The sequence below is a fragment of the Periophthalmus magnuspinnatus genome, chromosome 12, assembly GCF_009829125.3.
Source record: "Periophthalmus magnuspinnatus isolate fPerMag1 chromosome 12, fPerMag1.2.pri, whole genome shotgun sequence".
Classification (NCBI taxonomy): Eukaryota; Metazoa; Chordata; class Actinopteri; order Gobiiformes; family Gobiidae; genus Periophthalmus; species Periophthalmus magnuspinnatus.
Window position 1 is genome coordinate 3,802,080 of NC_047137.1, and position 72,089 is coordinate 3,874,168.

The 72,089-nt window shown below is 39.5% G+C and overlaps 3 protein-coding genes across 4 annotated transcripts in view; all 3 read left to right on the forward strand.

The window, feature by feature from the left end:
- rc3h2 (ring finger and CCCH-type domains 2) overlaps positions 1–13,915 on the forward strand; it is a 20,366-nt gene extending 6,451 nt beyond the window's left edge. Inside the window, exons 5-20 of the mRNA XM_033976111.2 lie at positions 491–666; positions 1,492–1,692; positions 1,773–1,905; positions 2,036–2,154; positions 2,344–2,456; positions 2,663–2,965; positions 3,884–4,086; positions 4,211–4,524; positions 6,512–6,655; positions 7,735–7,875; positions 8,507–8,671; positions 8,759–8,999; positions 9,099–9,183; positions 10,197–10,395; positions 11,111–11,277; positions 11,368–13,915. Coding sequence (XP_033832002.1) covers positions 491–666; positions 1,492–1,692; positions 1,773–1,905; positions 2,036–2,154; positions 2,344–2,456; positions 2,663–2,965; positions 3,884–4,086; positions 4,211–4,524; positions 6,512–6,655; positions 7,735–7,875; positions 8,507–8,671; positions 8,759–8,999; positions 9,099–9,183; positions 10,197–10,395; positions 11,111–11,277; positions 11,368–11,518 — 2,855 coding nt within the window. The 3' untranslated portion in view covers positions 11,519–13,915. The remainder of the gene's footprint in view (positions 1–490; positions 667–1,491; positions 1,693–1,772; positions 1,906–2,035; positions 2,155–2,343; positions 2,457–2,662; positions 2,966–3,883; positions 4,087–4,210; positions 4,525–6,511; positions 6,656–7,734; positions 7,876–8,506; positions 8,672–8,758; positions 9,000–9,098; positions 9,184–10,196; positions 10,396–11,110; positions 11,278–11,367) is intronic.
- A 532-nt stretch (positions 13,916–14,447) lies between these two features.
- LOC117379406 (rab GTPase-activating protein 1) lies at positions 14,448–59,760 on the forward strand. 2 transcript variants are annotated; one of them, XM_033976114.2, is made up of 27 exons: positions 14,448–14,564; positions 26,390–26,607; positions 27,509–27,538; positions 28,241–28,475; positions 28,726–28,939; positions 29,014–29,188; positions 29,393–29,550; positions 29,775–29,885; positions 30,041–30,107; positions 30,232–30,334; positions 30,438–30,607; positions 30,676–30,844; positions 31,024–31,117; positions 31,570–31,720; positions 42,013–42,126; positions 42,615–42,689; positions 46,491–46,616; positions 46,765–46,908; positions 47,557–47,598; positions 47,680–47,808; positions 49,673–49,765; positions 50,158–50,268; positions 50,436–50,540; positions 51,154–51,237; positions 57,109–57,180; positions 57,409–57,609; positions 57,684–59,760. In XM_033976114.2, the coding sequence occupies exons 2-27, from the start codon at positions 26,467–26,469 to the stop codon at positions 57,804–57,806; spliced, it is 3,237 nt and encodes a 1,078-aa protein (XP_033832005.1). In that variant the 5' UTR covers positions 14,448–14,564; positions 26,390–26,466; the 3' UTR covers positions 57,807–59,760. The 2 variants fall into 2 exon arrangements, with proteins under 2 accessions (XP_033832005.1, XP_033832006.1); XM_033976115.2 differs by lacking the exon at positions 27,509–27,538.
- LOC117379435 (probable G-protein coupled receptor 21) lies at positions 35,816–37,172 on the forward strand. Its single transcript, XM_033976154.2, has one exon. The coding sequence runs from the start codon at positions 35,973–35,975 to the stop codon at positions 37,170–37,172; it is 1,200 nt and encodes a 399-aa protein (XP_033832045.1). The 5' UTR covers positions 35,816–35,972.
- Positions 59,761–72,089: the final 12,329 nt, after the last annotated feature.

A 72,089-nucleotide genomic window follows, 5' to 3' on the forward strand; every position in this document is an offset into this window, starting at 1 on the left:
CAATCAATTGCCTTCTTGGTTTATTAACTAGCCTATTTTTTTTTACAGATATCCTGTCTGACACTGTCTATTCTGTTTATCTTATCCTGGTTCTCCTTGAAATCATAGTCCTTAGTTTGTATAGATATGTTTCTTGTTTTGAGTCAAATTGAACCTCTGTGGTGGTCTGTGGTTACTAAATCATGACATTACCAATAGTATCTCATTATTCTAATTCCTACCTCAAAAACAAAACTACATTCTTTTGATAGTAGTGTCGATGACAGTTTGGTAGTTTCCAGTGTTCATTCTGATGGCTCGTGCTGCAGCTGATGTCCTGTGATGATTACTCATAGGGCAGATTCTGACTGAGAAAACATTTCTCACCATGATAAAACTATGAGTTCATTTCAAGTCTGAGGACACCTGCTTTCACCACTACATTTGTTTTCTTTAAATTAGAGGAAGTAAAGTAAGTAAACTGTTTTCTTTCACTGACGATTTCTGGCAGCTATGCAGGAAGATGCGCTGAAGCTGGTTCTGTTGGCCCTAGAGGATGGCTCGGCTCTCTCCAGGAAGGTTTTGGTTTTGTTTGTGGTGCAGAAGCTGGAGGCCCGCTTCCCACAGGCCTCTAAAACCAGCATTGGCCATGTGGTTCAGCTGCTCTACAGAGCTTCATGTTTCAAGGTAAAACATGAGACTGAAATATGGACTTTATTGTATCAATTTACTCACTGACAAAAAAAAAAAAAAGAAACAAGCGATTGGCAATTTAGTTACAATAGTACTATAAGTACTGTAAGTATATTAGTTTCTCCTGAGAGTTGTTGTGTGTATGCGTGTGTATGTGTGTGTACGTGTGCGTGTGTGAGCATGCACGTGTGTGTATTTCTGGAACAAGTTAACTGATAGTAGTATATGGTTGGTAGGGTAAGAAATGCCAGGTATCCATCAATGATGTAACAGTAAGGCTAAATTTGATCTGGTCATTTCAGACAGATGGACAGTGAGTGCTGCTGTTAAAGACAGGTTCACTTAACCGTTACTGAAGTATTTGTCTGCTCAGTTGAATGTGAAGTTGTCAGATTTTTTATAAGGCTTTCCCTTTTTTTCAAATTTGGACAGTACAAATTTATTTGAATGGAATGCCATTGGTACATGCCATTTCAAAAAAAAGGTTGTAAGCATCATGTAGTACATTTTCACACTGTCATTTAGTAGGTCAATGCAGGGAAGGATGGCGCTTGAGACTGGCATTTAGATTGGTGTATTGTCTACAGCGATAATTGTAACTGGAAATATATTTTATATTTGTATTTATTCATAGAAGTTGAATTCTAATCTTTTACTTGAGTTTAAACAAGATGGAAATCATTTTATGCAATAACAAAGTGCATAACAATTACCAATGCTGCTCAAGCAAGATAATTAAAGGGGCATTCTGCTATATATAACCAGAGCGTACACTACCACCTAAACATGATCTTAAAGTCTCTATCCCTCAACTTTTAGGTGACTAAGCGTGATGAAGACTCATCCCTAATGCAGCTGAAGGAAGAGTTCCGAACTTACGAGGCGCTCAGGAGAGAACATGATGCGCAAATAGTACATATCGCCATGGAAGCAGGCCTACGCATTTCACCTGAGCAATGGTCTTCGCTGTTGTATGGAGATCTGGTTCACAAATCTCACATGCAGTCCATTATTGATAAGGTGTAGGATTTTATATTAAAGACTACTATAAGATATGTTTTAACTGAAAACTAAATTCCCTCTTATTTGTGTTTTATTAGTTACAGTCTCCAGAGTCATTTGCCAAAAGTGTGCAGGAGTTGACTATAGTTTTGCAAAGAACTGGAGATCCAGCTAACTTAACCAGTCTGAGACCAAATCTGGAGCTGCTTGCTAACATAGACCACAACCCAGGTTTGTCTCCAGCATTTTATGCAAATGCTTTATTCCTACCAAATGCAAACTATATGCATATTGCTATATCTAACCTTATTTTACATGAATCTTGTACCACAGCCTAAATTACTCATTGGTCTCTGTGCAGATGCACCACCACCTTCATGGGAGGAGCTGGAAAGTGTGATGTTAGCTGTAAAACAAGTGGTTCATGGACTTGTTGAATTCATACAGAATTTTAGTAAGAAGAGTCATGATGCTCCACAGGTATGCAATTTTGATAATCCAGAAACCAAAATGTAAAATCTGTCAAAGTCCAATTGACAGATTTTACATTTTGCTTTTACTATGGATCATACCTGGACGACTGAGGGATTACACAGACAATAACCCAAAAATAAATTGTACTTGGTTAACGATTAAATACAATTATTTCAAAAGTTGTTTTCTTTTTAGCCTCAGGCTAACAGCAAGTACAAGACCAGTATGTGCAGAGATCTGCGGCAACAGGGAGGCTGCCCCCGAGGAACCAACTGTACATTTGCACACACTCAGGATGAACTGGAGAAGTATGCACACTCTGGCACTGAACAATAGATAAAAAATATAATACTAACAATTACATCATACTAGATTAATTGCAGTTCAACACATATTTTTAATCATCTTGACATAATCTTTTGTAATTATTTGGGTTTTGGTCTGGCAATGAGCAAAACGTTCTGAAAATCAAAACTTCCTTTAACGATTGTAATTATTTGTTTTTTGTTTGCAGGTTTCGTCTAAGGAACAAGAAAAGTGGCAGCCTAAATCGTTCTCTCCAGTTGTTGCAGGGGGTCATGGGTAAGACTTTCACCGTTGAGGGCTCAGAGGCATCCACTGTGGCTGGTCAGGGCTCCAAGGGCTTAGGAGACACTGCAGTACTAGAGAGGGTGCCAAACCTCACCCACTCTCAGCTCATCTGCAGAGGGGCAGACATGTTGGAGGATGTCAAGAGAGCAGTGCCAAATGAATCCACTGTGGCTAATGGATCCAATGAGCTGTGTGCCACCAGGGTGTCTTCTGGGACAACAGAACAGTAAGAATTTGTTGTTAAAAATGTTTTGATCAAATGCATGTTTATAATTCATTTTAGTTGATAGCGGTTCAGCTGAGACAATAGTCTTAGAGGTTAATTCTCCACTACCTGGATTACAGCACTTTAGCCAATTGTTATCATTCTAAAAAAATATTCTTCACTTAATTGTATTAGTTTAGCATAGGGCCTTACAAATAAAGATATACAGATAATATACAGATAATATTTATGATTACCTTAACCCCAGAACAGAGGGACACATCATCAAATCATAGCATAACTGGCATTTTTTGGTAATTTTTTGGCCACATTGCGTTTGCTGTCTGATCTTACTCTCCAGACCTTGCTGCACCTGTAGTTGTCAATTGCTCTGCCTCAGCTAATCATAAAGATTTCTACAGCCAAAAACATAAACTGCACCAGTCATCTTATTGACATAAGCCCTTTATTATTCTTTTTTCCAAAAAAAACTTTATTTATTAAAAAATTATTTATGCCAATTATTCTCTGAGGGTAATGAAATGTGTCCAAACCTCCTTCACTAAGCCTACTCTCATCAGATCTCAGAAACTAAGCAAGGCTGGGCCTGGTTAGTACTCGGATAAGAGACTACTGGGAATATCAGGTGCCACAGTGGGGCGCCAGTGGCAAAAACTGTTGTTGTGTTCTTGGGTAAGACACTTCACCCACATTACCTAATATGAATGTGATGTGTTGGTGGTGGCTGGAGAGGCTTATGGCGCAGATTGGTAGCCTCACTTCCAGCATTCTACCTCAGGGGAGCTGTAGCTACTACTTATCACCACTGAGTATGAGGTGAATAAATAATACACAAGATTGTAAAGCGAATTCTGGAAAAGTGCAATGTAAGAGCAAAAGAAAAATAAAAGGTTGACACAATTTTTTCTTGTTGTTTAGAAAATCCATGTCCCCTCCAAGAACTCCTCTAAACCATCCCTTGGTGTCTTCTCCCTCGACAACTACTGGATGTGCTGATGGTAGTTCCCAAGTGGCCAAGCACAGTCCTTTTTTAACACGTGCACCACACCCTTCTCAAACCTCTGAGCTGTATTACCAGGATGCCCACTCACCCTACGACTCTCCCCAGTTTCAACAAACATGTGAGTAGTTCTGTTCATAAAGAAAAAAACAGATCTAACACATGCCCTTATTTAATTGCATACAATATAAGATTTCAGATTTCTAACAATAATGTTAATAATAATGTTTTCCTGTGTTCTCCAGCAGGCTCCTTCTACCCCTCCACTCTTCACGCCCCACACAAAACTTGCATGGCTCGATTCCTTCGCTCCTCAAATGTCCCAGAATCCTCTCTGCCTCCTTCAATGGGCCCTCCACCATCTTCCTTCTCCAGTGACCTTCAGCCCTCACACCCACCCTCCTCTTCATCCTCTGGGTATGCGCCTCACCCACTTAGAGAGCGAATAAGTCACCCTACTTTCCATGGCCATCCGAGTCAACCTCCATACGGCCCCCTTGCTCCTGCCCATGGTGTTTACGCCCCTCTCTACGACAGCAGGAGGGTATGGAGGCCACAGGTGAGCACTGTCATTCTCTAACACTTCTCACAATACATTTTATTCTAGGCTGTCTGTCTGTATTCTAGCTGTCTAAGCAGAGACTCTCCTGTTTCCCCTGTTTCTGAACACATATTAAGGTCTTACCCCAAGCGAGGCCACTTTATTATATCTATCTGAAAGGAGGGGCAAACTACCTTGAAACTGTAAACAGCTATTGTCTCCAGTTTCAGATAAAAATACCCTGTTCAGCCTTTAACGACCCTGCTATTGTTCTCTTTGTTTGTTTTGGGTCTGAGGATGGGGTTATAGATGGGGGAGAGATGGGGGCCCCCATTCCTGTTTAAGGAAAGATTGTCTTTCCTAACAAAAATAGCTTCTTTAACTCCCCTCTCAAACCATTTCTTTTCTCTGGCTAAGATCTGAACCTCACTATCTTCAAAGGAGTGGTTAGTGGCTTCAAGGTGGAGATTTATGGCGGACTGGGGTCTAGGGGAGCTCTCGCGCCGATGTTGGTACATTCTCTTATGGAGTGGCTGCTTAGTTTCTCCAGTGTAACCCGAAAAGTAAGACGAGGAAGTCTGATGAAGCGTATTTAGCACTTGGCTTCACCGTGACCCCGGTGGGACACGAGGACAGACCGGTGTCTGCTGTGGCAGCGGACAATATGAAGCCAAATAAGTTAAGGCGCCACCTTATTACACCTCAGTCACGCTGATAAGACGCTGGAGTTTTTTCAGTGTAAACGTGCCAAATATTGCCAACAATCATCCCACTTTGTGACACTTGTCACTTAAATCAGCGAGCACTGTTAACATATAAGGTGGCATACCAAATTGCTAAATTTCTTGTTTTAATTTGATATTTTTTAATGTATTAATGTATTCATGTTTTAATGTATTTTAATGTGTTATTTTGATATTTATTACATTTTAATTTATTAATTTGATGTTTATTTAATTATATTTTTTATTTGATATTTAATTCAATTTCATTATATTTTATTTTTTTCAGTATCAAATGGTTGAATCAGTTGTTCCAACAATATATATATATATATTGTTCAAATAAGGATAAAATAAATAAATAAATAAAATAATTGAGAAGCACTGCCTTAAAGTGTTTGTAGGACTGAAGTTTTTCAGGCACACCAGCTGTGTAAGGAATAGTTATGACTATCCCTCTAGGTTCAGATTCCCTGTTGTCCTGTTTTTTGGCTCTCTTAGATCTATTGAAGGCTCATTTTGGATATCCACAAGCCGAAAGGGCTTTCTCCTCATGTTGTTCCTCCTTCACTTTTCCCTCTGTGTTTGTGGGAACCACTTGAGGAATAGGGGCCTGAGACATAATCTCTCTCCCATCTATAATCCCATTCTCAGGCCGAAAAGAAACAAAGAGAACAATAGCAGGGTCATTAAAGGTTGAATAGGGTAGTTTCATCTGAAACTGGAGACAATAGTTGATTACAGTTTCAGTGTAGTTAGCCCCTCTACATATAAGGTACGATGGATATAAGGCAGTGTCAACCAGCAATCTGACCAGAACTGAAGAAGCGGCGTGGATAAGCAGCGAAACATCTTCACTCCTACAATCATTTTTCATTTTTTTATTTCAGTGTGTTTATGTTGCACTTTTTCACCGAAGCAAGTTCCTAGTTTGTGAACTGTGTTCACAGACTATGGCAATAAAAGTCTTCTGATTCTGATTCTGATTTGTCCAGTTGACAGATTTAAACTTTCGTCTTTTGCTATGGATCAGACCTGGATGACTGAGGGATTACACAGACATCTTAATGTTTGCTTGTATCTGTGGTATGATCATGACTCAGAGCTCATGACTATAGGTGAGAGTGGAAATGCAGACATTCTGATAAATGGCCTATAGCTTCAACTACATGAAAAACATGACAGTGTGTGTGATGTAGAAGATATTTAAGTATTCATCTGAGCTCAGTGTTGTTGTTTGTACACAACTGTACCACAATTTGTACCATTTTACCTTATCACAGTTGTACCACAGAGAAGATGCGAGGAGCAACTCTCTACCCCCAGAGGTGCTGCATTCAACAGTCTATCAAGCTCCACTAAGAGAGAGATTTAACTCTTTAGACAGCAACTACTGCTCAGGAACAGAACACAGAGGACTGCACAGGGTAAGTGAATTAACAATACTGGGTTTTTGTCACATTATTTGGTAAATGGATTGTGTTTCAGCCACAAATTTAAGAGATTACTTTAAAGAGAGTTATTCTGAAATTAATTTACTAGTAACTAAATACATGTGCCAAAAATACGTATTTAGAATATGTATATTTTATGTTTTAATCATTTGTCACATTTTTTACACAGCGTGAACATATTTTAAATATATTTTCCAAGTAGTATTCACAGCACTCTAAACTGTGCATGTAAAGCCTTACTTCTTAATATGCATAGAGGCTACATAACTTGCTGAAAACTAACTAATCCCAGCATGCATTCAGTTATGTTTCTCTGTTCCCTCCCACACGTTCTCACCTCTACCTTTGCAGCATCTACAGTGTGCCTTGCAGTGTGCAGTACTGCTGTAACCTCCTCCGCCGTCCTCCCACTCCTCACCCAAATATGTCTCTGCTTCCCTTACTCTTCGTATTTGGCTTACATTATAAAAGCACTCTTACTCTTTCAGATGGTACAACCGTGAATTTGGCAAAGCAAAAGAATGATTGCCTGCTAATTACATTTAGGTACCTATATATAGTTACCTATTTAGGTAACTATATTCTTCATGAAAATCCTTTGTTTACACTGCAGAAATTTAAGTGTGAGTACTTAGCCTTGATTAAAATAATTTGAATTAAGATTATTCATCTGGATTTTATTTTATTTTATTTCTTATAACATATGATTATATAACTTGTTTCATAACATTTGACTAATTCTGTTTGCTTACAATTAGAATATACATTTGAATATAAATGCAATATTTTTAAAGTAAATGCAGTTGTCTTATCCCAATGGTAAGCAATTAAGCCTGAAGTTGGCCAAATGTATTGAAACAAATAAAATAAAATCCTCAAGCAATTTAAATATTCTAGGTACATCAAGTAGATAACCCTTTAACAGTCAAAATTACATTTAGACTGATAATCTGAATTCATGTCATTGTTATTCTTCTTGTTATTTTGCAGCTGTCTTCACTCATAAAATTTGTTCAAGAGCTGAAATTCAATATGTTTGTGCCCTCTATCAGGACTATGGCCGTGTTCCTCTGGGCTATGAGGATCTGTTCAGAAGGAAGCAGGAGCAGTGGATTCACCATCACCACCACCATCATAGCAGTAATCGACCAGCTCAGTCCTCGCCCATCTTCACCATTGATTTTGGAACAGAGGTAAATGCCAACAATCTATTGTACACCAACACTCACCTCAACACTCTGACCAGGTCCCTTACCACACATACATACCTGATATACCATGTAGCAATTGTTTATGACATTTACATACTAATTTAAAATAGTTTAAATGCAATATCTAGTCTCTGTGTGTAATAGCAGCATCAAGCACTATTTAAGTCTGGAGATAGTTGCTTAGCAACTGAGAGGGAAGATTATATAGCAATTGTAGATGTGGTAACGTGCGTGAGAGAAAGTGAGCACAAGACATTAACAAGTGGTGACTCAGACTTTCAGACAACTAAGCCTTTGTTTCACTGAATATCATCAATATGACTTGTTTTGTGTAATTTATATGGGTGATCTGAGTTGCTAAGCATTTTCTTGCATTGTAGTCACTATGGGATGTTCATATATTCTTGAACTCTGTTAGATAGATTGTTTTACTATTTTCCACTTCATTTCATAAAAGGACTTCAAAGACTACAAAGAAGATGTAAATGTAATATGTAGGAACATTATGTGCATTAGAGATGTTGCCAGAATGAACAACAATATCAGTCTCAGACAACAAGAGGAAAACCTTTTCAAGTAACACGTTTCTTGCAATTGTCATATGTGTTTTCAGCATATGGAGAGCAATGGAAGTCCATGTATGGGCTGTCACTTCCGAGGGGAGGAGAGTTTAGCGCACTACTCTCCTTGGTCTTGTGGTTCCCTCGGCCCATGCATTAGTTCTTTTGAGCCTGACTCTCTCACACATACATCAGCCCACTCCTGCTCCGAGCATGTGGTGAGGAACTAATATACTTTATGCTCCCTATGATAATCATTGATTTGTACTGTTCTATTTGCATATGCTACGTTCTTTTTCCTGTAGGAGTTGAAAAATAATGAGAGTGGATGCAGTGGTGATGGTGTAACAAAACCATGGCTGCATTCATTAGATCACTACCGTCGACTCAAAGATGAAGATCCAATCATTCCTTTCAGTGAGGGGCCTATTATCTCCAAGTGGGGAGCCATATCTCGAGCCTCTCGTACTGGCTATCACACCACCGAGCCAGTCCAAGCCACAGCCTGCCAGGCCAGTGCCAGCACCACTGCCATCAACTTCAGAGGCAAGATGGCGTTTACACTGAATAAGCACTGTTTTTAAAAATTCATATTAAGATGTTTATGCTCCTTTTCACCTAATCTGCTAATGTTTACCACATTAGACTACAATGCCCACTTGGACCATAGTGACTACAGATGGAACTCGAGAGGATCAAACACTTCTGGCCATTCCCACTATCTGGACAGGTACATTTATTGTTCTGTTGGGCATTGGTGCACATGCTGAAAGCTCGGAAAGGTCAGCAGAAGTGTGTTGGGTCTATAGAAGAATAGAGTATTGGATGTTATCTGCTACAGATTTGGATTTTTTTTGCCCATAAATACTTAATATTTGAGGTTTTAAAAATGCCAAATGTCTTGTGGCTACTGTCTTATTCAGAGCTGTGATGTTCACTTCATACAAAGACATCATACACATACACTCATGCACACATTCTAAATCCAATTATACTAGATGGAGGCAATTTCACAAGCAAAATGTGTGATGTAATCCCTTTGGGCACAACACGGAAGTTGTGGTTATTATATTTGCTCTCTCACAGTACTCCTGCCATCTCCATTTTCTGATGTACAGTGGTCCCTCGCTATATTGCGGCCTCACTGCTTCGCAAATTTTTTTAGTGCTATTTTTGAACGCTTTTTTATAGAGTATGAACGTGCATCATGTTCTGTGTCCTGATTGGCTAAGGAACTGTAGACCATTGTCAATCAATCTCCTCCGTGCCGTGTCTCCTGAACAGTACAGAATTCATCTTGCCAAATTTACATAAATCTTCAATCGACACTACAGCGGAGAGGTAAGGGCGAAGAGGCATGGTCAGAGGAACTGTGAAATACACGTGAGTCACTATTAATAAATTAAACAAGAGAGAAATGGTGGGAAAATGTTAACGCCTGTCTGAGAAAAATGTATAAGTGTGTGTGTAAGTGTGTGGTGAGGAGTTTTACAGCCTTCAAACATATATAATAATTGTAAAAAATAAAGCTGACTACTTAGCAGATTTCACCTATTGTGGGTTATTTTTAGAATGTAACCCCCGCAATAAACGAGGGACCACTGTACTAAAAAATAAAGTCACTTGTTGAGCTCACATGCTCACTGGGAAAGCCCACTTCTCTGGATGACATGGTCACACTTTTCTTCTGTGACCTTTACAGTTTTGATAAATATCCGTTTGTTTTTATGTTGTTTTTTTTAGTGAGCAACTTTGTTCATCTGATCTAAGAGGGAGGCGAACTTCTGTCGGGACTGGGGAGAAGCCCTATCAGACAGTGTATGGCTTGGATGAGGAGAGACTCTGTGAGAGTGAACCAGAGCCTGACCGGGACATTGAGCTGGAACTATGTGCTCTTGACATGGATGACATAGACCAGCAGGATGTCAAGTCACAGGACAGTGTAAGAGCACTACAGTGGTTGGGAAGCAAAACCAGGTTATGGCTTCAGACCTTTTTTTTTTTTTCAAAGGGCTAAAGGGGTGAATGAAAAAGGGGTTAAATGAAATAGGAAAAAACAACAACTAGATTTTCTTGAAAAAAACAAAACAAAAACGGATATTTCTTGCTCTTTGTAAGTTATTCATTCTGTTTTTCATTCATTTCTTTTAACTGCGTTTCATGACTTAACATAGATCAGACATAAGGACAAGTTAATGGAAATGCAAAACTTTCTCAGCTTGTGTACAAGTCTCTATGACCTCGGATTGAAGTACATCTCCGACATGTTAGTGCCATATGAACTATCTCACACTCTGAGGACTTCAGGGACCAGCCTCCTGCTAGTGGAGACAGGACTAAACATGGGGAATGAGCGTTTCAGTTTTATGCAGCTAAAACCTGGAACAGTCTTCCTGGAGATGTGAGACAGGCCTCTACTTTGACCATGTTTAAATACAGGCTCAAAACGGTTCTGTTTAGCTGTGCATATGACTGAAAGGTTTTCTGCAGTCTACTCCTTTAATGTAAATTTTATGATGATTATGTATGATTATTTATGTTTTGATTTGTTGTATTGTGATTTTAATGTCTTACTTATTCTGTAAAGCACTTTGAATTACTTCGTGAATGAATTGTGCTTTACAAATAAACTTGCCTTGCCTTGCTTTGCCTTTCAGGAGTCAATAGACCTCGCCTCTCCCCAGTCTGACGAGACTTCCCAGCACCTTCTGTCTCCTTCCTGTCCCTCACCACAGCTCACATCGTCAATAGAAGAACGCCCAAAAACTGACATATCTTTACCTGACAAGATGGACATTCATTTGCTGAAAAAGATGGCCTTTAGGTATCGGCTTTTAGAATAATATTAATTATGCATTCAAACTCTTTTGCATTTTGATTATTGTCTGGCTTAATACTCCACTTTGCTTTACAGGAAGTCAGTTTCTCCTGGTGGAATAGTGTCAGGAGGTTTGTCTGTGGGAAAATTAGTACTCCGAACAGGACCTCCCCATTTGGGTGACAGTTCTTCCTGTGCTTGTTCTGAAATTCCAGTGACTACTGCAGTGCTGCTCAATGGAAGCTAAAACTTTGAAAATTCAAACACTGCACAGGATCCAAATATGTAGCCTAGCTAGCAAACCCCAATCTCCAAGTACTCATAAGATTTTGAACATCCAAATAGGTACAGATATCTATAGTTAGCATATTTACATTACAATAGTACCTTGCCTATTAACACTCGATGAAAGCTAGCTTCCCTCTCTTCCTTCCCACTTTGCACTAGTTATATAAATCAAACATGTCAAACTACACTAGTAGTATTGCTGCTCTCTGCTCTTCATATACTATATACACAGGTATAATATTTTTTATAGCTATTCAAATTAATATTTACATAATGGTGATGTCAAGGAAATAACAGTTTCTTTGATGCTCTGTTAAAATATTAAGACTGACCCCTTCAATTGAGGACTTTTATTTTCATAGTGAAGCGCTTCTGTCTTTGGTAGTCATATGATGCTCTGACTCCCACTGCAGTCATGGGACCATGCCCTTGGGACTATTTTGGCATTATTTAAGAATTAAGTAAAGTGTTAACTGGAGCTGTAAAATATGATCAAACTAGTAAAATGTGCTTTTTGAAAATTATTATTTGATGGTCATAGTTAAGTGCCATTGCTTTTCTTTTAAAAGTAACTGAATCGAGCTAAAATGTTCCAGCTCCACAATTACTTTACAGACAATTTATAACAAAATGTAAAGTGAATTGTTTTTTGGTTTTGTTTTGTAAGCATTTTCATCCACAAAATATTTTTGCTTGTGCTTTGCTAACTTCTGTGAAGTTGTTTGTAACTATTTTTGTATCAGGATATTATTGTGTCTTGAAGATTTAAATCGCTTAAGTGAACCCGTTTTTATCATATAATTATGCATGTTTGCTTCTACTTACAAGGGATCTGTAAGCCCTATTGTTCCTGACAGAGCTCACTTTGTATTGTACAATCAATTTTCAAGCTGCCCAACCTGATTCTTTTCATTGAAAATACACTACTTAGTCATAATGACTTAAATTAATATTTCCGAAGATTTAAGGAAATGTATTTATAATAAAGAAGTCTTCTTTTTGTTTTGAAAGGAATTTCCATGCATTTTACAGTTGACCATAAATACCATATAGTTCCATTTCCATTTGGAGATAACTACATTTTGCATCTGTTTACAACTAACATTAAGTGCCATAAGATGTACAGTTTGACTGTATGGTTTCTGCCTTGCACTGCCCCTTGCTTTGACAGACTCACCTGGAAAAATGCAAAGAATGAGACTGAGTTGAACTTAGCAGTTCAGTGCAATTGCGCTTTTCTCCAGTAGAGGCTGCTAGATCCATGTGTGCACAAGTTGCTCAGGGAAGGTCGGGGAGATGTTATTACAACAATTTTTTACCAATTGGGGATTTAATTCACTGTAATTTTATTGGTTGAGTAATTATTCTCAGTGTTTTGATTCTCTTAATGTTTATTATAAACCCGTAATGTTTATTATAAACCCAACTATTTTGTAGAACCAGTTGTGAAGTAACTGCACTGCTGCCTGCTCTGGTAACCGCACCCCATTCTTTGCCACTACATTACTGGTAGTGTGTGCAAGCCCACCTTGTCCCAGCACCTTCCCATAATTGCTCTATTGTCATGCATGCCATAGGCCCTCTTGTGATGGTGGAGGAGTATTGATGAATTGTAGTTGTGATACAACACACCCAGCGCTGTAAGAGTTCTGCACATGCCCACTGTGTGGCCACGTCAATGCTCAAGTTTGCTTGCAGTATTATTATTGTTTGCTGAAATATATTAATTATATACTAGTATTGTTATTACCACATTTTATTGCTGTTGTGGTACAGTAATTTTGTTGATTGTGAAAAGAGACTGAACTAATGTTTTATGACTTCATGTCTGTATTAGACATTTATTTTGTAAATCTATTGCTCAGTGGATATGTAGGCAAAGTGAATTAAGAGATGGTACACAACCGTCATTGTAAAGAGTCTGGCACCATCATTAGATGGACTTATAGTATAGATGCATTTATAAAACGTGTGAGAATAAGATGCTAGCCTATATTTAAATGTGTTCAATTAATTGGGCAGCTGTATAGTATTTTTACTATGGGAAGGAGCAAGCTCCAGTAATGAATAATACTGTTATGTATTCAATTTATTTCCTTGGAAATACAACATGTGAAAGGTTTGCCTTTTACTTATATTATAATACCAAAATTTAGCAAGATGTTTGTGCTTTTAATAATTGATGAATTGTACAATATTTGAATGATTTCTTTATTCTGTGTTTATAATGGGTTACTTGTGTTACACTGTTTACCAACAGTATGCCCATGTGGCATCTTGTTATTGTGTTGCACTTCAAACAGTAAACATGAGAGTAAGGAATTAAGCATACAAAACTGCATGCTACAATAAACCAATACAAATGTCATTGTCAACTTTGTATTCATTTATTAATAGGCCTACAAAACTCTTTCATTTTAGTTTCATACATAAAACAAAGTTTGTACGCATTTAATTTATCACTGATAATTAAAGTTTTTTTAAGCTCAATATGTTTTGATTTCTATCCAAAAACAAATGATAAACAATCAAATGACAGTTGTTTGAGAAAATGAAAAATACTTTTTGGTTTCTTTCACCACTATTAGAATAGATCTTTTAACAGTGTGGCTTAATGTATTATAGCAAAACAGCTGTGAATGTCAAGTAGAAGTTTAGATAAATTCTTAACTGCCATTTTTAATATTTGCCTAATTGACTATAGAATTAATGCTGCCTACACGTGCCATGAAGAAGATGATCCTTTCCACTTGTGAAGTGGTAATTACGAGTGCGTGTAAAAAAAAACAAAAAAAAAAAAAAGCAGAAATTACCTTTCAGAGGCGCACATTTGATTCTCCTGTAGGCCAACGCCTTTCTTTCTCCCAGCTGACACGCGCATGCGCAGTGTGTTGTCAGCGGGTTGTGTTTACAGCTCGGCTGGGATGCCGTTCGCTGCTGATGATACGGGAAAAGTGCAATGTTGTGCCAACCTCGGTGGGAATAAGCACACTTGTGGGGAAAAGGTAAGTTGTATGTTACAATACTTACACCTGCTTTCAACGTGTAATGTGTATACGCTGTGAGAAATTAAAATACTTGTTATAATTTCTAACTATTAAGGTAGCATGGCTAGCAGTCGCTAGCAAGCAGCCACAGTATGCATTAGTAGCTTTTATCGCTGCTTTTTGCAAAGACAGTTGCATTATGGATTAATTTAATTGTTATCTTCAAGCTATTTATTACTATAGTTGTGTGGCGTATTTATAACACATTAGCCTAATGTCTATTTTGAGTGGACTGTCGTACTTTGATCGGTGATGGCTACGGTGTTAGCATCAAAGCTAACGCTGTACCCTTAAGGTTACTAGTTGAAGTTGACACTAAAGCATGGACACTGGTGGATGGTAATTAAAAGTGCCAACCTACAACGCTTTCTGCCATATTGTCAAAAGCGTATTTCATATCCCGCCTTAGCTCGACCTAACTGTATGTGTCTCATGTCTGATGTTGACATGTCTGGTAAAGTCCATCCTAACAGGTGTGCTGCTCAAGCCATGATTAGGTGGCGCAGGTGAGGGCGAAGCCAATTATCATTGTTACTGTATATACAGTAGTGCACCGAATATAAATCCTCTGTTACTCTCAAGAGATCCACCCTTCCCTGTTAATGTGACAACAGCAGTAGCGTGACAGCTGTGAGTGGACAGAGCTATCACAGAGTCAAAACAAACTAACATGAAAGTATTGTACTGAATGAACTGCGTAGATTTTCCCTGAAGACTCCACATTTTAAAAGACAAGTGCGATTGACCAGAAAACTAAAATCGCAAATATACAGGTACAAACATGTTTTGTTTCTTCTGTCTAGAAAAAAATACCACACTAGGCAAGTGTTAGTAGTTAAATTTTTAAAGAGTGCTGTATAAAAAGGAAGTGTTAAGTTATATAGTCCCGATGTGATTTGTAGTCTTAATCAGAGCTAATTCTTTTATGTAAAGGTGAGTACCAGTGTGATTGGTAGAGTGGTCTTCACCCAGACCTCCTGTGTCTCACACAGAGCAATAAGATAGATTTATGCTTTGTCCCTTGAGGCCTCTGTGTTTTCCTCTGTGTCATAAGACAGGCTGTCAGTTAAACATGATGACCCTTTACAACTAATGTGGTCTGTGTACACATTGCCAAAAACTCATAGTGCAAATTAAATGAATCAAATCTTAAAACAATAAATCACATTCTAATATGGTTAATGTCTCTGTGTAATCCCTCAGTCATCCAGGTTGCTGTGAACAGTTAGCTCCTTATTACTTTGTTACTTGTAGCTTTTTGTTCCATATTTGTTGTGTCTGAAATACACAGTGTCCCACAGCACAGGCCGGAATGCTTCATGGTTCTGTGTGGCTCTGTGAGGAGCGCATACAGGGCTCAGCTGGCAGCCCAGAACAGACCGTTCAGCTGAGAGAAAAGAGAGAGGGGTGAGAGAGTGTTTTGGTTTACACGTGACACTGGCTTTTTATCTGCACATTCACAGTCTACATAGTTAAGATGATTTCATGAGGTGATTATTTGAATAATTGAAAAGTTTGATTACTGTGGTCACAGTATAATTTGACAATCGTAGAATACAAAAAATAAGTCATTTCAATTCTGTACTCAAAAACTAAATCAAAATATGAAGTCTCTTTTTATGTGGCTGTTTATGCTAAGTAACAGGCAGTTTCATTTAATTTAATTTCTTCTCACAGTGATTTTAACACTAAAATGTCTTGGATCAAATAATAGTGCATTGGTGTAATGGCATGCCTTGAATTGGATACATTGGTGTAATGGCTGTAGCAAGCCAGCCGTCTGGCTCTGTCATAGCAATGACACTTGTTAGCTTCTGTGCCTATTGGGCGGCACAGTTATCGCATCTGCCAGATATCAACAATAAACAAAGTCTGATTCGTAACTCTCCACAGGAACGTGCCTGAGCACGCCTCACTCATGCGCACAGATGAAATGATAATGTGTGCAGATCTTATATTTTTACCTACAATAATGCAAACTGCAGAATAAAACAAAACCTTTCAAACGATAGACAAATGAAATCTAATTCATACAGCTAAACAGAAATGTGCCAGAGTGCATGGTTCGAATGAGCAATGAGCATTATGTGCACAGAAGCAATACTAGCGATTACACATGATATTGATTACACATGATATATTTTACTTACAATTATGTCAGTAGCAGAATAAACCACCTCTACTCTTGAGCCCACTGTGGAATCTTCACTCTTTGCCATGGACTGCTCTGGGTCCGAGTTGCCTCTAGTATAACTTGTACAAACAGCCACAGTGTCCTTGATCATGTACTTCCTTTGTTTTGTCCGTTTTGTCATGTTTAAAACGCAAAACAACAGTGCGTAGAATGTGCATGCATTATGCATCCACTTGTCCCAATTCACCAAAGTGCCCTTGAATGCACCGTTCGAAGTGTTCGTTGAAGTTCACTGGCGTCACTTCTGGTGCGACAAGTGCTGTCCCATTTCGGCAAGATGGAGGCTATACTGAGGAGTACACATTTTCAGCCTTTGGTACTTTGAACGGTACTTCAAACGGTGCGTTTGACCAATTGAGACATGGCCTTCGTTTACACACTTGTCAAATTCCGTCTGTTTACGGAAAACCATGGCATGCCATACATCATTGTATTCCGCTGCTCATTGGCTGTAAGGGGAAAACATCAGTAAACATGTGTAATGTAATTGGTTGATTCTACAAGGGGGAGAGTGGAGCATAAATTTTCAGTCACCTGTAACACTGATTCGCTGTCTGGGGCTCCAATAACCCACCTTATTGGCCAACATTGGTGTCATTCAGAAGCTAACACGTGTGTTTAGCACTGAGGAAGAAAGTTGGTGCTGTCAGAAGTTTATTATGCTTGAAATCGACAAAAGAAATGCAAAAAAGTGACAGAAGATTTCATGTTTGGAATACTTTCCTGCAGCAGATTGGACATGAAGGATCTAATTTATTTTGCGGACATAATTTCTTGACTGGATTATATTCTCTGGACCTGTATGGAATGAATGAGGCCAACTTTCTGTTAATATGCTTATGTTTGTCAGAACCAGAGCCCTCAAAGGTAAGTGAAGTCCAAATCCAAATTTTTGGCTTTTCTGTAAATATGTCTTTCCTGTCAGCACTGTGATGATTGCAGGTGAAAATGGTTTGCATGTTCAGAAAGACGAGCGTCATAGCTTTAATTTAGTGTGTAGATTGTTTGTGTGGGTGATGCAGAAGTATATGTACCTTGCTGTAGAGCTGTAAAGTAGGGGCATGTTAACAAGTTCATGATTATCGCGATAATATCGTTAATCGCTTTTATTTTGGTCACAATAATTGTGAGTCTAAATTGTAATATCGTCCAATCCCTAAACTAGACTAGCATAGCCACTCATCTCTGACTTTTTTTGCTTAACCAAATATTTATGGCTTGTTCCTCAATAGTTTCCTCTTGAATATTCCTGTATCTTTCAGAACAAAATGTATAAAACCTCAGTTTAACAGAACTTAATATTTTTCACAATGATTCTGCAGATATTGACACTGTTCCTCAGTTCCTCTGTACATTTTTTCCCTCTAATGTTTATTTATAAGCTGCCATGCGTTTTTCTGATTGGTTAAACTGTCTGCCAGACAAAGCTCCAGGAGAGGAGACTTAGAAAATGAAAACACTAAAACACAGAATAGCACTGTTACATGGCCAGCTAAGATTACACCCTGTTGTTTATGGAAAGTGAGCGCAAACAGTTTTACTTTTTAATTTGTGGTTGGTCAGAATTAATTTACTCATTTGCTGTGGTGCAGTCACTTAGATATAGTCTAATATATAGTCCATTAGTATGGTTCAGGTGGCAACTTTTCAAATTGAAATCTTTGTGCTTTTTGGTGTATTTCTTTCTGGTACGTGTCAACTACTACATTCAGAATAACACACTTGAATAGTTTTGACTAGCAAAACGATATTAGAGAATATTGACGTGAGAAAGTTGTTACAAAACAAACCTCTGATAAAAGGTTGATAAGGACTTGTTGGCAGCGGCAGTAACAGCTTTTGTTAGAATAGAGGTGACAAGGTCACAATTTTAAGTCTCTCTAGAGCTGCCAACGTCTGTGTTGGGGCTGTAGTCGTTCAGCAGATTAATCAGTCGATGGAGTCTTTGTCCATCCAACATTGTAATAATAATGCATTGAATTTGTATAGTGCCTTTCAATACACCCAAAGGGCTTTACATTTATTTATTTATCTTTATTTTTACAGGGGGACACAATCAGAGGACTTGGGCTCTCTTTCATTAATTAAACAATTTTCATAGTTTAAAATACAATACAAGCAAACAAACCAAACAATTATAGAAGTTCATCCATCCATCCATCCATCCATTTTCTTCCGCTTATCCGGGGCCGGGTCGCGGGGGCAGCAGTCTAAGCAGGGACTCCCAGACTTCCCTCACCCCGGACATGTCCTCCAGCTCCTCCGGTGGGACCCCAAGGCGTTCCCAGGCCAGCCGAGAGACATAGTCCCTCCAGCGTGTCCTGGGTCTTCCCCGGGGCCTCCTCCCGGTGGGACATGCCCAGAACACCTCCCTAGGGAGGCGTCCAGGAGGCATCCTGAGCAGATGCCCGAGCCACCTCAACTGGTTCCTCTCAACGTGTAGGAGCAGCGGCTCTACTCCGAGCTCCTCCCGTGTGACCGAGCTCCTCACCCTATCCCTAAGGGTGCGCCCAGCCACTCTGCGGAGGAAGCCCATTTCAGCCGCTTGTATCCGCGATCTTGTCCTTTCGGTCATTACCCAAAGCTCATGACCATAGGTGAGGGTAGGAACGTAGATTGACCGGTAAATCGAGAGCTTCGCCTTCCGGCTCAGCTCCTTCTTTACCACAACGGACCGATACAGCGACCGCATCACTGCAGACGCTGCACCGATCCGCCTGTCAATCTCACGCTCCATCCTTCCCTCACTCGTGAACAAGACCCCGAGATACTTGAACTCCTCCACTTGGGGCAGAGACTCACCACCCACCCGGAGAGAGCAAACCACCTTTTTCCGGTCGAGAACCATGGCCTCGGATTTGGAGGAGCTGATTCTCATCCCAGCCGCTTCACACTCGGCTGCAAACCGCCCCAGTGCCTGCTGCAGGTCCTGGCTCGAAGAAGCCATCAGGACAACATCATCTGCAAACAGCAGAGATGAAATCCTGTGGTTCCCAAGCCAGGCCCCCTCCGGCCCCTGACTGCGCCTAGAAATTCTGTCCATAAATATAATGAACAGAACCGGTGACAAAGGGCAGCCCTGGCGGAGTCCAACATGCACTGGGAACAGGTCTGACTTACTGCCGGCAATGCGAACACAGCTCCTGCTCCGGTCATACAGGGACCGGACAGCCCTTAGCAAAGAGCCCCGGACCCCATACTCCCAGAGCACCCCCCAAAGGACACCACGAGGGACACGGTCGAATGCCTTCTCCAGATCCACAAAACACATGTGGACTGGTTGGGCATACTCCCATGAGCCCTCGAGGACCCGATGGAGAGTATAGAGCTGGTCCAGTGTTCCACGACCAGGACGAAAACCACACTGCTCCTCCTGAATCCGAGGTTCGACTATCGGTCGGATTCTCCTCTCCAGCACCCTGGAATAGACCTTACCGGGAAGGCTGAGGAGTGTGATTCCCCTGTAATTGGAACACACCCTCCGGTCCCCCTTTTTATACAGAGGGACCACCACCCCGGTCTGCCATTCCACAGGTACTGTCCCCGACCGCCACGCGATGTTGCAGAGACGTGTCAGCCAAGACAGTCCCACAACATCCAGAGACTTGAGGTACTCAGGACGGATCTCATCCACCCCCGGAGCCTTGCCACCGAGGAGCTTGCCAACCACCTCAGTGACTTCAGCCAGGGTGATGGACGAGTCCGCCTCTGGGTCCCCAGTTTCTGCTTCCTCCTCGGAAGACGTGACAGTGGGATTGAGGAGATCCTCAAAGTATTCCTTCCACCGCCCGACAACATCCCCAGTCGAGGTCAGCAGCTCTCCACCCGCACTGTAAACAGTGTTGGTGAAGCACTGCTTTCCCCTCCTGAGGCGTCGGACGGTTTGCCAGAATCTCTTTGAGGCCGTCCGATAGTCCTCCTCCATGGCCTCCCCGAACTCCTCCCAACCCCGAGTTTTTGCCTCTGCGACTGCCCGAGCCGCGGCACGCTTGGCCTGCCGGTACTCATCAGCTGCCTCAGGAGTCCCACGAGCCAACAAGGCTCGATAGGACTCCTTCTTCAGCTTGACGGCATCCCTTACTTCCGGTGTCCACCACCGGGTTCGGGGATTGCCGCCGCGACAAGCACCACAGACCTTACGACCACAGCTACGAGCAGCCGCATCAACAATAGAGGTGGAGAACATGGCCCACTCGGAGTCCATGTCTCCAACCTCCCCCGGGATCAGGGAGAAGCTCTCCCGGAGGTGGGAGTTGAAGACCCCCCTGACAGAGGGCTCCGCCAGACGTTCCCAGCAGACCCTCACAATACGCTTGGGCCTGCCAGGTCTGTCCGGCTTCCTCCTCCGCCAGCGGATCCAACTCACCACCAGGTGGTGATCAGTTGACAGCTCAGCCCCTCTCTTCACCCGAGTGTCCAAGACACGCGGTCGGAGGTCAGATGACACGACAACAAAGTCGATCATCGACCTCCGACCTAGAGTGTCCTGGTGCCATGTGCACCAATGGACACCCTTGTGCTCGAACATGGTGTTTGTTATGGACAAGCTGTGACTAGCACAGAAGTCCAATAACAAAACACCGCTCGGGTTCAGATCGGGGAGGCCGTTCCTCCCAATCACGCCCCTCCAAGTGTCACTGTCGTTACCCACATGGGCGTTGAAGTCCCCCAGGAGAACAACGGAGTCCCCGGTTGGTGCACTGTCTAGTACCCCTCCCAGGGACTCCAAGAAGGCCGGGTACTCTGCACTGCTGTTTGGCCCGTAGGCCGACACAACAGTGAGAGACCTGTCCCCGACCCGAAGGCGCAGGGACGCGACCCTCTCGTTCACCGGAGTGAACCCCAACACGCAGCGGCTGAGCTGTGGGGCAATGAGCAAGCCCACACCAGCTCGCCGCCGCTCCCCGCTGGCAACGCCAGAGAAATGGAGAGTCCAACCCCTCTCAAGAAGATGGGTTCCAGAGCCCAAGCTGTGCGTGGAGGTGAGGCCGACTATATCTAGCCGGTAACGCTCAACCTCCCGCACAAGCTCAGGCTCCTTCCCCCCCAGCGAGGTGACATTCCATGTCCCCAGAGCTAGTCTCCATGTCCGGAGATCCGGTCGTCGAGGTCCCCGCCTTCGACTGCTACCCGGATCTCTCCGCACCAGCCCCTCATGGCTCCTCCCGCAGGTGGTGGGTCCACGGGAGGACGGCCCCACGTCGTTTCTTCGGGCTGGGCCCGACCGGGCCCCGTGGGGAAAGGCCCGGCCACCAGGCGCTCGCTGCCGAGCACCCACCCCAGGCCTGGCTCCAGGGTGGGGCCCCGGTAACGCCAGTCCGGGCGACGTAACTGGCCTTGATCTTTTACTTTCCATGTTGGGCTTCTGAACCGCTCTTAGTCAGACCCGTCTCCCAGGACCTGTTTGCCATGGGTGACCCTACCAGGGGCATGAAGCCCCCGACAACATAGCTCCCAGGATCATTCGGGTGCTCAAACCCCTCCACCACGTTAAGGTGGCGGTTCGGGGAGGAGTATAGAAGTTCATATAAAACATTAAAAAAACAGATTATTAAATTGCGATTGTGTCACCAAGTTTAGCTTTTCCTTGGAGTGTATTCCATTTTATGAAGTAGTTCCTTTTAGATACATTTCATAGAGTGCTGTTCTCTTCTAACACACAGCAATGGCCAATCCACTTTTTCGTAGAGAATACAGTGATTAGTTTCCAATCCATCACTTGTAATTAAATTGTACAAATCCCACTACAATTGTAATTGTAGTGGGATTTGTTTCTGTAATAAAATGATAATTTTAATTTAAACTTACATAATTCCAAGTTTTTATCAAGCCCAAAATCCAAGATATTTATAACTGTAGACGCTTTCAATCGGTGTACAATTTAGCGTCTAAAGATTTGTAGCTTTCATTACTTACAGTTTTGTTTGTTTTTTTACAAAAAAAATCATATACAGTTGTCCTTCGTTTATCGCGGTGGTTACGTTCTAAAAATAGCCCACAATAGGCAAAATCCGCAAAGTAGTCGTTTTTTTTTGTTTTTTTTTTACAATTATATATGTTGTAAGGCTGTAAAACACCTCACCAAACACTTTAAACGAGAGAAATGTGAGAATGTTAATGTCTAAAATTTTATCATCATGTATCACTTTTTATAGATTGATTTAATGATTAGATACTGTGGGCAGCTAGTATCTGAATTCATTTAGCATGACAGGCAAAATAATACATAAAATGAAGACAGTAACTTCAATAATGTTTTGTACATAGGCTGATCAAACATAACACGGGATAACCAAACTAATTTCAATTCACTAATATTTTTGTTGCTACTATAATATTCCCATTGCAATATTACATTAAGCCATTTTTAGCTTGTTTTTCACCTAGCAGTGAAGAACTGTAGACAGTGACCAAATCATTGCGGCCATTCCCACTCATCCCTTTACAAATGTAATGCAAGATGGCACATGTGATTTGTTTATGGACGTTTTCTCATATGGCGTGCCTTGTGTGAACGACTGCTTTATCCAGTTGGCTATAGTTTTTCTTTTCGCAACTTGCCCCCGCAGTTCCACAACTTTTTCTTATGTATTCTTTTTTGTGGACCTTTTTTAGGTGATAGAAGAGGTTTGTTGTGTTGGCATCGGGCCCGGGAATAGTCTAGTAGTCGGGAGTAGCGTAGTTTGCCTATGTCTGTCTTCTGTTCCATTTTGAACCCAAAATGTAACCAAATCACAGACGTACCTGCTCTTTTCGGTAAAAGTGCTTCTTCTTGGGTTGCCTGCATAGCTGTCTCTGTCTGTTGCGACTCCTGGCATGAAACGTCAACCTGTTCCGTCCATCGTTCAGCGCTCATGAGTAAAGTAACGTAAAGCATGTCGCAAACCCGCATGAGAATCAAAGAATGTAAAAAACCACAAGACTGAGTTTCTTTGCGAAAAATCTCATATTATTATTTTTATTTTCACAGTATGCATAGTGACAAGACAACACTAATACAATCGTCGCAGGCTATTTAATGATATATTTGGTGTAATAATTGATAAAATTAGATTAAAAACGATAGAAACGATAGAAGAGAAATGGCATGTTACGTGCCACTTTGTCCAGGGGTGGTGGCACGCAACGAAATGATGTTAAAACCAGGTGTAGAACAAAACGGAAGCAGGAAGATGTAGTCAAAAAAATGATTAGTAGATTTATTCTGACAAAATAATGTTCAAAAGTGGATACAAATTAAACAACTAGATAATACAAAAATAAACTAAATAACCAAACAAATTGCTGCAGTGGAGGACCGCACTGGCCGCCGATGTGGTGCGCGCTCCGGGATATTATTCCCCGGGTGACTGCTGGCCGCTCCAGGTGCAGCTCAACCGGTAGGTGGATCTGGGTGGGTGGATCTGGATAAGCGGAGGCAAGGCCAAACAAACAGGACTGATCCGTAACATGGCATGATAGACACTTTTCTATCGTCCACATGATAAGTATCGTCATATTGCCCAGCACTACGTCACTTGCAGAGATAAAGTGCCTATTAACAGCATTACATACTTCCTCTTTAGAATTTACAATAGCTGAATCTAATACAATATTGGTTAGTACCGGTAATGTATGAATGCTAGGTTCTGTCCTCCAGAGTTTTGCCAGATTTCCCTGACTCTCTATCAGCACAGACATGAAGATGTTTTATTTATTTATTTTTTGTTCTTTTATGTGTCTTTTTGCAGAAAAAAAAAAAAAAAAATCCCAATCTAAATCTGATCTACTTGTGTGTGCTGTTTTCCATGCAGCATTTCTTTCTCTAATTAAGCTTGCAATTTCTGAGTTGAACCAAGGATTGTTACAGTTGTTCATTCTATTTTTTATTTTTTCATTGCATTATTCATTCATTCCACACTCAATCGTGGTAAGCTACTTTTGTGGCGATAGCTGCCAACCACCAACACTCATGCATTTACTTTTCATTTAGTCATTAGTCAACCAATTTATTTTATTTTAATTATGAAGATTATTATATGGATCACACCAAAGGAGAAGGCATTGAATGAGCTATCTGGTCAGTTGGGAGAGAATGATGTGTCAAATGTGCCTTTTACAGGACCAGTACCTCACAGTATTGAGTGCAGCTGTCAGATGAAAGAGATTCTAAATAGTTTTGAGAGCTTGCCACATGCCCACTTTACACTATGAACCAACGTAGTCAGCAACAGTTAGTAAATAGTCACTTTAGAACCAACCATATCGATATCCTGAAATCACAATCCAATCCGACTGGGCTGAATGTTGCTCAAGGTGACAGATAATATATGACTTCACAAAGGGTATCTGTGTAGTGTGAAACCACACAGCCTGAAAATATGTAAACAAATATTAAAGAGGGTGTGGTTTACTTCTATGAAGTATTAACTGCGAACAAGTAAAATATTTAGATCACCATGCTACCTTTTATTATTTTGAAAATGCTATATTTGCCCAAAACAACGCATTAACATGTTTAATAATTTTCACTTTCATTTTTGCCCCTGTGAGGCTCCCCTCCCTTTGCTCATATAGTTAAGTCATTCTCCCTTCAGAGCGCTATCGCAACACACTCATCATGTATCCTACTAATGAAACTACTGCACAAAAATCATAGCATAGCATATGCATTATATTTGGAACACGGTTGCTTAATTGTTTGAGGGTCTAACTCTGTAGTATGTCATCTGCACAGTTAATTGAAATGGACTAAAAATTACCATTTAAATTGTTTCAATGAATAAATAATTGCAAATGTTGCACTTCCTTGATAGATAAGCAGACAGTATTCCAGTATTCAGTCATAAATCTAATAAATCTCAGTACAGTTGTCCCTTACTATAACGCGGTTCACCTTTCACAAATTTTTTTAGTGCAATTTTGCATGCTTTTTTACAGCGTATGAACGTGCATTGTTTTCTGTGTTCTGCATCCTGATTGGCTAAGGGACTGTAGACCATTGTCAATCAATCTCCTTCATGCCGTGTATCCTGTACAGTACAGAATGTGTTCAGCATGCCAAATTTACATAAATGTCCAAATGTAGCAGTGTGACTCTGAAGTGCTGTATGTTTGCAAGTTTTCTCCCCGACAAAACCCACAATGTCGATGAAACGTTCTGTACCGACAAAACAGGAGAGAAATGTGAGAAAATGTTAATGCCTGTCTGAGAAAAGTGTATAAAGTCTGTGGTGAGGGTTTTTATTTTTTGCAAAAAATAAAGCTGACTACTTCGTGGATTTTGCCTATTGCGGGTTATTTATAGAACGTAACCCCTGCAATAAATGAGGGACCACTGTATATCAGAAGAAAATGCTGTTTTCAAGAATCCTTTCCCAGAAGGACAGATGTCCAGTAGCTGGCATGACTGCATTCGAGTTTTTTATACAGTTGGTCTTTCTTAATATTGGGCATGCACTAACTCATTCATGGTCAATAACTTAACTGTTGTAAGAATTTCGAAGCTACAGAGTTGTTCACAAAATATGATGAATGAATTCAGCAAAAGTTAACTATGTGGCTGTGCTCTTCATCTCTGCTTCTTTTTGTTGATTTGTTCTTTTTTCAGGTGATTTTGCCCATCATCTCCCACCTCCTCCTGTCTTCCATTCATGAGCTGCATTCCTGGTTTTAAGTGAAGCCATCATGGAGGACAAGAAGATCAGTGTGTCTTCAGATTCTGTGTCCACACTCAACAGTGAGGACTTTGTGCTTGTGTCCCGGCTTGGGGACGACACACCCTCGTCCACTAATAATGGTAGTGACGATGAAAAGACAGGACTGAAGGTAAGGCTGGTTAGGCAAGTGTACAAGCAGATGTGGACATGCATAGATTCATGATCATCTTAATATAAACAATGTATTAAACTGTAATAACTCTATTATTGGACTGTACTAATATTTGGATTAATATAACTGTATTGTTGGACTCACTGGTTGCATTTTTAGGGCTATAATCCACTACCATGATACTAAAAGAGAATAACTTCATTGTAGTGTCATTCACAATTCTTTGTAAAATGAATAATCACTGAAAGTAATTTGAAGCCAAGGTCATCATTGTTTTTATCATACAGTGTTTGCTTTGTTCACATATACATTAGTGTAACTTCTTCAATCATCTTTTCCTTTCACTTGTGTTTATTGTGTTTCACGTTAACCGTAAAAACTAATCTCTTTTTCCTTTTTTGTGTCCTGATTATATAGCTCTTTTAAGGGCCAGGATGTTTTGACTTTGCTAGAATGTGTATTGTATACAGTTTTATGATAGGTGATCCCTATGATTTAGACCATGTATGTATTAGGTGTTGAGTGAGGTAACAGTGTTTGAAAAATAATTTCACTGCTATTTTGTTTTCTTGTATCATGCATGCCTGCTTTATGATTGACTGTGTTCTATTATGAATTAAAAGTCTGTCCACAAGAGGGTGCTATAAACATGTAAATTCCCAACAGTGCAGTGTAGTTATAAGTGTGGTGTTCTCTGTGTTAAGGATCTTGTGCTGTACTGGTAGTGGTTGTTTGTTGATATATAGATGGTTAAAGGAAAATCCCACCCATTCCCTTTCTCACTCAGTCATTTCAGACATCACATTTTGGTTTTGACCCACACATCCTGCACACTTTTGAGTCAGGCCACTCTGAGAGAGAGAAGCCAGTGTGTCTAAACTTATTATTTGTTATGCAGGTGATTTCTGAGGAAGGGGTCAGCTTTAAGGTCAGTCTCTTTGCTCCCAGTCCTCTTTCCTCTCGCTCTCTCTCTAGTCTATACATGTTCTTTCTGTGATGTCACACTGTGCTGGTGAATCTTTGTGACTGGTGCTTCTTGTGTATTTGCTGGCTGTTGACTGATGCCGGTGGTAGCTTGCACACACTTTGATCCTAGTTGAGTCAAATGTAGATCTAACCTGCTGAAGCCTTGGCTTTAAGCAAATAGAATTTCAGGCTAGACAACTGACACCCTCTATAGATGTGCAAGTTTTTTGTGAAACTGATTTTGTGTGTCTATTTGATAACAATCTCATGTATACATAAAATATATATTAATTGGGAAAAATGTGCTGCCCTGTCCTCTTGCTGCTGCCATGCATCGTGATTCCTGATACTTTATTTTATTTAACCTTTACCCAGGTAAGTTATTAAGACCATGTTCTTATTTATGTTGACACCCCGATCTTATATGCTCTAGACATGGATGAAGAATATTATTTTCAATACACTATTACACCAGTCCTAATTCATTGGCAGCTCACTAGAATCACTTGGTGGATGTTTTTTTTTTGTTTGTTGTTTTTTTTTTTAATCTTAAATCTCAAAATCAATTCCTTTTTGACAGTTTGGGCTATTTTAAAATGATCTAAAGTTTTTTTCTTTCTGTGTTTTGGATGTGTCTTTGTCGGCGTTTCCCACTTGTGTCCAGATCGTTGGGAATGGTAGTGAGCAGCAGCTGCAGAGGGAGTTGGAGGATGTCCTGATGGAGCCCTCAGGGTCTGACCCTGGACCAGACTCAGGGATGGAAGGCCTCAGTGGACACCTGACTGTGTCAACGGTCCCACTAGGCTGTGACCCCCTCAGCACCAGCCTACCATCTGTGGAAATGGCTCTACCAGTGCAGACTGCTCAGGAGAGTGAGCTCAATGAAAGGTCATATCGAGGTCAGCAGTCTAATTTAGCCTTTCATTATTGGACTTCTTTGATAGTGTCCTGTCAATAAGCAATGGCACCAGATTATGGACCTCTATTCTTCTTTTGTAATGGTTGAGTCGCTATATATACACTGTGTTCCAAATGATTGGAAAAATCAGAGAAAAATATAATTTGCATAAATTGTTAATAAAAATGACAGTCATCATAATTTTCAAGTCATCAACCTTTATATATATATATATGTATATATATATATAGGTGATGAGTCATCCTCAGAAGGCAGTCCCATCAGCCCTATCCCAGATGAGGACAGTATTGTGTTTAGCCAGCTGACATATCTGGGGTGCGCTTCAGTCAATGCCCCTCGCAGTGAGGTCGAGGCTCTCCGCATGATGAGTATCCTCCGAGGGCAATGCCAACTTCCCCTGGATGTCACACTGTCTGTGCCAGGAGTCTCTGAAGGCACTGTCAGGTAAGGAACTGGATCAGATTATTTATATGCTTTATTTACTAAAAAAAAAAAATCTAATTTGTTATAACTTTCAGGTTAATAGACCCACACAGCAGCACTGAAATTGCCAACTACCCTATCTACAAGATTCTGTTTTGTGTGCGAGGCCACGATGGTACACCAGAGAGTGACTGTTTTGCTTTTACTGAGAGCCATTATAACGCTGAAATCTTCAGAATTCATGTATTCCGTTGCCAAATCCAGGAGGCGGTAAGAGAGGATTTTGTAATTCAAATTATGTTCATGAAATGTACTGCATCTACAAATCAGTAAACACACAAAACACACACAGTGTTGATTTTTTTAATATTACACTCCTGCCTAATTTTGCCATAGTCATATCCAAAGCAATGCAGAAAATCAATATTATAATGTAAATCGTAGGGTATATAGAACACTTGTTTTATTTTTCAGGTGAGTCGGATACTGTATAGTTTTGCCACAGCTTTTCGGCGGTCAGCAAAAAAGGCCCTGCTGGCTCAACAGGTTCCTCCTCTAACCCCTGACAGTGACCTCTTCACTTTCACTGTCAGCCTCGAGATTAAAGAGGATGATGGGAAAGGCACCTTTAGGTAAGGTTAGGGTTATAAACATCTGCTTTCATTAAAGTTAGACCACTATTAGGGCAAACCTCACAGTAAAAAATGACATTATTCACCTGATGTTATGTATTGTGGTGGTGAAGGTATTGTTGAAATACTAGTTTCCATTACTATTTCTATTAAAAATATGTGTTTTTGTACTCCAAAATGTCACCTAGATGGTGTAATAATTAGGTTTGTCAATGCTTTTTCAGTGCAGTAGCAAAGGACAAAGACAAGCAAAGTTTCAAACTCCGAGCCGGAATGGACAAGAAAATTGTTATTTATATCCAACAGACGTCCAATAAGGAATTAGCCATTGAAAGGTATGTTTTTTGTGACCATGATCAAGTATTATGAGTATTTTTTTGCTCTGGTATCTATATTTTTATTTACAAAAAAAATCTGTACTTCGTCCACCACTGCTTTTAATATATATGTAATGATTTCAATTTTCACATTGTATTCCCATATTTTTCAGGTGTTTTGGTCTCCTGTTGAGCCCAGGAAAAAATGTGAAGAATAGCGATATGCACCTTCTTGACCTGGTTGGTGTCCCGGTGTTTTTTTTTTTGTGTGTGTTTTTTTTTTTTTTTTTTTGGGGGGGGGGGGGGGGGGGGGTGTTTGGGGAGCCTTCCATTTATTATTTCAGTTTTAACTTTTGTTCTTTAGGAATCAATGGGTAAAAGCTCGGATGGGAAATCTTACATCATCACAGGAAGTTGGAACCCTAACACACCACAGTTTCAACCTGTGAATGAGGAAACTCCCAAAGGTGACAGCTACATATATGATTTGTTCTAGCTTTGGTGCATATCAGTTGAAATGTGGACTTTATTAAAAGACAACTAATAAAATCATTATTTTTTCCTTCACAGATAAATTCATGTATATGACCACCGCTGTGGACCTGGTGATAACTGAGGTAGAAGAACCAGTTCGATTTTTGCTGGAGACACGTGTCAGAGTATGCGCTCCAAATGACAGGCTCTTCTGGCCATTTAGCAAGCGTAGCTACACTGAAACATTCTATCTTAAACTTCGACAGGTATGGGAAGCCGGGTATGTGAAGCCCTTTGTTCTGTGCTTTGAATTTAACACTTCTACACCATTTAGATGGAGCGAAAAGAGCGTAAGAGTCCCTCATCAGACACATTATATGAGGTTGTCAGTTTGGAAAGTGAAACTGAGAGAGAGAGGAGGAAGACCACAGCAAGTCCTGGCATCCAGCTTACTGGACCAGGAAACATGGTACCCTCACCTCCTGAAGATGATGAGGAGGAAGGTAATGTTTTCATTGGCTTAGATAGACTATATAATTCGTCCAAAACCACTAACCACAATATAAATAACAATTCTGCTATTTGTCTTAATAAATATTTTGATATTAATGGAACAGAAAACATGTTAAAGATTGGAATGCATTTTTTTCATCTTTTAGCTCATGTGGTCTTTTTTTGTCAGATAATGATGAACCATTACTTAGTGGCTCTGGAGATGTTTCAAAGGAGTGTGCAGAGAAGATCCTGGAAACTTGGGGGGACTTGCTATCTAAGTGGTATGATTGCTATAAAAGTCTGTCCTTTTATCCCCTGTGCATGTTTGACAGAACACAGAGCTTTTGTTTTTACTTTAACAACTTATGCTACTTCTTTTTAAGGGGCGGACTCTTGTAAATATGACCAAAACTTATTTTTATCACATGCTGTCTCATAACTATACTCTGTCCTTTTTTACCTTAATAGATTGTGTAGAAAATCCTGTACAGTATATTGCATAACTTACCACATGGCGCAATTAATTTGCACAATGCTAGTTTCAAGTTATCAGTAACTGTTTGAGTCATGGAGCTGTAGGTGGCATGTTTTCCTCTGATATAACATGATTGTCATCTCTTGGCATATAATGATAGACTCTACTTTTTAAAACTATATATCGCTGTATTTTGTTATAAAGCCTTAAATGAATTACAGTTACTTTGTTTAATGTTCCCTTTCTGCTTTATTTAAGGCACCTGAATTTGTCAGTGCGTCCCAGACAGCTGCCTGCCTTGGTGCGTAATGGCATCCCTGAAGCTCTTCGAGGGGAAGTTTGGCAGCTCCTAGCAGGTTGCCATAACAACGATCACTTAGTTGAAGAATATCGCACTCTAATAACAAAGGTACGACATATTTTACTTTTTCTTTCTTTATTTTCTTCGGGCACAGTACAGCTCTTGTTTGCAATTTCAGCAACGGCTGTTCTGTATTTTTAAAATAAGGCCTTTGTTTCTCTCATGTGCTTCATCCTTGTGATAGGGCACTTCCAGTGAACTGACTATGATTATACAAGAGTGTTACAACACTGTGTTTCTATAATTGATATGAGATAATTTAGATAGATTTAGATTTCTCTGTTTAAGAAAGGTTTTCTCAGTCCTTGATATAGATATAAAAATCTCCTCTTCACCCTCCGCGGGTGGTCTCATCCCCTCTTTTTTCACACTCGGGACCTGGGAGCTTGGGGGTTCTGCGCAGTATCTTTGCTGTTCCTAGTACTGCACTTTTCTGAACTGAGATCTCTGATGTTTTTCCTGGGATTTGCTGCAGCCACTCCGCCAGTTTGGGGGTCACTGTCCCGAGTGCTCCGATGACCACGGGCACAACAGATGCCTTCGCCTTCCAGGCCTTTCAGCCTCTGGTATTTCTCTTGTGTGGTAAATCTGGGGCTCTATCGCTCTAGTGTTCAAGGCCTCCTGTGCAGGGGCTTGTCTGAGACATCTGCTGAGCACGCCATCTTTTGGGGCCTTGTCCTTGATGTACTCATGGATCTTGGATGTTTCATCCTGCACTGTGACACTCACTTTCACTAACCCTCGGCCTCCTTCCTTACAGTCTCAGAGTGCTGGATTTGGGATGGAACCCCCCATGCATGGTCAGGAGCTTTCGGGTCTTAGCATCTGCAGTCTATCTCCTTTGGCCAGCTTATGATTCCTGCTGAGTATCTGATTACTGGCAGAGCGTAGCTGTGTATTGCCTGGGTCTTGTTCTTACCATTGAGCCAATTCCTTAGGACCTTTTTTACTCATCTGAGGTGTTTGTACTTGTTTCCTCCTCAAGGTTGCCATTTGCTCGTGGGATACCAAGGTACTTGTAACTATCCTCAGTGTCTGCTTTTATTCCTTCTGGGAGTGAGACCTCTTCCCTCTCGTTGTCACCATCCGGCTGCACTTCTCAAGCCCGAATGACCTTCCAATGTCTGTGCTGTGTAGATCCTGGTGGTGTGGATCAGTGAGTCGATGTCTCGCTCATTTTTTGCTTACAGCTTGATATCATCCATGTAGAGGAGGTGACTGATGGTGGCCCAATTATGGAATCGGTATTCATAGCCAGTGTTGTTGATGATTTGGCTGAGGGAGTCCAGACCTATGCACAAGAGACAGTGTGTGTCCTTGGTGTATGCCACATTTGATGGTCACTTGTGTGCATTTGCGAACTGTAATCTGGCTTTTTTATGTTTCTTTTGGAGTAATGGCATAGTGGCTTTTCAGTACTCGTTTCACTGTGGATAAGAACACGTTATCTTGTTATCAGCTTCAGCCAGCATCTTCAAGGTCTTTTGTTTTTATTTATTTATTTTTATGTATTTATTTTTTTAATTAAAACTACTCGACCCTGCTACTCAGAGACAGTGATGGATACATACACACATACAGAACCATAGGAGCTTAGGACCTAAACAGTTGAGTGGTTACAGGTTTTGCTTTTTTATTTCAGTGTTAGGGCTTTATATGTGGACATGCCATTCCCAGGCCCCAGTTTTTTTGCGTTGTGTGCTTTGTGGCCACCCTTTGTGGAGAAATGTGCTGTATGCATAGTGCACACTATGTCCCAGTGAGGACACTCTTTTATGCCCATCCAGTTTTGACTGAAAGCCTTTGACAGAAGCAGAACTATAGCTCTAGTGCATGTGTATTCCTTACACATAATGCCTTTTATGGAGTACCATCGCATCTGCTGCCAAGTACTACAAGTACTGATAAGAGCTCAGTAACATGACTAATTAACAGCCAGCCAGTCACAAAATAAACTCATTATGCAGATGAACTTCTAACCCACACCTGAACACATGAGTTCTATGGCTATTTAATTATGCTGTTGGTGGGAGAAGAACACAGAGGGGACATGTAGCCTGTCTTATAACTATGCTATGTTACACACACTGGAGTGCTTGTTTTTTAATTCTTGTAGCAAACTGATCTAACTTCACTTAAACATGTATCCTATATTAGAGTGAAAATGTGCACCTATAATAGCATTTACCAAAATTATAAAAAAAAGTTATGCATTACTAATTTAGTGTAGTAGGTTGTGTTATTTTAGTGTTACATTTCTTGGATGCGTTTATATGTAAAACTTAAATCACTTGATTTTCCTGTGTGGCCTCTTCACTCACCAGCCTTTTCTTTTTTATCTTCTCTATATTCTTGTTGACTTTGGAAAGTGGATTCATTTTACAAATATTGTTTGACTTCAGATAAATAGAATTCCTTTAACTTGCTCCATAGTAGAAGAAAGGCTGATATATTGGTTCACCAAATCAGATGATGTATCATTTGGCATCAGCTGATGTATCATGTGGTATTGAAGCGTTTTAGAACACGTAAGTCCAAAGAGGGTACTGCAAAAATGTGACTACACTGCTTTCTTACCCATTTTGTCATAAAACAAGGTCATGTTTGAGTTTTATTCAATTCAAATAAGGTAATTTGGGAAAAATTAACAAAAATTTCCTCTACATTTTATTTCTCTGGATTCTTAACAATCCGTGTCAAGTGGCATTGACGATGGAACAAAAAACACATTTTGGTCAGTCTCTACTCTATTTTCCCCTGCTCGTTTGATTTTATTTTTCATACTGGAATCTGTTTTTTAGCTTTTTGTGTGATGGGCTGAGAATGTGCGTGAAAAGCCATTGAGTGTTTGGATCATGAGATGTATAACAACAGTGATTAGCACAATGCTTGAGGGAGGAACATATTTTCTTCTAATTTGAATTCTGTTAAAGGAGACCTATTGTGCTTGTTTGTGCTCTATAACTATAATCTATTTCACCTGTGGGTCATTGTTATAATTTGCACATTTTAAATTGCAATATTCATCTAAAACAACTTCATAAAAGAAAACTCAACTGACTTTCACTTTAGAGAACTGCAGTGCCCAGTGTCATCATAACAAAGAATCGGCTGAATAGCTGCAAACCATGCCAACGAGCAGTGGATTTTTATTTTCATTTGTATCATTGTGAAAACGGGACAATATGGCATCTTGAAAATGAGTGATTAAAGATTGCTCATGGATGCACAAATCACTCTACAAACTTTGGGTGGGTAAATAGTGAGGGAAAACAGTGAGCACTGCTCACAACTGGGGGCTGAAAAACCCATGTTTATGTCAGTTGGAATCAATAAGTTCAAAATCGAATTCATATCTTTTGACGAGTGACCTTTTAGTTATTTACCTATTACACATTACTTGACACATTATTGAAATCGGCATGCTACTTAAACACAAGCTCTTCAGCACAGATTTAATTATTCACGTGTTTCTATGAATGTACTGATTCACATCATCTCATGCCTACAGTGGCATTTTAACTTTTATTTAATTAATATTTACGGGTAAATATAAAAAAAATAAATAACTATATATATATATATATATATATATATATATATATATATATATATATATATATATTCATTCAATTGACATAAAAACAAAACCCTTTTGTCAGTTCTGAATCGGGCAGTTTGTATCTGGTGTCCCGATAAAAAAAAAAAATTGACGAGAAGGTGTGTCTCTGTTCCCAATGATTGGTCAAAGACCAAGAAAGAGGCAGGGCTAGCTTCCACTGTTTCATTTGGCAGGGAGACGGAGAGAGAGAGGCAGTACCACCTACACAAGATAAGTGCTCCCAGCACGGGCATTCCTGTTTTTCTCATTTACTTTAGACATTCCTTCAGCTGCTCTCCTAAACAGACAGCATCTGAACTGAGACTGCATTTGGGTTTCCGCATGCTTTGAAATATCAGTCTTGGTGTACATGGGCCTCATCCTCTTCATGCCAATATGCCTTTATCTACTTGGGAAGGACCAGCCTAAAACTGGCTGAAGCAACTGCTAGAGAAAACTGAAAAGACGCTACGCTTAACCAAAACTGAAGGACAAAATCATGGACCTTTTTTCACTTAAATAAGATCAGATAAACTTTGCATTTGAAATCAGTGCTTGTTCTGGATGTGACATATGGGGACATTTTTAACACAGACCAGCAGGATGGAGGATGTTGGCTCAAATGAAAACTCACCAGAAACTTTTTTCAGAAATGTATATGGCTGATTGATAATTTAAGGATTTCTTCTGCCCAAGAAGATGAATTCCTCTCTTCACCCTCTAAATCAGAGCTCTGTGGACGTGTCAAACCTCTCTGCCCCCTTTTGTCTGCTGGAGACTAGGTATTCTTACATCTTTAACACCTGCCTCCTGGAAGTGTTCATTATACTTCTTCTCACTGTGCTGATCATCTGTGGAAATCTGGTGGTGATTTTTGTGTTTCACTGTGCACCCTTATTAAGCCACCACACGACCAGTGCTTTCATCCAGACTATGGCCTATGCTGATCTGCTGGTGGGGGTTAGCTGCCTCTTTCCCTCCATGTCCTTACTGCATCATCTCCAAGGCCTTGACCCCAAACTCACCTGTCAAGTGTTTGGGTACTTGGTGTCAGTTCTGAAGTCTGTTTCCATGGCTTCATTAGCATGTGTTAGTGTTGATCGCTATATTGCTATCACACAGCCTTTGACTTATTCATCCCTAGTGTCACCGTTTCGCATGCGCTGCTGCATTGTATTAATATGGCTCTACTCTGCTCTAATCTTTTTACCATCCTTCCTGGGATGGGGTAAACCAGGCTATCACGGTGATGTTGTAGAATGGTGTGCAGTCAAATGGAAAACTAGTCCAGCTTTTACTTCTTTTATTGTAGCTCTGCTTTACGCTCCTGCAACACTTACAGTCTGTTTTACCTATGCCAACATCTTCAAAATCTGCCAGCAGCATACGCGAGAGATCAGTGAGCGCCATGCTCGATACCGAGGACTCACTGATGGCTCTGGGGGCAAAGGCAGCTCCACAAAGCACTCTGCTCATTTGTCCCACACCCTCATCCCTTATCAGCCACAGTATCAACAGCCGGCAAACTACCCTGACAAACGCTATGCTAGGGTGCTGTTTCGCATTACCAGTGTGTTCTATATCCTATGGCTCCCATATATCCTCTACTTCCTGTTAGAAAGTGCAGGTATCTACCACCATCCAGCGGCATCATTTCTCACCACATGGCTTGCCATTAGCAACAGTTTCTGTAACTGTCTCATCTACAGTTTGTCAAATTCAGCTTTCAGGAAGGGCCTCAAGCGCCTCGGTTCCTTATTTTTACAGCATAGCATCAGTGGTTTTGGAGTCAGACACACCAAAAAGACTTTTGTGGGCTCCGTTGAAAAGGGATATGCTGGCCCTGGATATGGATATGACCATGTGGAAACGGAGATAGGTACAACATGTCATGTGTAGTTCTCATCTTATAAGATAACACTGGTACTCAGTCAACTCACAAGACTTGGGAGCACTGCGAAAGGAAAGGACCAGCTTAAATACTCAGGTCAGGTTGGGATAAGTGGTCAACAAAACCCATTATCTATGGTGGTGGCTAGAATGATCCCTGAAGATATTATATCTTTTCAATAAACATGATTAGTTATCTTCCAGACCTACCTACCAGACTTGTGCTACCAACAGTGTAATTGTGCCAAGTTCGATTTGTTATTTAAAGCATTTTGAAAGAACCCAAACACTGCTAAGCTTGTGTAGGTGGCATTTGAACCGTGTACATGTGCACACAAACACTGCCCACAGCCGCTAAACAGACAACATTCTCCATTTAGACAAACACACTTGAACACACAAAGCACATGTGCACAAAGCCGACAAGACGATCTAACCCCCTGTGTGGACCAGGAGCTTGACCTCTGTTTCCTGAGCAGTGCACTCATCTTGACTGCATATGTGGCGATTTTCCCACCATCCCTAAGACAAGTAGGATCTACTCAAATGTTACAGAATGTCTTTGATATTGGCAGTTATTTGAATACTGTAATAGTCGGGTTAACCCAAACTGTTTTTAATGACCGAATTCTTAGAAACACATGGCATTCAATGCAGTTTTATTGAATAGTATGTGGAACAATTACAAATATGGCACAAAGTAATTTATGTTTGTTTTTTGTTTTAGGTTTTTTTTTTTTTTTTTTTAAATGTGAGGTTAAAATATTCTCATAACAATACAGGTGTTCTTGCTGAACTCTATATGCACACAGTATAAGATTTACATTTGAAGCGGCATGATATGTGTTCTGCCTACTGTAAACAAGATATTGCTTAAAGTTGAATGTGGTTGATTAACTAGTTCTTTGTGTCATTTTTTTAATGAACTGGATGGTTTACAGCAACAATGTAATCTGCAGCCTGGCTTTACAAAAACCTTGTACAGATAAGCTTTAAAATAAATAAATAATAAAATAAACATCCTGTACTGTATGCAATGTTAAACATAATTTAACTCTCAAAAAATATTTGTATTTTTATTTTTACACATGAGAAAGCATAAAAAACCCATAAACATTTAAAAATAAATTATATAATTTAAAGCAACTGTAATTACCCTGAGCTCTTACTGGATTTTGTTTGTTTGTTTTTTAGGAACTTGCATATATAAGTTTTTCTCATTCTCAGTATATGTACAGGCCATGCCTCATGTGAAAGAACCTCCAGAATTTACTCACTGAGCTGCAGAGACTGCATTATCATGGTTTAATGGTTGATGGAAGGTGCTTAGGGTTAGGTAGAGACTATTCAGACTCATGTGAGACTCATTTTGTTTCTGATTGGATAATCATCTTGAGAACCAAAAACTTAGTTACAAAACATTGGACATGATGTACTAGTTGTAATAAGAGTAAATAAACATTACAATTGTTAAACCTGTATTTGATTGCAACATGTCTACCTCATATCTAAGGTCACAGTTGGGACATATTTATGGAATATAAAATGAAAATCTTACATATAGTTCCTTTTTAAGTATTCAGTCTGCCTTTTGAAACTGTCCAATAATACAAATTACAGTTTTATGAATAATAATATTTCAAGTAAAATAAGCATTTAATTTTTTATTTATTTTCTTGGTGGACCTAACCAAACTAACTGAAATTAATGACCTCTTAATGTGGTGAAGTCTGGATCTGAGCCTGAAAAGCTCCTCTGTGTGCACTGTACTGTGCTTTATTTCTCTTATCTGTTTGGTGTTTTTTTTTTTTTTTTTTCATGGGATTTTTAGGAGACATAAATAAGACACTGCAGACCTAGTCTAGGCAACTCATGACCTGAGATTTTATCAAATTAAGATAAGACTGGCTACTGTTACAAAACATGGCTCTGAATTTCTGTGACCTTTGCTGTGTTTGTTTTTGTCATAGGCACAATTATTCCTGGTTTTGAATACTTTTTATGGGTAAATCATGTAAATTATAGAAAAATGTACCATGATTCTCTGTGACGAATTAGACATTTTATCTTGTCATGCCATGATAAGTGGTGTACGTCTTTTGTATGTTTTCTGAGAAAATAAATGTTATCTAAATATATTGGAAAAATCCTGACGCCTTTCCATGCTTTGCAAGAACCATGTTTGCATTTATTCTCTTCATCCCTGCAATGGAAGGACTGAGAGTTTTACACTATTTGTGTCCACTCAAGTCTGCACACAAGTTCAGTATAAATATTTCAACAAACATACAACACAACAAATTAAAGACATCATGAAAATGATGTAATAATGTTTACTAAAAGAACATTTTCAGTACCATAGAACAAACAATATGGGAGGAAACTATACTACTATGCAGATTTGTTTCCTTGATTAAAATCTTGGAAACATGTGCTATGGCTGAATTAGCCGAACAAATTTCCAAAAAGCAGATCCAATTTACCTCTTGACGGTATATTAAAATTGCAAGCCTTTTGAATAACTGGCTATTTCTATATCACAAGGGTGTTTGAATAGAGGTTTGATAGAAATGGCCCTGTGTTATTTTGGCATCTCAACAGGATACAGATCGACATGTTAGCTATTATGCCCAGGATCATAAACAATGGGACCTGGTTACTTAGCCCTCCCACGGAAGCCCTGTATTCTTATCCATACACAGAGCCTTGCTTATTGCCTATAAGGGCAAGGGTTCAGTCACATTCCAATCACAGATGCTTGTATTATTTGTAGGGCACATCACTCAATTGTGGAAGACTTCTCCTCTAGAACATCACCATAATAGTGAGCATTCAATAAAAGTCTAAAAGAAGTACAAGTAGCCCAGATCGATTTTCAAGATAGACTGATTATTTAATACCAAGCAGGGTTGTAAGAAGTTGCACGTGTGCAGTCCTTTGTAAAGGTTTTCATCTAGTTTTCTGTCCATTACACTACCAGGATAAGCTGAATGTTCTTTTCTAGTCCTCTCACACTACACTTATTCTATGACTTCTTTAACAAATAACAACATACAGAAAAAGTTAGCTAATTGACCATTGGAAGGTCTTTGTACTTCTCATAGCACTTCAGATAAGTATGACTAAGTAGTGTCATACTTCATATGTGGCAGCTACACACAGTGGTACTTAAACCTCTTTTCAGCTGAGGCACTTTATGCTGATTTGTCAGAGGAAGGCTCTAGTCAAAAATTCTGCATTGTTGCATTGCTGTTTTGCTTTCTGCTGTTACGGTTAAAGATTTTTTTAACAGGCATTAATAATTTGAACTACCTACCCTCTTTTTTGTGGGTGTATACTATCAGTATTTCAGGGATATCAGTCTGGTCATCACTCTCTCTGTCGTGCCTTGACTCAGATTTAGGCAGCGGTGCAGTCAGATTTGTTTTGAGAGAGACAGACCAATTAGCTAATCACCGGCAACGGTGAACAGACTCACATCTTTGTAAAGTATTGGAGAACACTTTTTAGTCTTGTTGTCTATTGCACATTCTTGTATATCCTTTTAAAAACGTCATATAGAATCCATGTTGTTTTTGTTGAAGTAAAACCTTTGTTTGCAGTAATAGGCAAGGCAAGGCAAATTTATTTGTATAGCACAATTCGTACACAAAGTAATTCAAAGTGCTTTACAGAATAAGAAAGACATTAAAATCACACAAATCAAAACAGGAATAATCACAAATAATCATCATGAAATTAACATTAAAACAGAAGAGGTCAGAATAAAAATATTTCAGTCATGTGCACAGCTAAACAGAACTGTTTTGAGCCTGGATTTAAACATTGTCAAAGTAGTTGTCAATAAAAAAAAATCTTTTAAAATGCTCTCCCATTGCAAACTGCCTGTAACTGCGGACTCCAGGGTGTGGTGAGAGAATTTCAATAGAAAGGATTTAAAAATAAGCTTGCTGCCACTGGTGACTGAGTGCTATTAGCTCACTTTGTTTCAAAACTCCTTTCTTCCTGCATCTCTTCTTATACTCATTATGTTTTGTTTTACTCACTTCCTCTGTGGAAGTCTAGCTTGACTGCAAGCATTGGGAAAAGTAGGAAAGGGGACCTCATACACAGCTGGTATTCATAGCTCCATATAAAATTTTTAAAATAGATTCATTAAAACTTGACATGGCAAAAGACATTGCAATCATCAAATGGACTAAGTTCAGCTTATCATTTTACCTAGAGGTCTTAACCGACTCAAAAAGCCTCTTAAAATGCTACACTAAACTGATAATTCATTCACACCATACTGTGTGGTGATAAGGTATTTCTGTAGCTACAGCTGCTGGGGGCAGACTAATCGAAGCAAGGCTGCCGCTGTGCACCATTGGCCCTGCCACCCACCACCAATCACTCACTCACACACCACATTCATACTATGCAAGGTGGGTGTCAGTGAAGTGACAATGGCAATAAAAAATAAGTTTTATTGCCATTGAACAAAATAAAAAACAAAAAATGAAAACAATGAATAATAGTTAAATTATGAACTATGATAAAAATAAAAATAAAGGCATTCATTAAAAAATAAGGTCAATAATAATCAAACAAAACAAAGTGCAGTTTTATAGGTTTTGGTATTTTTTCAACATTGCTGTGACAATGTTGCTGTGCTATGTTTCAAATGCACAGTTTTAATATAGCAAATTCACTGAAAGGAGGGCCTTAAGGATCCCAGAAGTACAGGGGTAGATTAGCCAAAAGTCTGGTGGTGGTTTTGTAGTGGTAACGCAATTTACTCCCTTGTTTAACTGTTTTTAACTAGTATAGTGGACCACATTTACTAACATTTAATTGTCGTTGACAGGAATCTCCTCAGGACAGTGCTATCACCCGAGACATCAATAGGACATTTCCAGCTCATGACTATTTCAAGGACACTGGAGGAGATGGACAAGATTCACTCTACAAGATCTGCAAGGTGGCATGCACACACATTATTTAAATGATAAAGGTAACTGTAAAACATATCGGTACAAACCAAAATACAGCAATGGCTGTAAAAGGGTTCATTGGGTCCATAGCAGTGTGCTTGTCAGATAATGCAAAACAAATTTGTTATTGGATAAACTTGACACAATTCAATATCATTCAGTTCTCACTGGAAAGTTAACCATTCTCACGTGTTGTGATCAAGCTCAGAGACTGCCCATATAATTATGTTTGTTTAAGTAGTCCTACCTGCAGTGACACAGGCTTGTATACATGATGACATACATTCTGCACAGCTCAGGTGAGGGACTTCATCTGCACGGCAGTCAGCTCCTCAGATGGGTCTGAATTATTCAGTGACCCTCCTTTTTCTCCTAGTGGTGATCGATCCACACACTTTCTATTCAGAAGCATTTATTGTGTTAATAGCACAGTTTGCCACATTTTTTATTGAAAGTAACTGTGCATGTTCTCCAGGCATACTCTGTATATGACGAGGAGATTGGATACTGCCAGGGACAATCCTTCTTGGCTGCTGTGCTGCTCCTGCACGTGAGTTCACGGCATGCACGACAGTTTTGTTTTCATTTCAAATCTATATCTTTTTGGCATTCTGTGGGAGTGGTATAATTCTTGAAACCATTTCTATGTCTGTCTTAAAACTTTTTATTGTATGTACTGAGCACTAATAATTACCAATAACAAAAAAAATTATAGGCCATTTTAACAGTCTTGCCCAAAAACCTCTTGAACATTTGGTTCTATTCAAGCATTATGAAGAAAAAAATTCAGTGCATTACGTTCCCAAGTACAAAGTCAATTTTAAATGTAAATGTGTAAAATTGTATAATTATCTCATCAGAATCAGAATCAGAAGACTTTTATTGCCATAGTCTGTGAACACAGTTCACAAACTAGGAACTTGATTTGGTGAAAAAGTGCAACATAAACACACTGAATAAATACAAATACAAATAAGGGCATGCACAAAGTTAAAAAGATATGCTTAAAGCATTTATCTGGCACACAAACTGGACATAACTTTCCTTAATTGTTATCTGCATAAATGATACACCCCTCCTTGAACCACCACCTTAAAGTGGTGGAGGGGGTTGAGTACTCAAATGATCTTGGGAGCTATGTTGTCGGGGGCTCCATGCTGATAGGGTCACCCATGGTAAACAGGTCCTGTGGGACGGGTCAGACTAAGAGCAGTTTAGAAGCATTTCATGATGATGAGAAAAACAAGGCCTACATCGCCCGGACTGGCGTTACAGAGGCCCCATTCTGGAGTCAGGCCTGGGCTGGGTGCTCGACAGCAAGTGCCTGGTGGCTGGGCGTTTTCCCATGGGGCTCAGCCCAATGGAACAACATGGGGCCATCCTCCCATGGACCCGCCACCTGCGAGAGGATCCGTGAGGGGCCGGTGCAGAGAGGTCTGTGCGGCAGTCAAAGACGGGAGCCTTGATGACCAGAGCTTCGGACATGGAGACTGACTCTGCAACCCAACTTGAGAGGGGCTCAACTCTCCATTTCTCTGGCGTTGCCCATGGAGTGAGGCTCGAGCTGGTGTGGGCTTGCTTATTGTCCCACAGCTCAACCGACACATGTTGGAGTTCACCCTGGTGAACGAGAGGGTTGCGTCCCTGCGTCTTTGGGTTGTGTATACTGTTGTGAGAGACCTGGACCCCATTGTTCTATTGGGGGACTTCAACAACCACGTGGGCAACGACAGTGACACGTGGAGAGGGGTAATTGGGAAGAACTGCCTCCCTGTTTGAACCTGAGTGGTGTTCTGTTACTACACTTCTGCGCTAGCCACAGTTTCTCCATAACGAACACCATGTTTGAGCACAAGGGTGTCCATCAGCGCATGTGGCACCAGGACATCCTAGGTTGGAGGTTTATGATCGACTTTCTTGTTGTGTCATCTGAGCTCCGGCCGCATGCCTTGGACACCTGGATGAAGAGCGGGGCACAACTGTCAACCAATCACTACCTGGTGGTGAGTTGGATCCACTGGCAGAGGAGGACGCTGGACCTGGCAGGCCCTGTCCATGGGGTCTAAACTCATACCTCTGGGAGAGCTTCTCCCAGATCCCAGGGAGACTATGGACATGAATTCCGAGTGGGCCATGTTCTCTGTCTCTATTGGCAATGCAGCCATCCATTGACGTGGTTGTAAGGTCTGCAGTGCTTGTCACGGCGGCAACCCCCAAACTCGGTGGTGGACACAGAGAGTAAGGGATGCCGTCAGGCTGAAGAAGGATTTCTATCGAGCCTTGTTGGCTGAGGCAGCTGACAAGTACCTCCGGGTCAAGCGTACCACAGCTCACACGGTTGCAGAGGCAAAAACTCAGGGTTGGGATGGAGTTTGTGGAGGCCATGGAGGAGGACTCAAAGAGATTCTGTCAAACCGGCCGACGCCACAGGAGGGGGAAGCAGTGCTTCACCAACACTGTTTACAGTGTGAGTGGAGAGCTGCTAGCCTGGACTTGAAGGTGGCTGAAGTGGATGAGTGGATGAGATCCATCCTGAGTATCTCTCTGGAGAGTAAGTCTCTGGATCCTGTCAGGCTGTCTTGGCTGACACGTCAACATCGCGTGGCGGTTGGGGACAGTACCACTAGAAGGGCAGACCAGGGTGGTGGTCCATCTGTTTAAGAAGGGGGACCAGAGGGTGTGTTCCAATTACAGGCTTCCCAGTAAGGTCTATTCCAGGGTATTGGAGAGGAGGTTCGACCAATATTCGAACCTCAGAATTAGGAGTATTGTGGTTTTCGTTCTGGTCGTGGCACGCTGGACTGGCTCTGTACTCTCCATCAGGTGCTCGAGGGTTCATGGGAGTTTGCCCAACCTGTCCACATGTGCTTTGTGGATTTGGAGAAGGCATTCGACCATGTCCCTTGTGCCCTTTGGGGGATGTTCCAGGAGTATGGGGTGTAGGGCCCTCTGCTTAGGGATGTCCAGTCCCTGTATGACCAGAGCAGGAGTTGTGTTCTGTTTTGCCGGCAGTAAGTCAGACCTGTTGCCAGTGCTGCTGTTGGACTCCGCCGGGGCTGCCCTTTGTCACCGGTTCTGTTTATTGTATTTATGGACAGAATTTCTAGGCGCAGCCTGGGGATGGAGGGGGTCTGGTTGGAAACCACAGGGTCTCATCTCTGCTGTTTACAGATGATGTTGTCCTGATGGCTTTATCGAACCAGGATGTGCAAGCAGACACTGGGGCGGTTTGCAGCCGAGTGTGAAGCAGTTGGGATGAGAATCAGCTCCTCCAATTTCGTGGCCATGGTTCTCGACCATTAAAAAGGTGGCTTGCCCTCTCTGGGTGGGTGGTGAGCCCTTGCCTCAAGTGGAGGAGTTCAAGTATCTCGGGGTGTTGTTCACGAGTCAAGGAAGAATGGAGCGTGAGGTTGACAGGCAGATCTGTTCAACGTCTGCAGTGATGCGAACGCTGTATCAGACTGTTGTGGTAAAGAAGGAGCTGAGTCGAAAGGCAAAGCTCTCAATTTACTGGTCAATCTATGTTCCTACTCTCACCAGTGGTCATGAACTTTGGGTAATGACCGAAAAGACAAGATCACGGATACAAGCGGCCGAAATCATGGTTGCTGGGCACTCTCATAGAGATGGGGTGAGGAGCCAGCTGAGGTAGCTTGGGCATCTGTTCAGGATGCCTCCTGGAAGAAAATGGATGGATGGATAAATTGATACAAATTTGTATCTGCTGATTTTTTTTTTTTTTTATGTGGAATTTTTGAAACTTAATAAAGAACCAAACAAGATTTTACTTTAGTGTGTTACAATAATCTTAGAATCAAAACAAGTCATGATTATAATGGCAAATTTGCATAAAATTTGACCAACATATCATTATATACCGTAGCTTATTTGAAAAATCAGATACTGGAGGGTGAAGGCCTTTTTTTGTTTATTCAATTGACTGGTAAAATATATTTTTTAATGAATGGTACCATCTTGTGGAAGTTGTTGGTTTTACAAGTTTAATAGGCAAGGCCAGTTTTATAAAGGGTATATGCATTTTAAAAGAAAAGAGTGCAGATAAAATCCTTTCAGTTATATGCACATATAAATAGAATGGTTTTGAACCTAGATTTGAAGATCATCAGAGAGAAGAGGTCTTTCTCATATCCTCAGGAAGACTGTTGCAGATTTTAGCAACATAAAACTGAAATGCTGATTCCCTATGTTTAGTTGTGACTCTGGGCATGAGTGAGGGCCAGTCCCTGAGGTCCTCAGCGTGTCTGATCGTTCATAAGGCACTCACTTGTCAGAGATGTACTTTGGTTCTAGGCCACCATAAGAAGCGACAATGATGTTCTTACTTTTTCAGATGCCAGAAGAGCAGGCCTTCAGTGTACTGGTCAAGATTATGTTTGACTATGGCCTCAGGGACCTTTTCAAGCAGAACTTTGAAGATCTGCACTGCAAGTTCTTCCAACTAGAAAGACTCATGCAGGTGCGTAATGTAGTTAAATATAGAATTGTTTTACAAAAAAAGACAATACACTGTAATTTTAACATCATTGTAAGACAGAACACAGCTATTCTATATCTATTTCTAACTGCATTTCTGTTGACTTTATTTTCCTGTTTGTGTTGAACAGGAGTACATCCCTGACCTGTACACCCACTTTCTGAACGTGGGGCTAGAGGCGCACATGTACGCCTCCCAGTGGTTCCTCACACTCTTTACAGCCAAGTTCCCTCTTTACATGGTCTTCCATATCATTGACCTGCTGCTGTGTGAGGTAAACTATAATGCATTTATTTCCTTTATGTGACAACTAGTTGTGATCCATTTATTTGAACAGAAAAGAAGAATGTTGATAAAGAATTCTCAAATAAAGGATTTAATGTAATTAATAAAATATTATAGAATGATTAATCTTCAATAATGTCAGAAAACCAGAATTGTTTGTACTTATTGTGTTAGCAAATTAACTGAATATATTTTGAGTTAAAGGGATTTCATGTTTTTTGTATTAATTTGGTCTTTATAAGTAGTATTGAGTGATTGGTACTATTCTTCCACCAAAACCTTAATTAAAAAGTATTGTTTATTGAAATCTAGTAACATCTACCAGAGAACTGCAACCTCAACATACATCTGGCATGTTTGTGATCATTTTAAACCCTGCCAATGTTTGGGCGAAATTGGCAATAATTGGTTGTGAGGAAGGTTTCACCTACAAACATGAGTAATAAAAGCAGTGGGATGTTTTGGGATGAGTAGCGTAAGCTTGCCAAAATCAGTTGGCCACAGGTCTCACATCATAAACAATTGTTCTAAGTAGGTTACAGTTCCATAAAGAACCATAGCGCACACATACTGTCTTTATGAGAAAGAGCAAATCTGTCTGTATATCATGGTGATCTCTTAAAATATATGTTTTTAGGGAATCAGTGTCATCTTCAACGTTGCTTTGGCACTCCTTAAAGTAAGTCCACTACTGCATGTATTGTATTATTAATACTTTGTCAATTAGGTTGTAAAGACATGTTAATGTTCATTTTTGTAGACCTCAAAAGATGATCTGATTCAAGCAGACTTTGAAGGGGCACTTAAATTCTTTCGGGTTCCTGTTCCAAAGAGGTACCGTTCAGAAGAAAATGCCAAGAAACTGATGGAGCTGGCTTGTAGCATGAAGGTGAGCAAATGAAACATTTACCATTGATATCTATAGACACTGATAGTTGCAAGTACATAAATGTCCTCCAGGGGGAGTTATTGGACTTTGAGAAAATGTTTATCCAGGAGAAAATGGACAGTCCTCCCTCTCTCTCTACCTGTGTCCTGAACTGAATTCAAAATCAGTCCAGTTTAGAGAAGTTGACTTTGAGCTAACTTTATGTGCAAAGGCAAATCTTTAAATTATTTGGTGCCTGGAGATTCTTAATATGATCATAGATATTTTTTCCACGTTGTTTTACAACTAGACTGTAATCTAATCTCCAGGGCCCAACTTGTATATGTGTGTGTGTGTGTATATGTGTGTGTGTATGTGTATATATATGTATATATATATATATATATATATATATATATATATATATATATATATATATATATATATATATATATATATATATATATATATATATATATATATATATATATATATATATATATATATATATAATAAAATGTTCCAACATATGAGCAAATATAGCACTGAGGAACGAATCCTCATTGTACAGTGGTACTTCGAGTCACGTGGGTCAAATTCAGAAACCCAGCATTGCTACTGTTGACATTTTAATGCCAGAGATGCCCCAAGTGAAAATGCCATTAACAGAATAATAAGTTGTTTTCAAAGATAGGGTGCAGTATGTGATCTCCCAAGACCTGAGTAGTCCCGATTTCTTCCTGTGAGGCTATCTTAAAGAAAAGATGTTTGTGAATAAATCTTAGACAATGATTGACTTAAAACACATGTGTCAAACTCAAGGCCCGCAGGCCAAATGTGGCCCTCGACAGGGTAAATTAAAAGGTATGATGGTCTTAAAATCTCACTTTATCAGGAGATACACAGTTATACGGCCATATTTTTACGTCTAGGCAAATGCATATGCAATATTTGTAACTTGAATTAATAATAAATACAGAAACAGTTAATTAACAAGTTATAAAATTTGTTAGATTTATTTTATATTTGGCCCTTTGAGAGCAGCCATTTTGCTGATGTGGCCCTCGGTAAAATGTGTTTGACAGCCCTGACTTAAAACCTAATATCGAGGATCAAATAAGAGCCATAAGCCCGGAAATGCTTTCAATTGTTATAAGTGTGTTGGATAGGACTATTCAGTGCAAACCTGAAAATGGTGAACACTTAAAAAACATTATTTTTAAAAATTAGGTCATTTTTACTTACCCCTAGTTTAAGGATGATAAGTTCAAATGCAAGTGAACAATCATAATTGTATATATTGCCAAAAATTTCGGAAGGTTCAGTTTACCTACTGCTAAAATATTGAGTATAACTTAAGAATTATAGGAGCTATTGAAGATTTAAAAGTGTGTGTGTGTGTGTGTGTGTGTGTGTGTGTATATATATATATATATATATATATATATATATATATTTTTTTTTTTTTTTAATATACAAATAGCATTAAATCTTTAGCATGACCAGCAAAATGGCATGAATGAAAAGTCTTTTTGTCCTGGTTTTCATAATTTCTTTAGCACAGTGTATAGCTAAATGTAGGCTCTTATACACAGGTTTCATGTGGTTCATTCTGTCCGCATTGTGCTATAGTCATTGGGTGATGAATACTGGCAACATTTTACTTCATTGGAGACTCAGGAAAATGGTATTTTGGCTGTACTGATGTCATTATTGAATGTACTGCACAAATCCCACTTGCCTATCTGTTCTAAATTCTGCATTGTTAAGTGTGTTTTTGTATGTAAATTGCAGACTTGATTTTTGCAAAAGCACATTTGGATTATTCATATTTCCATTCATTATTATTGTGGTTCTAATTAATCTTTGTCCTTCACATTTACAGATCAGCCAGAAAAAGCTGAAGAAATTTGAGAAGGAGTATCACACAATACGAGAGCAGCAGGAACAACAGGAGGCGCCCATTGAGAGATATGAGGTAACATCTAATTTTTCAATATCCTGCAGTCTAAACTGTGAAAGTCAAAAAAAGCTGTTAAATACATCTGCATTTTGATGTAGATTACTTTACTTATGTATCTTTTGTAAGCCAAGAAGTAAGAGATTTTAAGCCTTCAAGCTTTCATTATACAATAAACAGCCCAAAAAATCTTTTACTTATGAGTTCTCATGAGGTGACATGGTACTGTTAATGATGTACAAGAGAGTTAAGCATTACAAACACTCTTTACTGTGTAATTGTGGTCTTCCCCCATCAACTTCTGTGCACTCTGTCCACACGCTTTCCAATGCGTTTCATTTTCTTCAAACTCTGATTATTAACTTCCCTTGTCTGTTTGTGACAAAATTGTTTGTCTTGGCTCGGTCCAGCGCGAGAACCGGAGACTGCAGGAAGCCAACATGCGCCTGGAGCAGGAAAATGACGACCTGGCACATGAGCTAGTGAGCAGCAAGATCGCCCTGCGCAAAGACCTGGACAATGTGAGTGGCATTAGCGTAAACATTTTCACCATTTTACCAAGTAGTCCAGTTTGTAGGGCAGTTTGTTTGTGTGAGTGCTCTTGAAAAAAGGGAGAGATGTGAGGACAAAGTGTAGCTGTCACTTGTGCCCTTGTTTGCGGGGTGTAACAGTGTGCTGTGCTCCCCAGGCTGAGGAGAAGGCTGATGCTCTGAATAAAGAATTACTGCTGACCAAACAGAAGTTGGTGGAGTCAGAGGACGAGAAGAGGCGTTTGGAGGAAGAGTCGGCACAGGTCAGAGCTCCCTTTGAAAGACCATAAAATGCATTTCAACCATTTTACACAGGGCTTTTTACAATACACACATTTTTGTGTGTTTTGGATGGCTGCAAAGCATCCTTTACAAATATAAAATCCTTTATGCAGGTGTAGTGTCCTTCAGAATAGTGTCATTCACACAAGTTCAAACGTCCTCCTAAAAGACTCACAGGATGTGCCGGAGCAGCCATTCTCATCTAGGAGAGAACTAGCACTGATGCTGAATTTCTGGGTCGATACTTCAATAATTGAGTCCCTGATTCTAGCTCAGATGAGCCAGTAATTAACATGATACAGTAATCAATCGTCATCTCATTTACACAAGACTGTGGAGGTCACCTTGTCTCTCATATGCAGAGCAGGTAAGGCCCCTCAGAGCAGAGGGTGCTGCTCCTAGATGCTCCTATGGATGCCTCTCACTGACCTTCAAATGTCTGAGTCCTAAAGATGGGTGATGTATGAGCCTGTGCTTCAGGCCTCCCAATAGCCTGTTCTGTCTCCTTTACATCAGCCCGATGTCACATGGTCTCTGGGGTCCTGCATTCTTGCTCTCTGCTTTCCAAACTAAACCTAAACCATGTGTTCACAGCTCAAGGAGATGTGCAGGCGGGAGCTTGACAAATCTGAATCCGAGATAAAGAAGAATGGCTCCATCATTGGGGAGTATAAACAGGTAAGGACATGAGGAATGATGTCCACTAGCATATGCACTTTCATGTCCATAGTTTCATGGAGAAAAATACCAAGTTAAAAATACATGGTTGCATCTGCTTAAATTGGACAAATGATATTTACAACTCACAGCGTAACACATTCATTGTGAACACAAACATTAAGTAATTGATTATAGCAGTTAACAAGTAAATGCCTTTATAGCAATGCATTTGATTATGGATGTTTATTTTAATCAATGCCCTCAGGTCAGATGGAGAAGTGTCCTTGACTGGTAACAGATGGTTTCAGCTATAAAACTGGACACAATCAATAAACGTGTAGGATTTATGCAGCATACAATCCCTTAGGGGATTTCAAGGTCTTAAATATCTGACAATGTTATTAAGAATGCTGAAAGTAGTCAATACTTTTGTGGTGTCAAGAGACAGACGTAGTTCATAGTTGATAACTAGTAAAACTAAATAGACCTTACAGAATTAAACTGCTCAAATTTGAGCTACGCCCTACCAGTGATCAGATACCCAGCAGGAACCATAAGGTGGCCAAAGGAGGAGATGCAGACCACAGATGTTAAGACACGAAAGCTCCCGACCATGCATACCGGGTTCCATCCCAAATCAAGCACCCTGAAACTGTACATGAGCCGTAAGGAAAGAGTCCGAGGACTAGTGAGTTTGAGAGCCACAGTCCAGGATGAAACATCCAAGATCAGATGACGTGCTCAGCGAATATCTCAAACAGTGGAGTGCATAGGAAGAGGTTCTGGAGGTACCATCATGAGAGGACAGGCCCCTACAAGGGATGTAGCACCGGAACATAACTGAAGTGGCTGATATCAAGAAATCCTACCAATGGCTTGAGAGAGTAGGTCGGAAGGACAGCACAGAGGCACTCATCCTGGCTGCACTCGAGCAATCGAGGTCCAGATCTACCACACCAGAAAAGACCCATGGTGTAGGCTGTGCAAAGAGGCCCCTGAGATAATCCAGCACAGGGTGTATGATACTAGAAGGGAAAGCATACATGGAGCAGCACAAACAAGTGTCTGGCATAGTGTACAGAAACATCTGTGTACAGTATGAAGGTGGGAAACATCTCCAAAGGTAGTGGAGAATGATCAAACCAAGATCTTATGGGACTTCCAGATACAGACTGACAGCATGATGATTGTGAACCAATCAGACATTGTGGTGGTGGATAAACATCAGAGCAAAGCCGTTGTGGTGGACATTGCGGTACCAAGTGATGGGAACATCAGGAAAAAGGAACATGAGAAACTAGAGAAATATGAGAGGCTCAAAGAAGTGCTGGAGAGGCCTGGAAGGTGAAGGCATAGGAGGTGCCCATGGGAGCACTCGGGGCAGACACCCAGCAAAATCCCAGGAAAAACAACAGACATCTTGGTCCAGAAACGCGCAGTACTAGGAACAGCAAAGATACTGCGCAGAACCCTCAAGCTCCCAGAGGACCCGAGGGATGAGACCACCTCTATATATATATATATACACACACACACACATATACAGTGGGTACGGAAAGTATTTAGAGCCCCTTAAATTTTTCACTTGGTTATTTTGCAGCCATTTGCTAAAATCTTTTAAATCCTTTTTTCCTCATTAATGTACACACAGCACCCCATTTTGACAGAGAAACATGAAATTGTTAAAATCTTTGCAGATTTATCAAAAAAGAAAAACTGAAATATCACACGGCCAGTATTTTGTACTAAATACTGAGCAACGGGTCTCAAATACTGAGAACCTTTGCTCAGTATTTAGTAGAAGCACCCTTATGAGCTAATACAACCATGAGTCTTTTTGGGAATGATGCAACAAGTTTTTCAGACATGGATTTGGGGATCGTCTGCCATTCCTCCGTGCAGATCCTCTCCAGTTCTGTTAGGTTGGATAGTGAACGTTAGTGGACAGCCATTTGTAGGTCTCTCCAGAGATGCTCAATTGAGTTTAAGTCAGGGCTCTGGCTGGGCCATTCAAGAACAGTCACGGAGTTGTCCTGAAGCCACTCCTTCATTATTTTAGCTGTGTGCTTAGGGTCATTGTCTTGTTGAAAGGTGAACCTTCAGCCTAGTCTGAGGTCCTGGGCACTCTGGAGAAGGTTTTCGTCCAGGATATCTCTGTACTTTGCCGCATTCATCTTTCCTTCAATTACAACCAGTCGTCCTGTCTCTGCAGCTGAAAAACACACCAACAGCATGATGCTGCCACCACCATGCTTCACCGTTGGGACTGTATTGGAGCGGTGCCTGGTTTAGAATTAAGGCCAAAAGGTCTATTTTGGTCTCATCATGATCTTATTGCTCACCATCTTGGAGTCTGTCAGGTGTTTTTGTTTTTTTGTTTTTTTTAACAAACTCCATGCGGGTTTCATGTGCCTTGCCCTGAGGAGAGGCTTCCGTCAGGCCACTCTGCCATAGAGCCCCGACTGGTGGAGAGCTGCAGTGATGGTTGACTTTCTAGAACTTTCTCCCATCTCCCGACTGCATCTCTGGAGCTCAGCCACAAGGATATTTAGGGTTTTCTTTACCTCTCTCACCAAGGCTTTTCTTCCCAATTGCTCAGTTTGGCCGGACGGACCAGCTTTAGGAAGGGTTCTGGTCGTCCCAAACAACTTCCATTTAAGGATTATGGAGGCCACTGTGCTCTTAGAAACCTTAAGTGCAGCAGAATTTTTTTTGTAACCTTGGCCAGATCTGTGCCTTGCCACAATTCTGTCTCTGAACTCTTCAGGCACTTCCTTTGATCTCATGATTCTCATTTGCTCTGACGTGCACTGTGAGCTGTAAGGTCTTATATAGACAGGTGTGTGGCATTCCTAATCAAGTCCAATCAGTATAATCAAACACAACTGGACTCCATTGAAAGTCTGAAGGTCTGAATACTTATGCCTTTGTGATATATTTTCTTTTTTAATAAATATGCAAACATTTCAACAATTTCGTGTTTCTCTGTCAGTCTCTGCTGTGTGTACATTAATGAGGAAAAAAAGAACTTAAGTGATTTAGCAAATAACAAATTTAAGGGGGTCTGAATACTTTCCGTACCCACTATATGATTGCCATGTAACATACACACACAAAAAATTCAAATGTATCCTTCCAAAACTTTACTCCAAACCTTGCTTTTGCTGAAGAAGACTCAAACATATCATTGAAGATTAGAAATGACTCGAGTAAATGAACTGCACATTCTTGTCTGTTTTAAAACTTGGGCACATTGAAAGTAGGGATGCGGCCGATCCAGCTTTTTCAGTTTGGATCTGCCAATACCCGATATCGACTGATACCAGTGCAGACTGATAATAAATTTCCTTAAAACAAAAATTTTAAAAACATTATAAAACAATTAATGAAGCTATTATATATACCTTAACAACTGAACAAGTTTGTATATACAAAAGTTTAAATATTATGCAACTTGCTGAGCCGAATACAACCAGTAAATAGTCTTACTATATCAATGTATATGTCCAACCAGGATATCTGATAGCTGATAGCTGAATCAGTATTTGGAAGTCAATATCTAGATTTGTCACAATAAATACGATCTCGACTTATCGTTCAATACATGACAGATGGGGCAGTATTTACCAACAATATTTATTGTCTGTGCTTTTTCTTTCTACTAATGAGACTACAATGAGATTTAAGGTGTAGAAGGCTGAATTATTAACTTCTATGAGTCATTATAGATCCAAAGTAAACCTTAAGAGTTGCATTGTTATTTATTTATTGCAGTTCATGTTTTTTCTTTTTATTTATTTTATATATATATATATATATATATATATATATATATATATATATATATATATATATATATATATATATATATATATATATACACACACACGCACACACAAAATAAACACAAAATATTACAATATTTTACATTTACAATTTACATTTTTGGGAATAATTCTGCTTTATAGTTTGATTTCATTATTATTGTTTAGTTTCTGGATTGGCATCGAAATCCGATACCAGTATCCAATTGGTGCATCCCTCACTGACAGATGTGGAATAAATGCTAAACATGTATGAAAGATAATATGACTTTTGGTATTTGCAGTCTTGTCAATCTTGTGAATTGCCCCAAACCTGAACCCAGTTTCTTTGATTTACTGAGTCAGAGTTCTCAAATCTTCTGTTGTCATAATTTTTCTCCTGGCTGTTTTCATGTGTTTTTTTTTTTTTTAGCTCACTCTGTCACTTCACTCTTAAATATAAACCTGCCCTGATCATGCACAGTTAGTCATTGCGGTAACATTATGCAATAGTTCAGTGCAGTCAGACAGAAATAGCAATGAGCTTAATTTAGACCTCCACCTTAGTCTAAAATAGCACAGATTGAGTCTGACAGTCTATATGAATATTGAAGACAAGACAATGCTATCATGTCACTGAGAGCCAGGCTGAGTTTGTAGGAAATGTTTTTTGTTCAAAAATAGTTTGACAGAGAGACACAATAGACATGATGGACCAAATTTGGAAAAAAATATATATAAAAATCTATCTATCTCTATAGTATAGCATAGCTTAGAGTTAGAGTTAGAGTTAGAGTTAGATGGTGCCATTCATTGTTGGATGTCCCAAAAAATAGACTGTTGAAATTTGGCATTGAAAGTTATTGTTCAAATTCTTTTATTTTAGCAAATTAATAGCAGAATTTGTTTTGCTAGATTACAACCAAAAAGGTTTTGTGTGTCAATTATGAGGCTGGCTACAAGGACAGCGGAAAGCTGTCATTGCAACAGCTCAAACTTGGACTCTTCGAGTGTGCTCCTCTAGATCACCTCAGATCAGTGGAAAGTCTCTGTTCAAAGCAAAGTGTTAAGACTTAACATTTTTATTGTGAATTTGTTTATAATTCATAATTGAAAAAGAAAACAAAATTGGCCTCAGGCTTTTGCATGTGCATGCTTGGCTATAAAGTAAATGTAATACTTTCAAATGCAGTGTAGCAAGACAACAAGTTACAGCAGAAGAAATGGGTTAGAAACAAAGACAAAATGCCAACAGTTATGTCAACTTTAATGTTACCAATTTACAGACTGTAAACCACTGTCATTTGAGTGTTCTTAATTTAGTAATTTTTGCAGATAGAGGGATTTACAGGGTGTGATAAAATTGAAAAAATAATCAGGATATAAAAGGAACAAGTTGGGGGGGCTGCAAGATGAGGATGAAAGTGGCAGCTCGTGATGGACAGACAGGAGAGGGAGGGTGGTGCTGCAGAGAAGCACAAATGAAGATGGGAGACAAAGGACACAGATCAAAGACAGATTTGTGGATCTCACATTTCCATGTTGAAGAGAAATGTGCAGTGTTTGCCACAGGGAAAGAGGAGAGAGAGCAGCTGGAGCTGTCTGTAGAGGTGGGACAACCCAATGTACCCGCTAGGATGACTCATGTCACATTGATCTGACTACAGGCTGTGGGTGTATGTCTGTAAGCATCGACAGTGTGTTTAGAATCAACAGAAAAGATGAACGCATAGAAGACACAGCAGCACAAGAGAACTGCACTAGTCAGCTCTGCTAATGTGGAGCCTTTAGTAAACCTGCCTTAAATATAGCTTAAACATTTTATATATATATATATATATATATATATATATATATATATATATATATATATATATATATATATATATATATATATATATATATATATATATATATATATATATATATATATTATATATATATATATATATATATATACATACACAACTTCATAAGAACCATCATTTCCCATTACATCGGTGTCTTGAGTGAGACTGCAGTAGTGTACAGTGTGTCAGTAATGATTTACAGATTTGTTACAAATATGTGCGTTTGACTTCAATAGATCTGCTCTCAGCTGAGTGAACGATTGGAGAAACAACAGACTGCCACCCGTGGAGAACTGGAGAAGATCCGGGTAAGTCTTTCCAGTTACAGAATGAGCTTTGATGCACACACAATAGTGTCTATGCTAAGATAAGACTTGTACTCAAGTACAATACAATAGTACTATATACAGCACTGCAACACTTCTGTTAAGGTCATGATGTTCACTTAAAGAAATATATTCCTTTGTTACTTTGTTATATATGTAATTTTTGGTGGCACAAAATGGATGTAATATTAAGCTATTTTTTACCGTTAGTCCAAAGTAGAGGAATGTGAAAAGTGCAGCAGTCTGTTCAACAAAGAGGGTCGCTTGAGGGCCACAGTGTGCTCGGCACCCCCCGGAGGCTCAGAGGAGACTGATGAGGAGAAAGAGGCGCTGAAGAACCAGTTGAGAGAGATGGAGCTGGAGCTGGCTCAGACCAAACTGCAGCTGGTGGAGGCCGAGTGTAAAATCCAGGTATGATCTTGTGTAAGCTACACACACACTGCACACAGCACACTAAGCCTAACATGGCTCTGCTGCTTTCACAGGATCTGGAGCACACACTAGGGCTGGCTCTGAATGAGGTGCAGGCAGCCAAGAAAACCTGGTTCAACCGAACTCTAAGCTCCATCAAGACAGTCACTGGGACACAGGGGAAAGAGACCTCCTAACCTGCCACCCTGAACCTAAACCACTCCCCCTTCATCTGGAGAACCTGTGGAGCCCTCCATTGTACAGCCCTGGGGCATTATTTTAACACTGACGTTGAACCCAAGACTGTCAGAAAAGATCATTCTGAAATCCTTAAAATGTTCCTGTAATATAAGTCCTAGCCATTTCTTTGCCCAACCCAAAAGACTGCAGCGGGCTGCGCTGATGAGGAGGGGCTGGAAAACATAGTATGAAGTACTGTGTTACTTCAATATCACAGAGAAAAGTGTCAGGAGGACAGCTACTCCTCTGGTGTGTCTAAGCACTGCTGAAGTCTGAGGAAACAAGACATTTGAACTTGGACTCTCTGTTCTCACACTGCGCTGCGTGATCCTCTCAAACTACTGGCACAAACTATGTTTGATTAATTTTATAGGTACGAGTGATGGTAATCTCCTTGTCAAACAGAGCTTTTCTAATTTACGTTGAACAAGACTTTTTTATGTTTCTATCTGAATGTGCTAACAGAGAATGATAGTATCAGTCGTGTGTGTGTGTGTGTATGTGTGTGTGGGGCGGGGTCAGTATGATTGAATGCTTAACTATTATGTATGTAAAAATGCGTGCAAGTCCAAGAACGATAAAGCACTAAGAACATGAGTGAATGCATGCAGGAGTGAGGGAAGACGCTGTTCCCGGAAATGTTCTGACATAAAGACTGTCAAAGTCTTGAAATAGGAAAATGTCACTTAAACAAATTTAAATTTAAAAAAATTAAAACTCTACTTGTAATGTACAGCATAAAAGTGCAAATGGTGCTGTAATTACAGATTGAGATTTATTTGGTTTGCATTTCAGCACAAGATTTAAAGAGTTCCAAATCTTACATAACGGTGCATGTTTGGATGTTGAACTCTGCGCACATGTATAAAATTATGTCCTACATATTCATAAGAGGAGATGCATTTCTCACAGTACATGAATGGCCTGTTACTTTGTGACTTTTGGCATTGTCTGTCAGGGTTTTATTTGGCACTTTACATCAACTGTCATTTCTTAAAGCCAAAAGCAAACTATATTACTGAGTAAAGGCTGAAGATTCACCACAGCTTAAATTCGGCCAATTATACTTACCACTGAAATTTCAAGTTGTGAAATCTCAGGATTCTCCTGAAATTGTAGATGCCGAAATTAGTACTTGATTAGTACTTTTTGTTGCCAACTCAGCAATAGGACCAGTCCTCTGCAGTGGATTAAGTCATGCCTCTGATACAGCTTTAGTACAGAAGACACATTAATAATTAAGTGGCCTCTTCTTAAAACATAAAACATTTAAGACAGGCCCCATAACATAGTAATAAAGCATTAGTTCATTGTAAATCCCAGGCCTCTTTCACAATTCAGCAAAAACTGACTCGCCTTAATTCGACAAAGCTAATGATTAGCTAGGTCCCCCTAATATAATCACTGTGCTTAATGCCTGCACTGAAAATTGTACATTTCAAATGCTTTCTTTTTTCAAATTGAACAATTGAACACTATTAAATTATGTGGCTTAACAACAACCTATTTATTTCAATATCATCACAGGTCACATATACCTTTAACTGCATTTGTCCTGAAGAAGGCTCTGACTGGTTTGAATCAACAAAAAAACAAAGGAGGTTAAAAAAGAAGAGTTCCTCCAAAAGCACTGAGTTGTATAAACTATTTCTGACTTTTTTTTTTTTTAAAGTGTAACTATAACTAACATTGTGTACTTGTACCTACCTGCTGTGTGCTACCATTTAATCCACCTTTTCTGTTTTTATAATAGTTTGAACGCTTCTCACTCAGACTGCTGTTTGGTTTAAATATGCCAAAACATAGCTTCATGATTCAACAACAAATATATTATCCACGTGTGACATTGTAATAGTGTAGACGCATTGTGTAAACATCATGACTTTAAATATAAAGATATCACATAAATGCCTTTGTCTTTGTTCATTCCACACATGACACATCTTGTGTATTCAGTCAATCTTATGTTCTACAGCCAAACACTACTATTTTGACTGATTAAGTCTCATCAGTCATTCTACTTTATTAAATGTTGATATGATTTATCTTATTTCATTATACGTAAAAGCTGCAAATGAACAAGAAACATGCTAGTATTTTCTTGGCAGTATATATATAGGAGTGGAAAGGGTCTGAAATGCACATATCCCATCAAAGGTACTGTGTTTATTCTATTATCATATCTTTCTTAGTGCAAACACATATAATTTGTTTTATCTTTTTTTTTTTTTTTTTTTTTTTTTTTTTTTTAAACTTCCTGAGTCTAGCTGCCAAACCAAGACCAAGAAAACTCTACCAAAGATGTTATTTATTTAGTCTCCCAACTTTTTTAAAATCTATAAAGCCAGTCCAAATATTTCTCCTCTTTTTCAGAGGGATGAGATGAAAGAGCCACATGCTGCTTATAGGGGAAAAACTATATACATATCCATCAGGGACAATTCTTGATACAGCAAAGGGGTTTTAATAAATAAATTCATATACCCAATTAAAAAGAGTGTCCATCTGCCTGCTACTTGGAACAGGCCTTTCCCTTTCCTGTGTTGGCAGCTCTTCTGTCCCCATTGTTTCTGGTGCTCCACTCCGTTGTATTACGTATTACAGAATGCCCCATTTGTTTGTCTTAAATATATCTGCTGGGGTGTGAGCCCATAAAACTAGCACATCCAGCGTTGATGGCTGCTAGTCACGTGTCCCCCAGGGTGGCACACACACGAGGAGCAGGGAGCATGTAACGCCAGTACGTGTTTTAGGATGAGGGGTAAGCAGGGCCCCCCTTCATCCTGCCTAAGAACTAATATACTCATAAATGCATTATGAGGCAGTAATATACTAGTATAAGTTTATATGCTAATCATTTGTGTAGCACAGATAGTGGGTTGGTATTTCTCTACATTATGGGGGGAAAAAAAATCTTGGCCTGCTTTATGAATCACGTCCCCATGATGTAATATTTAGATCAGCAACATGGTATATGAGTTAAAATAGGTTAAAGGTTAGGTTAAAGGTAGGGACGTAGTAACTATGGTTAAAGTAAGGATTAGTCTCCGGGAAAGAGATGTGTTCCCAATAAGCATAGTGGGTTTGGGCGTGTAATTATCACATTGTGAGGTCTAAATGCTTTAAACACACTAAATACATGGGGACTTGCATCGTTGATGGGAAGAAAAATCTGACTGTAAATCCGATGTAAACGTTTTATTAGATCAAAAACAGGATATAAAATGATGGTATGCAAAATGCAAAATAGGTTACGTTGAAGGTTTAGGTTAAGCTAACAGGAAAAATAGTATCTACTGATAAGGTCTCCTGAAATTTAATGTAAGTCAATGTAATGTCCCCACAAAGCATGGAAATCCAACTTGTGTATGTGTGTGAGTGAAAGAGCAACAGAAGGCTCCAAAGATATATCCCCCCAACCCCCCGACATTCCCTGACCTCCTGACCCCTGTCAACTGATCTCCTGACAGCCTGAGCCCTGGGTTGCGGGACTGCACACTGCAAGCATTTTACACATGAGGAATCAGTAATTATTATAGAAGCACTTGACCATTGCTGTGTGCATTTAGATATCAAATTAACCTATGTCTGCTTACAGACAATAACTCCATCATTTTCCTACCAACAGTCTGTTATTCACTTCATTAAGTGGTGCTCCAATAACAGTCTGGAGCTGAATGTGGACAAAGGAATTACTCATCTACACTCACATATCCTGGATCTGGCTCCAATCATGATACATGACAAAACAGTGGAACGTGTCAATCACTTCAAGTATCTTGGACTCACATTAGACAATAAACTTACTTTTGAACAACACGTCACAGTTACCCATAAACGCTCTCAACAAAGACTTCACATTCTTCGTGACCTCTGTGCCTTATCTGTCAGCCCATATCTTCTGTTACTGTTGTTCACTAGCATTATTCAGCCCATCCTTCTCTACTGCTCTCCCTGTTACTTTAACATGCTCTCCATCACTAACAGAAACAAGCTCACCAAGGTCACACACACAGCATCCAAAATTATCAGTCTATCTATCTAAATATCTATCTATCTAAATATCTATCTATCTATCTATCTATCTATCTATCTATCTATCTATCTATCTATCTATCTATCTATCTATCTATCTGTTACTATTACATGAGATTAAAATAAATTTTATAGACCAAACTGTATTTATTGGCAAATTTTATGATAACGATGATTTACCTAAGAATTAATTCTGCACAATTATTAATTACTAATTATTTTTGCTCTATCAGCTGGCACTTGGAGTTGTTTTTTCTTTAAAGGTCTTATATTACACAAAATTGACTGTGAACGTTTAAGCCATGACATAATGCTGTTACCTCCTCCAAAACACACCTTGAGTTGTATTTTGTTTCATTCACACATATCTGAGTAATCTTTATTATTAGTCTGTCTACATCTCAACTTGATGTCAAGAAGTGGTAGTTTTCATATTAATAGCTACCTTTTACCTTTTGTCCAGTACAGATTGGAAATTCCAGGCTCAAAATATCCAAAATATTCTAGTGAAGGTGTGTGGAGTTTAAACCATAGTGGAGCACTTTCCATATTATCACATGACATCACAAGGTGGAACAGAGTGTTTTCTGTTAGAGAGAAAAATTCAGCCTAAATATGCAAGATGTGTGTGATAAACATGTGTGAATGAAACAAAACACAACTCCGGGTATGCATTTGATGAGGTAACAACATTGTAACCAGAGACTCTGTATATAAACGGACATACCTAACCTGCAAGCTGCTGCTTTCCAAATAGGAAGTGAGCATGGACGTACTTCCGGCTCCATCAACTCTTATCTCCAAATTCGTCCCTATAGGTGTTAGCTCAATGAGCTTCATTTGACTGGAGCTGAACGCTGTGGGTGAAGTCATACTCCCTTAGTCCACTTTTTCATAGAATCTATAATTATAACATTGATCAGAAAATAGCGTAATATGGGCCCTTTAAGAAATTATAATAAACAAATTTCAGTCAAAAAATAAAATCTAAATTTGGCATGACTCACCAGCTCAGGAGAATAGTCTTTCAATAACTTCAATGTATATTATCCACTGAACATGTACCCATTAACATTGTTTGCAACCTACAATGGCACAGAGATGGCACAGAGATGAACTTTCATCCATTTTCCTCCCAAAAGACCTTCACGATACACTTGGGTTTGCATTTTGGCCATTCTGACCAAAATGTCAACTGACCCATGTGACAACAAACAAAGATGGGTTTGTTTGCATTCTTTGAGCTATGTTTGCAAAAGTAGTTCCATTTACACACGAAACTCTCACAGATAAATTAATAATGATTCTGTTCAAAAAGTGAAGAGATCCAAGAGTGTATGTCGACACAAAGTTCAAAGCATTTCTCCACAATGGAACTCAAAAGCCCAAAAGCTGTTACACCAATAACAGTGTATCAGAGAAAAGTTGTAAGTTGAGATAAGGACACCATACCAAAAACTCTTATGCAGTAATGGAAGTGTATTTATATTTTTATTTTTAAACCGTCCATTTTTAAATTAGTCCAAATAAGCATTTTACTTCCTATTGCACAGTGGAATAAACAGACGTTTGCCTGCATCACAAAAAATATTGTATAAAATATACAAAAAGAGGTATGCCTATACCTCTTTTTGTATATTTTATACAATATTTTTTGTTGGAAAAATAGTTCCTTGAATGTATGCCATGCTTTTTTAGGTACCAGGCGTGTGTTACATTGTCTTATTCATTCAGTTCTCCCTCACTGGTGAGAACTATAGCCACAGCTGCCCTGGGACTAACTGACAGAAACATGGCTGCCCTCTTGGTGGGTAGTGAAGGGACACAAGTGTACGATTATATCAGATGACCACTTTACACTTGCAGTGGACGACTGAGGGATTACACAGACATCTTATAGCAGTAGTATTTGTAGTACTGTAGCATTGTGTACCTTTCAATTTATCTATACTTTACAATGAATACCTTTATGTTTGTCAAGTGAGCATTTCAACTGTTATACCTATATAAAGATGCAGTATGTATTTTTTCTGGTGGATGATACACAACCTGTTTGTCTGCACAAAGACGACAATGGAATGTTCCACAGTAAGGCATGAAACGTATCTATTATACATAAATGAAATTACATCTTTTATTGTTCAAAAACACCTTTAAAAACTCTATTATTTCAGTGTGCGGGGTCGCCTATTTACAGATCTGACCTGTAACACTACCTGGTAGCATCAGCTGCTTGTCTCTGGAGATAGATACGTTTCCATTCTAAGGAACATTTGAGGCAAAGTCATCAGGTGACAGATCATCCATCAGGAAAGTTACAAAGTGCATCCTTAAGTGCTATATTTGAGTATATCTGATTCTTGCTTGCTGTTGTATTTCTTCTCTAGCCTGTCTGTGGTATTTGTCAGTGTACCGGTGGAGGAGTGGGTGGCAGGATAGGACCTTTGGGGTGAATCCACTTACCCCGGCCCATGTGAGCCTCAGGTGCTGCAGTCAGAGTCATCTCATTTGTACAGGTGTCAAGGTTCACCCCTGAGCGGCCTCTACCTTTCTGTGCGGAAGAAGAATATGATCTAAAAACACTTCTACAACAAGTGTTAATTACATTTTAAACAGAACATGCGAATGTGCATGTACACATATCCACTCACAGATAAACTGTTTTGTCATGGGAGCAGTCTATAAGAGAAAGAGAAAGAGCTAATTTTTCATTTGTAGACCTAGATGCTTTATATTTTGATGTACGAAATACAAAATTAAAGGCGACTGTTCATTGGATTAGACAAAAGGGAATGTAGAGTGTTGTCATACTGAGGAACTCAAAAAACAAAAACAAAAAAAAAGATAAAGATTTCATCCATCTCACTCAGATGCAAAGCAAAGTGTGCTAGCCTATTAGTCTAAACTAGTGTGCTCTCTGCATCTAATTATAAAGCATTTTTTTCATCCATGAACCTAACACTAACCAAGTAATGCTGTGTGCTGTTAGTGTTCTTGTTGTTGTTAGAAGTGACATGACAGAAAAACTCAGCTCTGGTCTCTGAAAGTTGTGAAAAGTGTTCATAAATAGGCTGTTTATTGTGGTGAATAATTCGTATGCTAAGTATGCATTAAGATGGTGAGGAATAAGTTTGGACCGCTATAAGCCATTAAAAATAAACACATTTTTAACACTGTAAAATCAGGTACTATATAATGTGTGATGTTGTAGCTTTTGGTACTGGTATTTAAGCTTTTTATGGAGGCTGCAGTTTACTGATTAGTTTTTGTCTGGTATAGCCTCCTTAAACCGAATTAGGCACATTTCCAACTTTGTTACTCACACAGTGACTTGTGAGTCACTATAAATTCTCAAAATTGTCATCCTGATATGTCTGAATAGCATGCTTACCGTAACAGGATCGAGTGGGTTGCAAACGGCTGTGAGGAGTAAAGCAGGCTGGTAACCAAAGCTGGGTACAAAGACGTGTTAAGAATTTAGATGTGGTGCACTTAAGCGGACATCAAACACGCACGCACTCACACAACAATATAATTACTGTGGATTTGCAGCCTTAACCCCATAAGTACCAACGCAACCTAAACCAGATCTCATGCAATTTGTATGACCCCTACACAGTTATTCAGTCCCATAAATGGATTAAAAGTGCATTATGTAACTTTTCTGGTAGAGGGTACAATCTGCTTGTATTTTTGCTATGCCTGGAATGTTAACCAATATGGCATTAAATTCATCATAGACACAATCAGATGATGCCACCAGGTCAAAGTAACAGGTAAGATCTGCGGAGAGGCAACCCAGCTCACAGTAAGAATGCATGTTTTTAAATTATTCATTTTTGAGCAGTAAACCTACCTATCTTGCATTTAATTTAATACAACTCAGAACCTGATCAATGCAATGTCAATAAAATAACAGATTATCAGTATTTCAATTAGGCTACGGCTTCAGTGAATGAACAAATAAAACTACAGAAGTGAAGGAATAATGAATTTTAAAATGCTTGGAGTGTTTTGAATAGTTTATTATAAATCCAAGGCATTATAAATATTATTTGAGGTTTGTATCCAGACTGAACCAGTGCATCTCAGGTGTGGTAACAGCAAGAAGTAGCAACTGAATACACGTGGTACTTTAAAGATGGAGGTAAAACAGTGCACAAAAAGTGTATACATAGAGGTGTGAAAATCTTCATACAGGGTTTATATTCCAGACTATCACTACTTGCCTGATGTGAAATGTTTTGTTAGGACCATTCTAAATTTTGAGTATCAAATATCATAGTGCAGGCAGCCTTAGGTCATTTGCCCATGTGGGTCATGAATGTGGAGCATGCAGACAGTGTAATCCCAGGAGTAAAATATAACCATCAAGTCCACGCAGGCATTTTGAACCAGTCCAACTCTGATTAAACAGACCTATAATGCTTTAACGTATTTAGTGTAAAGCTATAGCATACATTTATCATCATTTTATATTTTAGTCATTGTAAACTGCAGTATTAGTCTAAAACAGCTTAATGTGGCTAGCCGCAGATATGAATTGCTGACATATAGCTATGAGACATTTTTGAACACTACACAAGTATTTTTTCTATTTTTTTTTTATTATTATTATTTTTTTTTGCAATGAGTACAGAGCTATGGGCGGAGATAGGGGATAGGTGAAAAGAGATTCCGTAATAGCATAATAGCATAATATGTCCCCTTCACAGCTATCTGCAAAATGACCAATTAAAATGAATTATGACATTTCAATTACATAATTTCTACCGCTTTTTACAAAAGCTACTAAAAAGTCACATATAATCTTCCAGTAATAGAATCTGAAAATGTTGTTGGACTGACAGTGATGCAAATTTTATCTGTTAAACAGAATTTAATTTGTCTGAATAACTGTCTCTGCCTCTGGAGTGTAATCCTTGTACATCTTTCAATCACAAAGACTTTTAATAACTCCATAGAAACACCCCCCCCCCCCCCCCCCCCCCCCCCCCCACACACACACACATAGAGCATCACTGTTGTGGCTGTGCCTGTCTTGGAGTGCTGAAGGCTGGCTGCAGATGTCAGGAGACAGCCTTGTCACCAGGCTCTGTGGAGGGGAGCAGCAGCTGATTGACAGGTCATGCTGCTGAACCTCCGTGCGCTCCTCGTCCTCCCAGACACACTCACCAATTATCACCCAAAACCCCTGCCTCCGTGATTACCCCATGATATAATACCAACAGTATTAGCAGGGAGGTGACAGAATGCTGTGTTAACTCTATGGTCATTTTGAAGTGGAACTGTGTTATTTGTGCCAAGGCTAAGTGGAGTCTTTTGGGTGATGTCATGTAGACAGACAAATGTTCAAATGTCAAATGTCAAATGTTCCACATTACGATGTTAAACTATTTTGCATTTATTGAATTACAGTTTTTACTGCTCCAAAACACCTTGAAAAACATACATTCTTATTGTGAGTGGGCTTAACGTCTCTAAACAGATCTGACCTGTTTTTTGGACTTGTGTAATGCCATACTGTGTAACATTACAGGCAAAGCAATAACATATCCAAGGAGACAAGAAGGTGGCAGAGTCCACAGCAGTGCACCTTAACTAAAGTCAAATTTCTTTACAGACATTTTAACACTCGATGATTAAAAGGAGCAAAATACCTCTGGAAAATACACATGTGAAAGACCCATGCAACTGTATAACTTGGATTTACAGATTATGAATGGAGCTGCTAGAATAAGGTACAATTTCACATGGGCAGCTACTGCAGCAATGGCTATTCATCACATACATCATTTTTATGTATCCCTCATGGTTCCACAATGAAGTGATGAAGTCATTTGACATCTATCTCAAGTCTCTCCATTCTAATCTCTGTTGTGAGTCTGTGTACGTTGCAGCATTAGGCCCCCTGCCTCTGATCACGACTGGGGCTGGCGGTTAGGGGTACAGAGGGGAAAGCTGACAGCTGCTTTGGCATATTACTAATCAAATTCCTGTTGTGAATGTTATCAAAATCATACTGTACTGCTGAGATTTCAGTAAGCAATGGGAATACTGCTACTGCTACTATTTAAGAGCACACAAAGTAAAATGTCTCGTCATCACTTTATCACTGGATGTTTAGTGTACGCTGAGGTGAGTAGTATTAACTTATTTTACTCATCTACATTCACTTAAAACAACACCTCGTAACTTTTTGGTGATGAAACTTCACTATTTTTTTTTTTTCTTTACTGCAATAAATACATCTATAATGAAAATATATGCTTTTATTTATGTCTAGGTAAGGGAGGTAACTTATTTGGATCTGTTGGATCTTGAGTATAATTGTTTTATACCTTTCATAAATGCAATCTGGCTACTCCATGTATTTTTCATTTTACAGTTGTACAAAACTACATTGCCTAAGCTTCGTTTCAATCATTTTTTGAACATTCACTTGCAATAATATGATGCTTTCTTTCTACAAGTTTTGTGATATACGTTCATCAATATCCATATACATTAACAACTAAATGTTATATATATGTGTGTGTGTGTGTTTGCATATTCCCTTTCAACTATGTGCTGTATTCACAAGTGGCTGCAGTAGTGGATGACATTCAACAGTCAAGTGAAATGTGACATGTTACTGAAGGATCATCTCTTTATCTCGATCCCCGTCATCTCCTGTAAACCAACAGTATAGAACAGCATCAATTCTCCAAAAATATGACACATTATCAGAAGATCTCATCATAATCACCAGCACAAACAAGCACAATTGCTATTTATATATATATTTTTTTACTGTAGCATGTTCAGTAGCTTTTTGCATTAGCATTTTGATCCCAGTGAATAGTTAGCACTGTTATTATATCATATAATTTTAGCAAAAATATTTCTGTAGTAATGCTTGCTTTGGTCAACCCCATGTCAAAACAAACATGTGCTCAATTATGTTCACACAGACACATAAATGAGACAGACAGATTTCAATTTAATTATGTTTATTTTGTGTAATTTTGCATCCCCTGAATAGTCTTAAAAAGGACACCTCCAGTTCGTTGTTGACATTTCTCTGCGGTTATGGCGTCATCCAACTATTACAGAGTTTGTCCTTTTGTAACATTATCAGTTTCCTTGGTCAGCTCGTGTCACTAAAGTGGTACGCTACACACTGCTCATTTTATCACGGCCAGTTTGTCTCCGGGCTGTCCTTCTTAGTTCCTATTTAAACTCCTTGTGTGAAAGCATAGACAGACTTGAATGGACGATAGTAACATGCAGTGTGCCTCTCTTTCTCCTGCCTATCTTTCCATTTCTAGGACTCGTTACTTAGGACTTATTTTCCCTTACACTTAACACTAAAATATGACGGTTATGTTTTTAGATAATCTCTTTGTGTCCACGTATTCACAGTCAAGCACAAAGCATCAACAAGAGACATTTCATTTTCTCTTTATGTTTTTTATTCCCAGTTTGTCAAGCATAGATTATGTTAAGAACAGTGACAACCACAGATCGTCACTGTGGTGAATGTTGCTACTAAATCCAGTACATAGCCACCTCCCGCCTCTTTGCTTGTATCATTGGCTTATGAAGTTTTGAATCACAAGACTCCCACCCTGTTATCAATAAGCATTTCACATCATTATTATACTCTGATAACTCAACAGATGCTGTGAACATATAGCACTTTTAATAATAATAATTTTATACTTTTGGGCAGCATCAATAATAAAACATCTTTAATTTCACTTGAGTTGGAAAAAAACCCAAAACAAAAACATATAAAAATCACAGAAAGAAGCACTCATCACTTGTAAGACTCAATGTGAAATTGAACAAACAAACAAACAAAAAAAAAGGATCATAACAGCTTGGATGCGCCCAAAAATAGCTCCCACACACAAATAGTCTTAAAGATATATAGATGTATATATATGTATGTGACCATATATATAGATTCTTTATATATGCTTCTCTATGAAAGCTTTACTCTGGCTATGAGTAAATACATTCTAGGCTACAGTCACATAACAACAGTGTACATTCCCAACCCAAAAGAACGCTTAGACTTTACTATAGATGGATATTGACCATGAAGTACGCAGCAAATTGTGTGTGAGTTGTATGGACACACATAGAGTAGATACATTGAGCAGTTGTTGGTCTGGTTAACTTTGCATGGCCGAGGGAAATGTGATCCTCGGTCTATTTCTGCAGATCACCATGCTTCACAAGAACTCAGGGAGGCAGTCTCTCCACTCTCTCCAATTCAGCATGTGCACACCACCCTCCTCTCACACACTCAGGCTTTGCACACATAATCGGCTGGATGTGGTATGAAGTAGTGATTCTGAAACTTTTCACCCCCAATAGAGAAAATGTTTGGGTTTCAGAAATACCATGTTAAAAATTGGCATAAAGAAGAACTGATTAAATATTTAAAAGGGGACTATGTAAGATTTTAGGTGGAGGGTCCAAAACCTTATGTTATCCATAGAAGTGTTGTTTTGCCTGGACTGTTCCACAAAATGGCAAACTTTGTAATCTCCATGGAGACAAGCAGGTGACCACCCATAGTTTTGTTTATACCATGCTGCGGAACATGACAGGCAAAGCAAAGCAAACAAAGATACAAAAGGACACCTCTACCAGAAAATTTACATAGTGCACCTTGTGTGGACCAAATGGGAATTTGCTAAAGTAAAGAAATGCAATAAACTACTGGCCAAAATCAGTTATGGATTAGGGCTACCCAAGAGCTACATTGGGCTAATTGAGTCTAACCACATCCAAACTAAATCTATCCAGGAACTAAATTAGGTCTAACCACAGCCAAACCTAAACCAAAGTTAAATAGCAACACCATCACACCTTTTGAGAATCACCATCTTCCTATTTCACAATTCTATCCGTAAATTGCTTCTGCCATTGGATCTGTACAACAGAAAGCTTAGCCTGTTTGGTCTCTCTATAGCTAAGTCCCCAATCACCAGGACTTCTACACTCTATAGCCAGTCCCCATCATCTTCCTCAAATTACCTGACATTTGAACCTGGCAGAGAAGATGAAGAAATACCACAGGGAAAGCAGATAGTCCGTCGTGCCAAAGCTACCTGGCACCGCTAGCCCACAGAAGTCTTTAAACTGCTGAACATATTGCATCTTCTGGCTTGCTAGATTGAGGCAAAAGCAAATCTCCTACACTGGCTGCCAGCTACACTTCACTATTTTTTCCCCAATATCTGTTGAGTTATGTACACATATCTGCTGTATCCACCAGCTCAAATGGCAAACTAAATTGAAATCTAGCATAGTCCTACATCCAGTGCTACTTAGTGTAATAAGCACCAAGATAATATAACTGGGGCAAATGGGAGTGTGAAATCTCATGGCTCAAATCCTAAAAATTACAAACAAGGCCAAACACTTGTCACTCGATACAGTACAATCATATGTATTATATTATACAAATGATAGAGTAAGGTATACGCCATGCAGTCAATGTGCTCAGCTGTTATACAAGATTTGACAATGCACAATATATTTACATCTAGTGTCTCTTTGCATACAAGTGTGTGTCAGGTTGATAGCCCTGAGTTACATGTGTCTCTTTATGTATGTTATGATATTGGTAGAAATGGTTTGTGCTTTTTTTTATTTTCATTTTATTAGATTTTTTATGGGTTGATTTTTAATGGGTCAAATGTGCTGGTCTGAAAAAGTAATCCGCCAAGCAAGTCCAATCCTGCACAAACAGCTCTCCTAAAAGATATTGATGTTGCTATTAACAACACAGCTCCTAAAAGCAACAAGACAGGATGCACTCGTCATTGTTGGACTCAAAGATATTTCAAAATATCTTACAAACTGAACAACCCAGGTGGAGAATATATATTTTTCAGACATGTGAGCATCGTCTACAAAATACAATGGAATTCAAATGAAAGCAAACTCGTGCTAGCAGCTCTGGTTTGTGAAGCAGAATTTATTTCCTCCTTCCACCCACTTTTCTCTTGTCTGGTAGTGATAATCCTGTTAGAATAGGAACAGCGCAGACCTTGCTACACTTTCTAAGTTGTTAAAAAATCTTTCCCTTTTTGCGCTTTGTGAGAAAACAGTTTGTCAGAGTGGCACCAGTAGAAGGCAAAGTATGGGTATGTATGCACCCAGTAAATATACTCTGGTAAAATATGACTTCATGAAGGTTTGGA

Excerpts from the sequence above, each read along its gene's own strand:
- LOC117379406 (XM_033976114.2), top strand. The coding sequence starts at position 26,467 with ATGGAGGACAAGAAGATCAGTGTGTCTTCAGATTCTGTGTCCACACTC. Across the intron at positions 46,617-46,764 it reads AACTAGAAAGACTCATGCAG|GAGTACATCCCTGACCTGTA; the intron begins GTGCGTAATGTA and ends TGTGTTGAACAG. Across the intron at positions 49,766-50,157 it reads CGCCCATTGAGAGATATGAG|CGCGAGAACCGGAGACTGCA; the intron begins GTAACATCTAAT and ends GGCTCGGTCCAG.
- LOC117379435 (XM_033976154.2), top strand. The coding sequence starts at position 35,973 with ATGAATTCCTCTCTTCACCCTCTAAATCAGAGCTCTGTGGACGTGTCA.